The sequence below is a fragment of the Panicum virgatum genome, chromosome 1K (assembly GCF_016808335.1).
Source record: "Panicum virgatum strain AP13 chromosome 1K, P.virgatum_v5, whole genome shotgun sequence".
NCBI lineage: Eukaryota > Viridiplantae > Streptophyta > Magnoliopsida > Poales > Poaceae > Panicum > Panicum virgatum.
This window is the reverse complement of record NC_053136.1, coordinates 20,675,650-20,730,716: the sequence shown is the minus strand read 5'-3', so window position 1 is coordinate 20,730,716 and position 55,067 is coordinate 20,675,650. Positions and strand designations below refer to the sequence as shown.

The following is a 55,067-nucleotide window of genomic DNA, read 5'->3' as shown; positions in this document are numbered from 1 at the left end:
TTTCGTACGAACGCCTGACGGCTCGTTGGGCGAGCGCATTTGCCGAAGCACATATGTGAATCAAGGGCATGTTAGTGCGCTGGCACTCAGCTCGGGTAGTACCTCCACGGGTGCATCGACAACGCTCGAGCAAGGAGCACGGCGGCGGCCACGAGGGATTTGGCGACGCACCCTTGACGACGACGACGCTGTGATGCCCAGCACTGACAAGCGGTACTAGGGGCTGCTCGACAGCCCATGCACACCCCAAGTCGACGAGGCGTTCTGTTTCCTCGAGTTGGTAATAGTAAGCTACTACGGGAGCTGTCTAGTTTGCCGTGTGCCAAAAGCACACGGCAAAGACCGAAAAACGCACGGCAAAACCTTTTCCGTGTGTAACATCTGGCAAAAAACACACGGCATACAAGTGTCGGTAAAAAGATCCTAACAAGCTGTCCGAGGCCACAGGCCGCGGTCCCCGGACATGGCGCTGCACCCCGAGCCTCAATCGCCCAACTTGGTGCGGCACTCCAGGTCGCGAGCCAATGTGAATCCTTGATTAACCTAACTCGCGTGGCAACGAGGGGCTTCACGGCAAAGCAGTTTGTATCATGAAAAAGCATGTTGTACTAGTGCAGCTGCTAGTACTTCCCACTGCTACCTGTTGGTAAAAGTAATTTATTTCGGTAATGCTTCAACTCGAGCATCCGGAGGGATGGCTCACTCCGGATGGAGTCGTGGCACAATAATAAACTCCACATATTAATCCCTGCCTTGACCTTTAGTTTGCTTGGTCAATCTTATCCTCTCGTTATCTTCATGTCTGCAGGCTCATAGTTGCCGCCTTCCTCATCTACCTCCCTGAGCTCCGAGAGTTGCGCCGCCGTCGTGCCTCCACAGATCTCGAGAACCGTGCCCACATTGCCTGTTTCACAGCGAGATGCAGTCCATAGTGAACAGCTCCGGACGGCTGCTGGGGGGGGGGGGGTCTGGCCGCTGCTCCCCCGCACCTTCCCCCACCCCCACCCCCACCCCAGGTTGCCGCTCGCCCACCATGGGTCAGGGTTAACAATTTCGGCGAAATTTCGCCGAAATTTCGGAAAATTTTCCGTTTCCGCTAGTTACCGGGATTCGAAATTTCGGTATTTTTCGAAAAATTTCGTTTTCAAATTCAAAATTCAACAAATTTCGACCGAAATTCACCGAAATTCGCCGAAATTTACCGAAATTTCGGAACGAAATTTCGTTTCCGGTAAACACCGGGATTTGACCGGAAAACGAAATGGTTAACCCTGCCATGGGTAAGCCGCGTCGGCCGCTGAAGGAGCTCTGGGTGGCGGCCATGGTGGCCAGCTCTGAAAGGATGCAGAGGAGCGAAGGCTATGGTGAGCACCAGATGGTCATGTTGAAATAGATATTTTATAATGTTGCAGTAGAGATTTTAAAATATTGTATGTGCTTCATGTAGATGTTGCAAAAATAGATTTAGATGTTGCGATGTTACATATATTTTACACATATTGCAAGTGTTTTATCTGAATATTAAATCTTTAACGAGACATTTGAATATTCCATGCAATATGAAATAAATGTTGCAGCGAGTTTTTTTCCTAATCATCAATGGATGACTAACAACTTTTTTTAACATTATTTTGATGTTGCAAACGGTGGTTGTCTATGTTGCAAATGATTTCCTTCTATGCTGCGGACGTTATTATTGATGTTGCGACGGACGTCCAGGCGCTAGTACCGCCCAATTTAAGGATGTCGTGTATGCATCCTGTGAGTTTTCTTCCTTCTCATATTTTGCAGGCTGGGGGCTTTATCGGCATGTCCACATGTGCTACTTGCTAATGGCCAGCTCTTCCAAGCAACAACGTGTCAGACTGCCAGCGCAACCCAAGTGATGCTCACCCTGGGGGACACATACGTCGGATGCGCCAAGGGTGTGTGCGGTTGCTGCCTCGGACACCAAATCCATGCTGATGTTTCTGGGATACATGCATGCTGATACTCCTGTGGTACGTGCGGCTAATGCTGTCGGGGTGTTGACGACCTCACATGACGGCGGCATCAGCGCACCTCAGAGCATGTATTATAGGTGGTGAGAAACGGGCTGAGAGCTTACGTGGCTTAGGAGAAAGAAGGACGCGGGCGACTGCCCACGCGCCTGTTCAGGCCGGCGAAATGAGTTTGCTCGTGCTGCTATTGACCAGATTGTGGGACCCGCCACTATCTCTCTCCCTCTGTCACATGCATCCCAGTCGGCGATGGGCGAGATCATGAAACTTGCTCTCATATGAAGCAACGACGGCCAGTGAAAACGGTGCTCACACAGCTCATGGACGACGCATGGCTGAGCCACGAGGACTGGCTGTGTCAATGCACCAGCGATCGTGACCATGATGTGAAGCAATGCGGCGAGCATGAGCAAGTGAGGCCAAATGTCGCATGACAACAACAGCATACCTTCTCAAGCCTTGCTGCGCCCTGTACTCTCAACGTCGAGCAGCTTCCTCGAGCGGCGGGGTTGACACAACCTCGAGTTGCTGAACCCAAGCTGATAGAGGTCGAGCATGTGCGCCCAAGTGTAGCGATGCTACCATGCTCAGCGACCAACATGCATTCCTGTGTATCTCCCGTCCTTGAGAAGCACTAAAAAATCCATTGATCCATGACGATTAAATTTCGTCACAGATCACTAAAAAATCGTCATAAAACAGTATCTATGACGATCTAAAGTTGCGTCATGTATTGAACGTCACAGATCACATCTCGCGACGTTTCTTAAAATTTCGTCACAGATTGATTGATCCATGACGTTTTAAAACTGTCATAAAATGTCTCCGGACCCCGAAGCCCAACCCAAGCCCATTTTCTATGACAAAAATAAACATCACAAATAATATAATTTTTGTCACGGATTCAATTGCCATGTCACACATTAATGACATAGAGGATGACCTGATCAATGATGTGGCAATGATGTGAAAAGTAGTGCTGACATGGCAGGTGATGTGGCAATCGACATGGCAGGTGATGTGGCAATCGACATGGCAGGTGACATCAGCAGCACAGCCCATGAGTTGATGGATCCAATTCAGAGTGGGCCACTAAGTTGGGCCTAATTTCAGCCCAATATTAATTATCAGATAACCAAGTTCAACTTTATACATAATCTATTTATCAAAACAAAAGTTCCAGCCCAGAAGTCACAATAACCAATTACAGCCCAAATTACACCAACTTTCCATAATACAGCCCACCAAACACAAAAAACAGTACAAATGTGATTTAAATTACCATGAACTAAAAATAATCACATGACTGTCGCAACATGTACAGTAAGGACTTATTCTCCACTGCCCCACACAAGTCACGCCATTCCGATTGGATGCGTCCTCCAGCCTGCATGCATATGAATGAAGTGAGTTCCGAACTCATAAAAATACAAATACCATATTTTATCCAATGCATATAGTTCACCCCTGGCAAAGCTCAAGCTACAGGTTTTACAAGTAATTTGTAGGCAATGAGAGAACAGATGTATGTAGCTAGTGTAGTTATGCAGGTGTTTTCAACTAAATAATAGAATCAGTGTTGCAGTTGTTTTACACACTACACTGTAGACTTAATTAAAATCCTATGATTGACATTTGACACTAGTGATAAACAATCATCGATTAGGAAAAATGTAATAGCAACTTCTTAGTTTTTTTTACAAATTTCACAATTGACTAATTACTGCTAGATTACAAATTATAAATGTAATAATGCTTCTTAATTCTTTAACACCTATATAGACACTTGAGACAACAACTGGCAAAACATTTTGTGCGAGGTCTCCTGAAGTATTATCTCTCAAAGAATTTCACAGTAACGCCGAAATCGTAGGTACTATCATTTTCAAACCAGTTAAGCCAGACGAGAGCAGCTCCCACTGCAGCAACACCAGTCTTCAGAGACATTTCATCGACTAGATTACCTGCATGGACATTGCCGCCAGGAGAGCCGAACTTGAAGGTCTTGATCTGCGCCAATATCTCCTGCTCTGTGATGGTCGTGGCGTTACCAATGGTCGCAGCCGGCACATCGATCGTAGCAAGAACTGCACAGACACATTATACGCCAAAACTTAGCACGAATAATCCAAACTCAACACGAATAATCCAACGCCTGCTGAAAGGAAACAGGCTACAGCAGCAGGAGAAGACACGGACACAGACCTGGCTGTGTGAGACCATGAAGCGAATACCTGGGGGGCGCGTCCTGGCCGTTGCCCCGTCGCCGGCCGACCCGCACCAGACCACCAGACGCGCTAGAGGTGGAACACGCGCCGATGCACGCGATGGACAGCCTCCCATCCTCCGATGTGGTACTTGCAGAAGGAATCCCCTAGCTCGGCCGACGCCAGGAAGGAGAAATCCAGCGTGCGAGCATGTGGCCGAAGTTGCCGACGTGCCAGTAGATGTTTTCTCCGGCGTGGACGCAATCCTCAAACAAGAGGGGGTCAAGCTTGACCACACATCGCGACCCAGGCGCGCGGGCGCCCTTGTCCATCTAAGAACGAGGAGGACACGACCTCACCCGAGGCGCGGCCGCCATCGCTGAGCTTGGCGAACACCGCCCGTCTCCCCACCTCCGCGTGCAGTTCGGCCACCGGCAGCATCACCACCAAGAGCAGGAAGGCAACCATGCCCCCCCCGCCCCAACGCACGCTCGTAGGGAGGGACCGACGAGGATGCGGCCGCACCCACACCCTTGGTCAACGAGGAGCGGCGGTGACGAGCAAATCGGCAAGGGCGTGGGAACAGAAGGGGACGGCGGGCGCGGCCCTTGGATTTGGAGAGAAGCGGCAGCAGCGGAGGTGGGAGGCGGCGGCGGCGGATGCGAAGGGGCGGCGAGATCTGAGGAGGGATGCGAGGGAGGGAGGGGAAGGGGATGGGAGAGAGGCTGGCTCTAGGGTTTGCTGGCCTATTTATACATCTACGGATCGATCTGAGTTGTTGGATCGAAGATGGACGGTCGGGAGAAGATGGGCTCTGATAGAAAACGACCCTAGGTAGTGTTTCGGCCCATTTAACATTTTTCTTTTTCTTTTCCCATTTTATTGCACCATTGTGAAGTAACATATAAAAATAATTATCTTATATACATTAATATATTTTCTAAATATAATAGACTACATATAATTTGTCTTGTAGAAGTTTTGATAATTTTCAAACTCATTTACTATTTTCGATGGTTTAAATGAATTTCTGCATGTTTATTGAAAGTAATTATAATTTGAATTATGTGTACCCCAAAAGGATACAAAAATTGTAGAAAAATTATATTTAGGCTCATATGTTCCATTGTGGCCCCTGTCTCGGAGATGGATGAAAAATTCAATTGTCTTCCAGGGATAATTCAAACTTCTTTCTCCGAATTACTATATAATAATTACAATAATATCCAAATATAGTAAAAAAATTCTATAAATTGATATGACAACATATTTTTGGTTTATAAGCTTTTCCATAAAAATTTAAATAGTTTGCATAAAGTGAGACAGTAAATTGTTCACAAAATTGTATATTTCTTACATAGTTTCTTGTTATTGAAGTCAAACTTTGAAATTTGAACACATCATAACACGATCGAATCCGTATACAGCTCAATTTTAGACACCACCTTATGTTGACCATAATATTGAAAAACATCATGTTATATTAGCAATTATTATTCAAAAACATATTTTTTCTATTCTTTATTTAGTTGGAATAAAACATGTCATACGAAAATAATCAAGATATATCAATTAACATATAAACAAAAGCCACAAAATAAAATCTTCTGATTTTAGAAAAATTTAGAAAAAAGAATCATCAAATTTGGACTTCTTATGAGAGAGAAATACCAACTACAAAATTTAATTCCGGATTAAAAAGAAAAAGATGAATCACACAATACTATCTAAATGTTTTATACCCAAAACAATCACCAATGAATGCTCGGCGCACTGGCTAGGGCGTCCATGTCTTCTACCAGTGACCCGGGTTCGAATCCCCCTCACTCTATACACCTCTTTTTCCTCCAAATTTAGCTCTGCTGTGGAGGCTAGTATAAATATAATTTAACGAATCAATCTTAGGCTAACGAAGTGATAGCTCAGTGGTTATATAGATGGGCATGGACCAACCTTGGAGCGACCCGCAGCCGATCCAGTGATCCATTTGATGCTTAGAGGAGCACCGATTGATCCATTATAATTAGCTTGCTCACCCCCGATGCTCCAATGGATACCGCGGGTCGAACCATATGTTCGGAGACGGCCTCTAGGCTCTAGCTGCGAAGATCTTCCTCTGTGATAACCAGTCAATCTGCCGCGTCGTTCTCGTTCGTGTTCAGAAGAGATGCTTCGATCCCTGCCCACTGTCTCAACCATGAACGTCGACTAGTCGACGTGCTACAATCAGAGGTTTGTCACTGAGTTCCACCTTTACGGTGGCCACACCATCGGCGGCTTGGAAGGAGTCACATCCGTCGGCGGCAACGACTTGCCGATGATCTTCACGGTGTCCACCATGCTCGGCCGTCGCTCGCCCGGGTTCGGGTTGCTGCATGCCATGCCAAGCTGCAGCAGCCGTACAGCCTCCTCCTCGTCGAACTCGCCGACGGTGACGGCGGCGAGCACGGCGGCGTCGACGGCGGCGGCGAGCAGGTTCCCCTCAACGTGAAGGCTTCAGAACCAATCTGTGACATACCCAAACTGCACGTCTCTGCCGACTGCCCTCTTCCCCATGACGATCTCGAGGACGAGCAGTCCGAAGGTGAAGACACATCCTTCTTCCTCGTGGCCTTGCCGCTGTAGATGTACTCCGGCGAAGGACGCGCAGGGCGGCTGTCTTGCGCACTGCGACTCTGCGAGTCAATGGAGCCGCGGGTGCTGGACCAGACGGGCGGCGGCGGCAGCGTGGGAATGCGGCCGGGCGGCGGCGGCGGCAGCGTGGGAATGCGGCCGGGCGGCGGCCAAGGCGTGCGGCCGCCGGCTGGCAGACCACTGCGGGGGCAGGCAGGCAAACAGCAGCATCCATGGAGATTTGGTCAGGCGGATAACATTTGGGTGCGGATCGATCCGTTTGAACCTATGGTTACAATGGTTCTGATCCATTGCACCGGCATCATTTCACTGGTTGGATTAGGGGCCCATTAGATTCACTTTTATGGAGCAGTTCGACGAATCGTCGGATCCATCCGAACCACGCCCATTCTAAGTGGTTATTGCTTTGCTCCTTCAAGCCCGCAGTCGTGGTTCGACTCCCTCTCGGTACATGCTATTTTGGTTTTCTTTTTTTATTGTTTTTTCCTTTTATTTACCACAAGCGCGCAAGTGGGAGGCTGCTGTTCTGTTTTTTTTATTATTTCTTGGATTGCTTTCTTTTTTTCACTTTTACCACAAGCGCAGTTGGTAAAGGCGTGTGTTTCTTTTGCTCAACACTAGGGTTCGATTCCCATTAGTCTCAAGTTTTTTTTTCTAAATTGAAGCGCAGATATTAGTATATAAATAGTAAAACGAAAGACGCTAACATGTGATAATGTGAAGTTGTAGAATAGTGGTATGGCGCTGTAGTCTGTTCTAAGAGACCAAAGTTCAAACACCATATCCTCTCATTTTTCCTATTTTTTTATCTTTTTTTTTTGGTGAGCGGCTGTTTGGCTTTTTTATCAACAATTTACTCTCCTAATCACATATTGGTTTTTTATCCTCTTCTAATCCCTGTGCGAGGCCTTTTTTTTCTTTTTGTATTTTTGATTTCTCACCTTGCGATGTCTTTTTTCTTTTTCCTTTTGTATTTTTGTTTTCTCACCTTGTGCTATGATAGTAATTCTAAATTTATTAATTGCAACGGATTTGCTAAAACGTCACAGGTTTTGGGCTCATTCATGATGAAATCAATAAACCGTCACTGTGTTACGAGCCTTATAACCATAATTGCAGATCTGTGACGATATCTAAAAACGTTACGAAAATTTCGTCAAAAATCGTCACAGATTAAATGGTTTTTTTTTTGTAGTGAAGCATCCAGCCAACGCCACTCCCAAGGACATCTGCGGTCTGCAGCAACTGAAGCAGATATTTATCGTGGGCTCAACTCCTACGACCACCAGAACCTATGGCCAGCTCCCGATAGCTACATACTACAGGCTAACTCGTTGACAGCCCCTTAATAAAAAAAATCAGGGTTTCTAGTGCTCGGACGTCCAATCCGAACGCCAGGCATAGGATGGTAGATCACTAAAAACTTCCCACCGCAACACATGGTTCGTGTTTCATGCAATCTCTAACAAATATAAACTCAGTAGAGAAAATCCGGTCGCAACTTAAGTTTGGTAGAAAAATTCCCGACGCAACATGTGCCTCATATTGCATGCAACATTCAATAAGTATATACTCAAGAAGTATATACTCTGAACATATAAAATATCATGTTGCAACATATAGGAATGTTTCATGCAACATTTCAGATGAAAATTTCATGCACAACAACACATTACAACAAGTAATTGCAACATCAAATCTGACTGGTCGTAACATAGAAACAACATAATATCCGCATGCAGACTTGCTTAATGCAACATTGGAAAAAAAATAGCAATATCCAAACTCAGTGAATGCAACATAGGAAATCATAGGTCGTAACAAGGGATTTTTTCCAACATCTAAAAAGCATTTGATGAAAAATCACTTTATGCAACACAAGAAAAGCAAGCATGGATCATGCCGAGCTCTTTTGCCGCCTCCACCTCTGGGCACCTTATCTTCAACAAAGGAAGCTGTCGCCAGGCACTGCCGCTGCATTGAGCCCTTCCGCTGCAGGCCACCGCCTCCACGAGACCCCAATGCGCATCGCCTCCCCTAACACCACCTATACCCTCACTGGCCCACACCTCAGCTTCAATAACAACATCATCCGTATGGAGAAATCTGGACAGTGCACAGCCATATGGACGAATCTGGATTTTTTCCAGCGTTGCGGCACCACAGCAATGGCCTGCGTTGCGCGCCATAGCAACGTCATTGGTCCAACTCAATTTTTTTCTTATATACAGGCTTTCAAGTGTTCAATCTCAACATTCGTGATGCCAAGTCCTTCTGTAGATCATAAACAAAAGAGTTTCAAAAAAGAATTTGAAACAATGACACATGAGGATAGTGAAATGAAGACAAAAGGCACTTAATTCTCTTCTAAACTACAAAATAGAGATGGACACATTGTGCTTTATGAGGACTACATCGGAAACTTGTGACACAACTAAAAAATGAAGCCTAGAATAAAACTAAAACACCCATAATAATACATGCAACATGTTCATGAAACATGGCCCAGATATATAACATCTGAGGATAAAAAAAACATAGTACATTGCTAGATCAAGTGAAATCCCCAAAAATCAGATGACATATCATAGGGATGAAAAGCCTTGAAAATCAACCCAAACCAAATTTTCAAATAATCCTAAGTCACAATTGGGAAGTGAAAGGAATACTGAAACACCTAGAATAATCGATCAGCATGTTCATGAACATATGGTGTAGACATCACCTGCTAGGGATGAAAGAAAATGCTAGATAACTAAAAGAAATGGAATCCTAAATCAGATGGCATGGGGATGGAGCCTTGATAATCACCACAAAACACATGTAAAATTAGATTGAAGGGGCCCTAAAATCAAAGGAAAAAACTAATACAAATCACACAAAAATATTCATGCTAGTTACATGGGGATAATCTACTGAATAGTTTATCAAAATAGCCGTTCATGGTGAAACCCTAAATCAAACAAAATCCTTACTAAATCATGCAATATGATCCCATGAAAAATGGAGCATTAAGAGTAGTCACACTGAGCAACTCACTTGGAGGCGCTCGAGGTGTCTTGTCCTTCTTGCTGGAGAGGTTGGACATTGGAGGGCTGCGCAAGCATGTGGTCACCACGAGCTGCGCGCATCGCCTCCCCCCTCTCCGCATCCGGGATGGGGCTTACCGGTGGCTGGTGCTCCCTTCTCCTCCACTCGCTCGAGGTGTTGCCGCCCTTCTTGCTGAAGTCGGAGGGGAGCGCGAGCATTGCGCGGCTGGTGGGGAGCATGCAGGAGTGGCGCATGCCGAGGGTGAGTGCGCACCATGCCGCTTCTCCGCATCGCGATGAGCATCACCAGTGACCTCTGACATTGCCCTTCTCGCCGCCTGGGGCTGTCGCATCGGTGGGGAGCAGGAGCGGGAGAGGGCAGGCGTTGGGAGGAGGCGGCGACAAAATGGATCCAGCGTGGCTGTCCCATCGGTGGGGAGCGGGAGCAGGAGAGGGCAGGCACAGGGAGGAGGAGGCGACAAAATGGATCCAGCGTGCTCTGGAAGGAGACGTGTGCCGATAAGACGGCAGGGATCATTTTAGCCGTACAAATACTGCAATTGTTTTGGACGATGGATGTGGCCATCATATGGGAGAATATGACGTCAGTTGTCCTATCTCCCCGTAAAAAAATAAAGCTAGTTGACATGGCCGGTTGCCCCGCGCCGCGCTCGAGCATGAGGGAAAAAAACAAAAAAAAAAACAGATAGTAGATTATTCATCCCTCTTTCCGATACCAAAAATTTGATGTTTTGTGATTGGAGGTCTCTAGCGGATACCAATCCTATTCCCATTACCTAATAATTTTTGGTAATCATCAAAATACACCTCCCTCACCTATATGAAGTTTTCTCTCTACACTATTTGGATTTTGATATTGTGCTGCAGCAACTATATTACTAAAAATATAAAAATTGTTATTTGTGATAAAGAGAGACTGTTTTGGATAGAGGTGTATGTACTATATTTTTTTTAGATCGTGTGTGTACTAGAGTCTGGAGATGCTCTTAAACCCTAAACCCTTTTGCCCCACACTCGACATCGCGGACCAGTAAACAGCCGCCGTTCTCCCTCCGCCCCGGCCGCCGGCCCAAATCATCCATACCAGGGCCCCCGATGGCAGGTGCGAGCGGCGGCTTCCTGGCCGGCTTCAACGATCCGTGGCTGAAGCCGCGGCTGCTCCGCGCGGTGGTCGCCGAGCGGCTGCCGCAGCCCGGCGGCGCCGAGCTCCCGCCGGTGGAGCTCGCCTCTGTCCTCGGCGCGGTGCGCACGCACGGTCTGCTCACGGAGGGCCTCCCGGACCGCGCTCCAGAGGACCCCAAACTCGCCGAGGCGTGGCGCGCCGCCGTGGATTCCTGGGTCGAGCGTGTCGTAGCGCTGGTGGAGAGCGACTCGGTATGGTCTCTATGTTCCATCTGCTCTCTGTGTTGAGAAATTAGTACATTTTGGGGCGAAACCTTCCTCTTTTTCCAAGGATACAGCGTACTGTGTGGTAATTTTTTTTATGCAATAGAGAAAAGTTCATTTGGATGGTGTGACCGTGTGAGGGGAGTAGTTTAAATTTCGAGGACATAGATTGCAGATTCATCATGTGGAATTAAGTTTGAATAACTTCGTATGTGAAGCAAATTCGAGGGTCCCTCTGCTCTTCCATTTAAGATTGGAGGACACCAATGAGAATGACTACAGCTGCAGTTTACTGAAGTAGTTCAGAATGAGTGTATTTTAGTTGGAATGTGATATTTTTAGATAAAAAAATTCTGCTTCAAAGGCATCGTCTTATGAATCATCAGTACCTCACTGTGTTGGTTACTTTGCTGTTAAATTATTGAACAAGTGATTTACTCAAAAATTTTCTCTACATCCTTTAAAAGTGTTATTACGTTTAGTTTATCCATACTCCGTACAAGAGTACCAGTTTCTAATTGCTTGATCCCACAACTGGTAATGCATCTATGCCAAGCGTTTCATCTTAGCCCTCTGCTATTTTGATCATGCTAAGCCACAGATGTGCGCTCTCACATTTTGTGCATCTCTCAACGCTTTGGCCATCAACCTGACATGTCATCACCCTCCCTGTGCCTACCACATGGTCAATTGTGAAAGAACTATATGTTATAGTTTGCAAAAACTATTTTACTATTTATTTCTTGAGTCTGAAAAACAGTTGATCCATAGTCATGCCCTTGATGTCTATGCTTTATTGTAAAAGAAAAATGAATCAGAGAACTTTTGCAAATATGCTTACCTTTGTTTTTGAAAATTCTTTAGGCATACAGTTGCTGGTTGGGTACTTGCTTTCTCGGTGTGACTTTCCAAGAGTGCAGCAATGAGCGCTTTGCAGAATCGTACTCCAATTGGTACGAAAAGATTCTGAGTAACTTGCAGGTAATGCATGTAATTTGGCGCAATTTATGTAGAACGTATGCACACCAGTTTATGACTTGTGTCCCCAGAAGCCAGAAGTTTGTCTGCTTGTCCCCCCCCCCCCCCCCCCAAATTCCTTTCTGTTTCAGATTCTGGGTTATGCCACTATTTAGTTGACGATGTATTTAGCATCTCACAAATGTTTTCTAGTTAAATTTTAGTTGGAGTATAGCCATGAATTTGATACTAGTGTCTTTGGGAGTTATTGAAGTGAATGGCAATTTTTCAGTTATATTTTGCTGAAGTAGACATTGTGCTATGGAGTATGAAAACTTTCTCTTTGATGTCCTTCATGCAGTCTGAACTAGTAAATTCCAAACATAGTTTACCTTGGCAGGAGTTTATTGATGTTGTACTTGGTTATTCAAGTGCTTTAGGAATAAAACTATAACCATAGAATCTTGAGATTGACTGTAGCTATGAAAAAGCTCGTGCTTCTCTCTTGTCGCTCTTCTTGCGAATAATGCTCATACTGAATTTACTGTGGTTCATCTTCATCATGTAATTCCATCCATCTCTTTAGTATCTAGAATGAATAGTTTTAATCAAACAGTACAGTTTACAGCAATATACTCTTTATTTTACCTTTACCATTTTGTATTTCAGCTGTAACTTTATATAGTACCAGCCAACTTTATTTGTTGTAACGATGGTTTTAGGGCAGCTTCTTGTGCTTAATCGCTGATTAGGCCGGCTAAGTAGCCAACATATGCTCGTGCTTCTCCCAGGATTTAATCTCGTCGTCATTCTCATTAAACATCTTATATATGTGAACCTTCAGTCTTGCACACATTATTTTTATACTGATTCTCTTTTCCTTGTAGCAGGAACCATCTAGCTTGCAACTTGTAACTGTTATTTCTTGTACTTCCATGTCTGATTTATTTGTCAGGTAAGTTACAGAAGATTGATGTCCTTTAAGCTGCCAAGTGTAATTTTGGATTGTCTATGTTTAACTTTTACATGATTAAATGGATTAAGTTATGAATTTATCAATTGAACCACCACTTAATAAAGTTACGTAGTGTTCACATCAGAATGGAACTTTTTTATATTTTTTTTATTTATTACTCAGTTACAAAAGTGGACATAATGCATTCAGGTGGATTTTCCATTGCATTTTATATGATTCGGAACAATTTAAATTTTCCTTGTATTGCTTTGTTTATTAGTTTTCTAATAGGCCATATAATTAGTTCTGATGTAGCTAAATGGCTTGTTTAGTAGTTTTCTAATAGTCCATATAATTAGTTCTGGCGTAGCCAAGTGGCTTGAATTAGACATGGCTCCTGCGACCAATCTGCAGTAAGCCAAATTTTACATGGCTCCTATCTTAAGTACAGTTCCCAACTTCAAGTTCTATGTTTGCAATAGACTCTGCGATCCAATCTATCTGAATTCTAAAGTATATTGGCTTTGTAGCTTGTCCGCTTCAGTATTACAGGTTTGATTAAAGAATATTAAAAAATGTTATTTTATTCTTTGCATTTTGTTCTGTATGTTTTGTTTGTTTACACTGAAAGCAAGATGATTCTGATTAGATTGGCGAAGTTTTTGAACTTAAAGAAAGAGGCATCAGCCTTTGCTGGAAGGGTTGTTGAACCGGTTCTGCGGCTTTTAAATGAAAATGGTCTAGTAGCTGTATGTTGTACTCTTTTCATTCTTATGCTTATATGTTTGCCTTGAACCACGCGATGGGAATATCTTAATTTATATCTATTTTTGCAGGACGAAGCAACTAATTTGCTGAGAACAGTTATTAAATTGTACCCATCATCTGTAAATCGGCACTACAATAAAGTATGTCTTATTTTTATGTTCTCATTTCCTATTATGGGTATGTCTTGGTGCCCAGGAAAAAAAGGATGGTTCTTCCAGAATCCAGAGTAGCATAAAAGGAAAAAAAGTTTAGCTCTTCGTAACATTTTAATTTTGCTCCTTGATTGGACTGTAGGATTATAGAAGTTTGAATTCGATGCAAGTCTGTTGATAATCTTCAGTCTATATGGATTGCAGAATTGAACTGCTATTGAAGCTCTTGATATTTCCCTGAGCTAGTTGCTATTTTACTAATATTGTAGTTACAGATATAAAACACAGCGGTTCCACACGAGTTTTCCATTAATGATAGCTGCTGAGTTTTCCATCAATGATAGTTGCTGATAATCTTCAGTCTATATGTATGATGCAGATTTTTCAAAAGTTCACTAATTGCTAGGATGTATAGAAATACTCAAATACACATGATGTTGTATGTTTATAATACTATTTCTATCACCCTAACTGTTCTATTCATACAGTTTACTTACTTTTACAAATTTCAGGTTGAATCTGCCATTGTAGCAAAGGTTATGAGTACAGGAGTCAATATAAAACCATCTGAGGTGAGAGGAGCCTCGAGCTTTACTTAATTTATCCTTTTGTTTTCTTGTTTCGTGTTATAGAATGCTCAGCCCTGACCCATAGTTCCCACACTCCAGAAATTTGCAAGAACCTTAGCATTGTTACCTTCTATCCGAGTATCTGAGGACAGTTGGTCACTGATGATTCAGAGGATATTGATTGTGGTAAACAATCTTTTGAATGATGCTTTCGTAGGGCTTGAAGAAGGTAAGATATAACAGCTTGCTGCTAATCATGCTTCAGTCCTACCATTTCAGGTAATTTTTAACCATTTTACTGCTGCAGAAAAGAATGGCCATGATATTATGTTGCTACTAGTTCCACCTGGAGCTGATCCTCCACCAACATTGGGAGATCAAGTAAGGTCTGGAGCCAATGTACACATCACGAAGAAATTTCGTGTCTGTACTGTTCCTACCATTTCAGCTCTTATGCATTGCTGCAGTGTGATGCTGACTAGTTATTATCCAGTTCAGGTTGGTCAAAATCATAATATTTCTGTATATTACCTAATGGTGCTCATAATCTGCTGGTGAGAGATGCAATTTTATTCTAAATTCATCTCTTTTTATTGGCAAAAAGGTCAATGTTCCAATGCGTGCTTTGGTGGCTTTGATTCGAAGAGTGCTGTTAGTTGATGGATCACTGCATAAAAAGCTGTTTCCTTCAACAACTTCATTGCATCAAGAGCTTATTTGTTTTGAGCTTCCATCATTGCATTCGACTTTCTTGGATTTGCTCAATGCAACTATTAAAGGATTGCGAAGGTAACTTGTCATTGTCTCTTCAAAAGCATACATTTCTTAACTTGGTCTAGTGGGGGACTGAAAAAAAAAATCATATGGGAAGCATTATAGACTATAATTGTGACTAGTTCTGGAACAAAAATTGAGACATCTAGAATTTCTCTTTTAATTTTTGTTCAAATCTAAGCTAAGATATAAAAGGACTAATTTAGACTATCATCCTGCAGCCAACTTTTACCACATGGTGCTAGTATCATACGGCTTGTAACAGAGTACTTCAAAATAGCAAAGTTACCTAGTTTGAGGACAAAAGCTTACAGTATTTTGCAGCTGTTGCTGACCTCCATGGGAATTGGTATGTCATTCTTTATTTCTTGCATACTCCATTACAGTTATATGATTTTAGCTTTGGAAATAGTACAATTGATTATAATTTGTTGTTAGTGTAGTTTAGGTTTTGTCATAGTAATACTATTATAGCATATTAGCATCTCAGGCTACAATTCTACTTGAATGCCTTGTTTTTCTGAATTAGCAACATTAATAACAAAAAAAAGTTTCTTAAAGATTTTTGAATATTGGAGACAAATAATCTTGAAATATCTTCAGCATGTTGTTTTTTTTAAAAGAAAATTCTTCAATGACTTCTACTTGTTATGTTGTAACATCTATAATGCTCTGAAAATGATGTATGTAGCATGCTCAAGAGCGTTTTTCTGTAAGCATTGTTTAGGGTGGACTGTATATCTTGTATATAGGTCCCAATTGTTTGATAGTGTTTAACCATTCTTGCAACTCCTCAACTTTAAATACTTTATACTTCTCTTTTGGGAATGATTGAGATACCATTTGTTTGCTACACATCTTTGGTTTTGTTTTTTCTTGTGAATTTCCTGTTGCAACCGTTCTTACACAAATGATCTTTTTTTTATCAGGGACATCTCTGCACCTGCTTGAGGCAACAGTCAGCAATGCAATTGCTGATCTGAATGATGATGGTGGAAGTGACATGACTATAATGAGCACAAATCCATCAAAAGTGACAAATGAATCATCATCAAAAATTTATTCGAAGAAGAGGAAGCAAGAACCACAAGTACAAAACTCATTTGTCTCAGGTTCAGAGAAGGCAGCAATCAGCCCAAGGAAAAGAAAAGGTTCTTCTGTACAAATTGCATCGAAGGCAATGACCCCTGAAACTACAGGAGATGCTAGAATATTAACCCCACTTTCAGTCAAAATAGCTGCGCTAGAAACATTGGAAATTCTTCTGAATGTGGTATGCTTAAATCTAACCTCTATTTCATCATCCAATTATTGCTGTTCATCATCCAATTATTGCTGCATGTCTTAATTTTCCTGTTACGAGATATTTGTCGTTGTTTGAATCCTTGTTCTCATATTAGTCTGATTGTAGCAAGAATGACTTGGCCAAGTTCATTGCAAATACTTATTTTAAGAAAGTTCAAACCATTTATACACCTTATTAAAATTTTAAGCTGATATGGAAGATAGAACTAGGGCAAGATAGACCAGTTCGCCTTCCCTTGGAGGCTCTGAACTATTTACGGTTTGTATTCTTGCTTAACCTGAACTGATACACTGGTGTCTCTTTGCCTAACTTGACCCCTAAGCAAATATCCTAACTGTATAAATCTAAACTTATTTCTATTCTAACAAACCAACTAATCCAAACACTGTGCATGTGCTACAGAACTGCGTGAACCTCTATCCTGTGACTTTTAATCCCGGTACTACCTCCATAACACAAGCAATGAACAAAATTGGAATTGGACTACAGATAATATATTTTGCAAATTTAACGATTAAATGGTCAAAGTTGTTTTTTGAAGTGGTACCACATGGTACTGTATGATTTAATATCCAAGACAGACAGATTTCATTCATGGTGCCAATAGATACTTATTTTCCAGACCATAGCTGAAACACTACCTGCAACCATTTTTTTATGATTATATTCTAGAGAGATTATAAAATGAAATAGGTATTGAAACTTCGATTTTCATGGTGAATGGGAAGAAAAACACAATCATGTTATGTGAATTGGTTATGCAATTTGCATGTATTGTGTTATTTTAATTGCCATACCTAGTTAGTGTGTAAATTCAGATTATATGTTTTTGTGACATATAACAATAACATTATGACTTACCATCTGGAGCAGGGAGGTTCATTGCAGACGGATTGCTGGAGGCCAGAAGTAGACTTGCTCCTAATTAACGTGGCTACAAGTGCTTGTGACACAGGAGGGAGTTATGAGCAAAAACCATCCACGTTTGGGGGGGCAAGCATATTAGACCTCCAACTTGCTTCATTGAAGGCCCTGCTAGCATCTTTTCTTTCTTCTCCATATTCCCGTCCTCCTTATTTAGCCAAAGGAATCAAACTCTTCATGAAAGGTAATAGTTCCTATGAATACAAATGTGAGTACATTCGAACACGGTTTCCAGTCGTCAATTTGACTGCAAATATCCATATAAGTATACTTTCTTACATAGAAAAGCTTATTTAATAATGAATCTATTAATGTTGACCTTATATAGTCGATCTACATTAGTGTTTACATATTTGTGGTCAAATCTAAAAAGTTTACTTGGGACAAATCTAGATGCACTTGTATTTGTGATCGGATGAAGTGTCTTTTAGCATGTTATTTAGTGGATTTTGGATTTTGGATCGGGTATTAGTTCAAAATTAACATCTAGTTAGTTGAATCAAAGGTTTGGCTGCAATGGGTATGGCACTGAAAAAGTATGGACCTAGTAATTTGCCGGCATGACTCGTTCAGAAACAATTAATAATGGTATTTGTGTTGGACTACGAGATTAATTTTCCTTACTCTTAATTACATATTTTGTGCAAGTGGCAGTGATTGGTATGGATCTGGGCCTTAAAAAAAAGGGTAACCCTAAAAAAGGTCCACCCGAAATATGTAATAATATCTATCTTTTGTTTGTTACAGGGAAGTTAGAGATAGGCACTAAGCTTGCAGACTTTTGTTCACGAGCTTTGCTGGCTTTGGATGTCCTTGCGCACCCTCGAGCCCTTTCTCTAGAAAAAGCAGTTCCTGTAGGCTCTGAGCTCAATTACAGCACACAAGGAAAGACATTTTTTGGCGGTGGAACATACCGGATTTCAGCATACAGAGATCAGCCTCAAGCTATGGAGATTGAAGACATGTACGATGATTGGTTGGCATCCACCAAGGACGATGAACCAGCAGAGGCTCCAGTGAATGATAGTGCTGCAGGAACAAGTAAAGCTGGCACAATGTTGGCTGATGGAAGTCAACTCAATCCCATTGCAGACGATCCAAAAATTAACCCACCCAGAATCACGTCTGCAGCACAAGATGCTCCAGCCTCCAGCAAGAGTGATGTCAATATGGTTGATGCGGCGGCAGGCGAAATTGTCAAGCCAAACACAGTGGATAACACTTCAAGTTCCAATGCTGTCTTGGCTCCAGTGCACACAACAAATTCTGATTCACAGAAGCATGTCATACCCTCATTTCCTGGGCAGAGGCGCACTGATCAAGTCAGTCATCTTGAGAACAGAAGCCCAACTGTCGATGCACCCTCTAGCAAGCTGGAAACTTCAGATGAAGTTTCAGACGTTCCGGTTGCTGCTTCAGGCTTCCATCAAGCACCAGTGGGCCGTTCAACCAGCTTTGCAGAATTGTTTGGGTCGGAGTCTGGCGTTGATTCAGAGTCAGATGACTCAGTGCCAGATATTGTTGATGGAGACCCTGACTCTGACTAAAGTTCATAACTATTTGTGAAATTGACCCTTTAAGATTCCTTGGAGTTAGAGACCAATTAACAGAATGTTTGTTATCTCTGACCCAGTGAATCTTTTTTGTGAATTCTGTGGTGTCTACTTGTTTTGAATTCAAATTTTGTGATTCCGTCCACTGAGAGATCAGGTAACATTTTCGTGTGCCTGCAGTTCTCACAAATGCACTTCGTTGTCAGCTGCCTGCTGAGATGTGAAGAGTTTTTGTACTAGGGGTGGTGAAGGGCCTCAAATTTTAACCTAGATAATTAAAGAGCTGGACTTAAAGGACTTATCTTATACAATTTTATGCTAAAAATATATAAGGGTCAAATTGAATTGTGAAGAGAGCACTAAAGCCATGGTCTGTTACCACCTCTATTTGTGGCAGTAATTTCAGCCAAACATAGTCAAAATGGAAACCTCTATTTGTGGCAGTCATTTCATCCGAACATACTCATAAAGGGAGGCCAACTTGGAAACAGAGGCGTATATGTTCCACATGTCATTACTCCAGAAACACAAGCTTGGTCCATTTTATGTGGACAAGAGAACAAAACTGAACCACTTCATCAGTTGACCGTTAGTAACGATAGCACCCCTAACTTCTGGTACATTACATGTGTCAATTCATTTGCCCTAACAAGACGCACAGGGAAAAAATATTTACAGTTCTAACAAAATTGTCAGCTTGAATTTGATCAACCAGCGATAAAGAACATACAGTACACAGTTACAGTTACAATCAAGCTCGGCGCTTGCTAAGGCGCCAAGAGTTGGGCTCGTGGTATCTATCGTACAGGGGTTCAATTCTCTCCTGCCTTTTCCTTTTGCTCATCTTGGTGGGGTCTGCACCCTTGTAAAACCTTGGCGCAAGCTCAACAAGCCATTTCGGATCAATCACAGTCACCTCCCTCATGTACTCCTTGGTCGTCATCACGAGCTCGTGATAGATGACCCAGTCTGGCTGCCGCTGGAACAAAGCGCTGCTGGGGTGGATGTACACTGGCTGGTTTTCAACCAAGGTTCTGTATCCTTCTTGGGGATCCTTCCTTGCAGCATGGAAAAAGAAGCCAGCGGTAATTGCTTTCCTTATCTTTGTGAAGTTTTTCCCAGCAGAGACAATATCAAGTTTATATCTGCATAGACAACAGCAACATTGTTTAGCATACATCAATCTCGTAAAAGAAAAGATAACAACAAATAGATCTAGCTACATAAACTGCTGTGCAAACAAGAATTATAAGCATCTGGAGAGATGAATATGATGTACAGAAAGAGCAATTGCTTCCATAGGATCCACACAACAAAATAGCATTCCACGACACTGGCTCAATGTACACATGCTATCAATAAGTCATCACTGTACATTGGCTAAGCTTTTCATATTTCGCGACAAAATTGCATGTCGAATTCTGAGCACCTACTCTAATATTCCAGAAACAAGACTCATACAAATTAGTTGACCTCTGCCCCTGCCCTATCATCTGTAGCCATTGCGTAATGTTTCTGTCTATGCATTAGTACACTAGTTGGATTTTGTATTGTACACAGTTAAATTATACTGAATGCAAGGTTGATGCCTACTCGCAGTGTGGCACTCTGCCCAACCATATCTGCTTATAAAATACTTTATTCAGGAAAGGAAAAGGTTGACATATTTAAGCAGGCAAATTTTGACAATAGTCAATCAATCGAAGCTTGCTGTGAAAGTATGAAGTAAATCGACTATACAAAAACAAATTGAATATATATGCAAGAGCAGAAGGAAACATTCAAGGAACAGATACAAGGAAAAAGGCAAGAATGTGCTTTAGCTAATGCAGATGCTACATGCTTCTAGTCTAGTCAAAACAACTGAGGCCCTGTTTAGTTCTCAAAAAAGTTTGCACAGTACCCGTCACATCGAATCTTCGGACATATGCATGAAGAATTAAATTCAGTTGAAAAAATAACTAATTACACAGTCTAACTGATTAGCAAGAGATGAATCTTTTAAACCTAATTAGTCCATAAGTGGATATTATTTGTCAAGTAACAATGAAATGTGCTACAGTATTAAAACTAAAACTTTTTCACCAACTAAACACACCCTGAAAAATATCATTTACCTGTCCATGATAGTGAGAAGTTGCTTCCTCACATCCTGTGCTCTCCTCAATGATCTTGATTGAACAAAGTTCTCAAAACACCAGGGACCAGAAAAGTTCTTTGCCTTCCAAGCCTCGTATACAGCAAGCAGAGTAAGATGATCCCCCTCTGGCTGGAAAAATTTAGCCCTTTTTTGATCAGCTTGAGCCTGTTTTTCTCGTGGCCTGTAGAATATGTTCCCTGTTTGAATCATTGCTATGATAGTCAGTATCTCATCACTGCACCCAAGGTCAACACTGGCTAGTAGCATCTTTGAAAGTGGTGGGTCCAATGGGAATTCTGCCATTTTCCTCCCCAGTTTGGTTAGAAGGCCCTCTTCATCAAGAGCGTCAAGGCTATACAACTGTTCCATGGCAGAAATCAGTGCTTGAGGTGCTGGGGGGTCCATAAAATCAAAGGATAATAGGTCATTTATACCCATTGCCTTCATATTAAGTACTGTAGACCCCAAGTTGATCCTCTGAATTTCTGGAATGGTCGTGGGGGACATTTCATTACGGTAGGCACTTTCGGTGTATAGACGATAACACTTGCCAGGTCCAGTACGCCCAGCACGCCCTGCTCTCTGTTTCGCAGATGCTTGCGAGATTGGAGTGATAACCAATGAGTCAAGCCCCTGTTTTGAATTGTACACATTGATCTTGGCAAAACCAGGATCCACAACATAGTATATGCCATCGATTGTCAAAGAAGCTTCAGCAATATTGGTGGCCACAACAACTTTCCTTTTGCCAGGCGGAGCTGGGTCAAAGATCTTTGATTGCATCTCACTAGGAAGGGCGCTATACACAGGCAAAATTATGAGCTCTGGAACATCCTTGCCTAACCCCTTCATCCTCTCATACAGACATTGGCAGGCGTGGTCAATCTCCTCCTGTCCTGTCAAGAAAAGAAGGATGTCTCCTTCTGGCTCTGTCAAATGAATCTGCAGAACAGTAATCAATGCAGCATCCAAGTAATCACTCTCAGGTTGTTTTGTGTAGAGTATCTCCACTGGGAATGTTCTTCCAGGAATTGTGAAGATGTTACAATTAAAGAAATATCCTGAGAACTTCTCAGCATCAAGGGTGGCTGAAGTAACAATAAGCCTCATGTCAGATCTGCGCTTAATAAGTTGTTTCAGCAAACCAAAGAGCACATCTGTGTGCATGGTCCTTTCATGGGCTTCATCGAGCATGATAACAGAATATTGGGAAAGATTCTCATCAACAAGAATCTCACGCAGAAGCATACCATCAGTCATGTATTTTATAACTGTGTCTGGCCCAGTACAATCCTCAAAACGGATGGCATAGCCAACTTCCTCTCCCAACCGGCACCCAAATTCTTCTGCCACTCTCTTTGCAACAGACATTGCCGCAACCCTCCGAGGCTGAGTGCACCCAATTTTACCCCTGGTGGTATAACCTGCCTCAGCCAAATATTGTGTCACCTGTGTTGTCTTCCCAGAACCTGTCTCTCCAATAACAACCAGAACTTGATTGTCATGTACAGCTTGTATAAGCTCCTTCTTCAACTTGTAGATAGGAAGAGACTGCCTCTGCTCTTGTAATGAAAGCTTTGACCTTTGACCAAAAGTTAAAGCCTTTCCATATGCCTCCTTCTTCCACTCTGGCATGTCATAAGCTGAAAGGCCAACACCCCTCAGCTCCTGTGCAAGGTGCCGCTCACCTGTATCAGGCATAGGGTCCTCCCATGGTCGATTCAGATCCTTGGGGATCGAATCCAACATGGCTCTCTGCTCCTGCTCTCGGACCTCACGACGTTCCTTTATCAGGGCAGTCTGCAGGGCCGCAGCTCGGCTCAGCGAACCCTCAGGATTCTTGAATATCTTTACAGGTGACATATCAATTGAAAATCTGCTCTGTCCCTGCAAGAATGCTGGTTCATCCTCATTAAGCTCGATTTCAAGCTCTTCCTCTGCACCTTCCTCCTGGTACATCATGCCATCACCATCCTCATCAAACATTGGGTAATCCCTCACATCCAGAACACCCGAAGCAATCAGCTGCTTTGCCTCCCATCTCTCCGGAGAGCTCATACGCTTGAGCGGCCGCCGTGATGTTGGCGCGGACTCATCCTCCTCCTTGATCACAATGCCCGACAGACCCAACCTCTTGCCAGACCCCATGGCACCGCCACCGCCACCCGATGGGTTCGCCCTTGGCGCGTCATCTACACCACGCTGCATTGGCAAGAGGTCCTTCCCTGTATCCTGGTCCACATCCCGCATTGACAAACTCAACTTCTGCCCCTTCACTGATACTACCTTAACATACACCTCCTGGTCACGCTTCACTAACTCCTTCGCATTGGCCACCCGCCTGCTCACCATCTGTGAGACATGCACAAGTCCCTCGCGGCCACCGCGCACATCCTCAAGCCTGACAAAGCACCCAGTGTCCATTACCCGGGTCACCCTCCCTCGGTAAACCTGGTAGAGCTCTGGCTCGCCACTGGGATTCGAAGCAGCAACCTCCCTCCCCCTTCCCCCAACACCTCTGTCCTCCTCTTCATACCTCCTGCTCCTCCCCCAATCTCTATCTATATCCCTCTCCATGTCTCTGTCCCTTCCCCTGTCTCGGTCCCGATACTGATCCCCAACACGGTCTCGGTCCCTGTCACGGGCATAATCACGGTCACGGCCTCGATCCCTGTCCCTGCCGCCGCGATCACCGCCGCGGTCACGGTCGCGGTCATGGCCGCCGCGGTCACGGTCGCGGTCACGGCCGCCGCGGTCGTAGTCCCGGTCACGGCCTCTCCCGTCGCGGCGGCGGTCACGGTCATCCCTGGAGGGGGCGGGGGCGGCCACATCGGCGTCCCGCTCGAGCTCGAGGCGGAGGTTGCGGGCGTGGTCGGGGTCGTCGGGGCGGGCGAGCCCGGGGAACTTGGACGCCTCTGCACCGGCGGGGCCCGCGGCGACGGCGGCGGAGCTAGGGTTGGAGGAGGGCGGGAGAATGGCGTGGATGATGGTGAGGAGCGTGCGGACGAAGTAGTCGGGGAAGTCGGCTCCCTTCTCCTTGAGCCGGGCGTCGAACTCGGCGACGGTGGCGGAGTCGCGGCCGAGCTCCGTGATGAACTCGGCCAGCACCTTGTCGCCGACGCCGATGTGGGTCTCGAGCTCGGAGCATACCTTCGAGACGAGGGAGAGGTACTCCAGCTTTCGGAGACCGTCGTCGCCGGGCCCCGCCGCCGCCGCCGCCGCCGGCGCCATGGCTGGGGTGGGGTGGGGTGGTAGAGCTAGGGTTTGGGCCGCGGTGATTCGAATCGATTCGGGTTGGGTGGGGACTGTGGCTGGCGTTTGTGAGGGTGGTCGGCTGTTTCGGAGGAAACGGAGGGTTTCCCTGGAATCACACGGCCGTCCCGCTGTTTTCACTTATGGTTTACGGGTCCTGTATGGTTTACGGGGGAGGATTCCCGATCCCAGTGGAATTGTGGAAATGGAGGAGGTTTGCCTTTTCAAGTCTAGCGAGAACAATATTACTAATTCTCAGCTTCCGGGAATTTTCTAAAACGCGTTTTGAAACAAAATTGAAGTCAGCGCCATATTTGTCAAGTTCAAACCGTTCCATATAACCATTAGTAGCTCGTGTAAATACTACCATACCACAACTTTTATCAATTTTGTGTCGTGGCAACCGAGCAAACCAATCGCATATTGAGATGTAAAGAAGGCATGTTTTGTGATAAAATTGAACAACTCAATATGACTTTTTGCTTGGTAATGAATTATACAAATACAAATAATGATTCTCTAAAAGCTGGTCACGGATACAGCGACCAATTGAATATTTCAGTTAATCCTGTGAACCAAAAAAAAGGAGGGTTGATAGTTTTAATGTGTAACAGTTAAAATCATTTCTCACCAAGATTAGTACTTCTCACAGAGGTTCCACTTGTTAGGCTAAAAGGTTTGACGAAGGGGAGGGGCAGATTGATTTCGTTAACGCTTTTGACCAAAATTCTAATACATTTTACACTAATAATTTTCTATACCCACCTCTTGTATATGCGCATTACTTTCTTTTGGCACACATCTTACTTTTTTGCATATGCATTCACCCATAATTCGTATCATTATTTTTTAAAAAGATAATAATTGACATCATTATTTATGGAAAGGAAAAGAAAGACATGTATTATTTTTAGAAGTGACATCGTTGTTTGATGGAAGAAAAATTAAATACGTGCCTGCGGCATGTACATATTCACTAGTCTATAGGTAAATGATGATTAATAGTTGTCCTTTTTTATTCAAGTTTTTTTTAGAGCAGAAGGAATTTTGTTCTACATTGTCCAGCTTTTCAATCTCCCAATAAACTAATATTTTGAGAGATGAATAGAAATAGTACTAATAGATTCTAAGAGCATCTTCAGAAGTCTAGCCAAATCACGCTCTCTATATTTCTAGTTAGCTAAAATTTCATCTCTACATTTGGCTACACTCCAACAGATTAGTCTCGTCATATGCAACTCTGCTCTCTTCAACTCACTTGCCCATGAGCCCCACAACATCATCCAGCAGCAACACACAGTCCAAACCTCCCGCCGCCGATTCGACCCCCTACTGCCGCCTCTAGCGCCGCCGACTCCTCCTCACTTGCTCTAGACTCCACGGCAGGTAGGGGGCGCATCCTCCACAGCAGCGAGACATCCTCCACGGCAAGCAAGGGGTGACAGCAGAACGCGCGCGAGCGAGGGGTGACGGTGAAGCGCACGGGCTATCTTTGCCGAGATAGCGGGGATGATTAGTAGGACAGCTAGGGGGATCTTTGCAGAACCTTTTGGATCTGTTTTTCTGAAGAGTTTTTTTTTTAAGCTAGCCAAAGCCAAAATAGCTAGGCTCCTAGATATGCTCATGTACATTCGTTAAAAAAGTGCATGAGGATTCCGCTAAATCTTTTGAGACATTGTTTGTAAATGTTTATCTCATCCACATAGACAATGGTGCGAAAGGATCTCTACCAGTTTTGAGACATATTGTTTATACATGCTTATCTCATCCATATAGACAATAATGTGAAAGGATCTGTAGCCTAGGCTTAGATTTTAGAGCATTTGAGTAGCACCTACAGGTCTGTGTTTGCCTGAGCCCCTTCCACCGGAGCACCGTTGCTATCTTTTTCCCTCCCCATTTGCTCAAACCTCACTCTCTCTCTCTACCAAAGCCATGGAGGAGCTTCACCATCCTCTCCTCCACCATTGAAGCCCCTCCACCTCGCCAGAGCATCGCCGGAGGACGCCAAAATGAACTCCCTATACTCTCAACAACTTTTAGGAACAAACCCTATCCCAAACTGTGGCCGGAATTGCCGGCGGTGAACTCGCCGGTGAGCCTCGGCTCGGGTGCAAATGGTCTCCCCATCATGGGTGGACAGTCTGCTAGTCACCCGACCCGACCAATAGTGCTTTTGGACACTTTTCCGCCTTTCAAAATTTTGTGAGGGGGACGGTCTCCCCCTATGGGCGGACAGTCCGCAGGTCATTTTTTAGTCTTACACAGAAACACCCAGAAATCATGTTTTTCGCCCAGTCCACGGTTGGCTTGCGGACGGTCCGCCAAATGATCCGCCGTTTAGAGCCGGACGGTCCACTTCTTCCAAGCCGGACGGTCCGCTTCTTCCAAGCCGGACGGTCCGCATTTAGTTATTGATTACCCTTACACTTACCCATGATTAATCTACCTATGTATTACATGTCTAACCTCTTTTATCATAGTTTGACAATGTTAAAGCAAGCCTTGTCATATAATTTGCATATTATTATGATCATTCATGTCATATTTATTTATCAAGCATTGTTGCACTCGTGTAGAGACCGTGACGCCGGAGCAAGAGGAGGTTGAGCCGGAGATCGTTGAAGACAATAGTCCCGTTGAGACTCAAGGCAGGCACCTATGCATCTCTTACATCCTATTTTGGATCAATAAAGTATATGTGTCTTGTGTTGTGCATGAGTTACTATAAAGTATGTTGTAGAGATCATAGATGCTATGTCTTTTGCTTATTATAACTTGATCAAAGTTAGATGCTTTTACGCAAAATTAAATACCATGACCTAGCCTTGCTACTAACCAAATGCATTCTCCTTGAGGTCGGGCAAGTATATACCCATACCGGATAAACCCCGCGAGTACCTTTTGTACTCATGGTACTCTCGTTAAGTTGATGCAGGTGAACCGCAGTCGAATGCCGTCTTTGGGTACTTCTACCTCGCGGACGGAGATGCGGGCGAGGAGTAAATAGCCGGTGGCTATGGAAAAGGCACTATCGGCATATAGTGTTAACCTTTTTATTTTGTACTATGCATGGAATGAGCGCGACACAAAACTTTCTGCTGCAAAATTCTAGGATTTGATGTTCTTGTACTTGAACATATTTTATGTAATCTAAACTCTATTTACAGTTGTGCTTGTGTGATGATGTCAACATGATGTGCGAGTGGAGTGTGTTTAAATCCTGAGCAGTGCTTATGACACATTTCAAGGACTACCGGAGTTGGTTCTTTTTAATCTAGTTAATCAATGGACCATAATTTGATTAAACAGGATCAATAAGAAGACAAACAATCTGTAACAAAAAAAATCTATATAGCACAAGAGACCCAAATTCTGTTTACAGGCTCACCTGGCCCATCTGGTCCGTGAATAGGATTGTCGTCTTCCGTTTGGGCGCGGCGACTCTATGGCTTCCCGACTTTGAGCGGGAAAAACCACAAAAAAAAAAAGACTTTGAGCGGGAAAACCCTAGTCGGCACTCGGCAGCGGCATTTTCCGCAACCGACCGGGTACCGGCGCGGCGGGGACTGCTCCGGCTAGGCCATTTCAGCCGATCAGCCGTCGCGGCGGCCAACCCGTACCGCGACGCAAAACATCGGTCGATCCAGCTCCGGAAGGATCGGTTCCAGGCTCCGGTAATCGCTGCGGCGTGTTGGCAGCACCGGGAATCCGGCTCCGTTGCCAGCACATTGCCTGTGAGTTCTCTACCCTTCACCACTGGGAGTTGTCATTTTAGATTAGAACTGGTATATGTTTTGTGGCGTAGTTTTACTTTTACTGTCTTATGATTGAATCTTAGGCGGATTCTGAACTATTAATACTCCCAGATTAGTTTTCGGAAATGAAGCGGTACTACCAGCCTGTGCCCAAAAGGAATCGTGAAAGTGTTGGGGGCATTATTCCAGAACCTCACATAAAGTTTACCCCAGGGATTGGGGACGAAGTTGGTGCAACAAAGGGCGCCATCAATAGGGCAAGGCAGCATCACAAAGGTTTTAACAGTCAAAGGCGAAGTGTGCCGCCTTCACTTGCTTCTGATTGTTCGGAGAGTGGAAACCCTTTTGGAGTCTGTTTGCGTACTTCTTTGGACTGTGCAAGATATCTCTTGAGGCAAGGTATACCCTTTTATCACCTCGATCCATCTTACACATGGGACAAGGGTCATTTTCTGGAGATGGTAGATTGGTACAAAGGCTTCGATGAGAAGGTGAGGCGTGCGTTTGATGAGATGGATGCTGATCATCACAGCGAATTGGCTTCTCGAGGGTTTCAGAAGGACCTTGTAAAAGCCTGTGCAGAAGAGGTGATCCAGGTGATTCTGGAAGAGATTGGAGATAGACGTTTCTCCATACTTATTGATGATACTCATGACATTGCAAGCAAAGAGCATATGGGCATAATTTTGAGGTTAGTTGCTGCTTTTACCTATATATTTATAGCTTTCTATATGCTGTTCTGTTGCTATGTGCTATCTGAACTCATTATAATTTCTGTCATGCAGATTTGTGGATAAGCGAGGGAAGGTCATAGAAAGATTTCTCGGTCTTGAGAGGGTCGAAGATACCACACCAGCCACAATCAAGGGGAATTTGGTTGGTTTTCTTGTTCGGCATGGTTTATCCATTTCTAGGATACGAGGTCAGGGCTATCATGGACAATCAAACATGAGAGAAGAGTTTAATAACGTGCAGAGACAGATACGGGATGAATATCCATATGCTTCCTATGTCCATTGCTTTGCTTGCCAGCTGGAAAAGATTCTTGTTTCTGTCTCAAGTTCTTCTTCATCAGCAATTTCTTATTTCTTCTACAATGTGCCGATAATTGTGAATGCCACGAGTGCACCTTGCATGACAAAGAGTGCTGAAAAGTGTCGCCAAGGAATTTTGGATAAGTTGGATGGTGGTGAAGTCTCCAAAAGAGACAAGCGTCAAAAGGTGCCAGGAGAGACTAAATGGGGCTCACATCAGACAACCTTGAACCGTATTGACACAATGTGGGACACAGTGCTTGAGGTGCTAATGATTGTGCATGAACATGGCTGCCGAGATTCCCGAGCATCATTTTCAATAGAAACAATGGAAAGCTTTGAATTTGTCTTCATTTTAAAGATGATGTTAAAATTGTTTGCCACTATGAATGAACTGTCACTTGTTTTACAAAGAAAAGATCAAGACATTATTCAGGCTGTGGGGTTACTTGTGGATATGAATGAACGCTTGCAAACCTTGAGAAACAATGGTTGGGAGGCTTTGTTTGAAGACATCAAAAGTTTTTGTGCTGCAAATGGAATTCTAGTGCCAAATATGGATGAACGCATACCAAGTATGGGCCATTCACGGCTGGATGGCATAACTGTTTCTCAGCTTCACTATTATCGTGTTCAGATTTTCTTTGCTGCTATTGACTCCATTGTAACAGAGATTGGTCATCGTTTCAATGATGGTTCTATGGATTTGTTATTGCGTTTTTCCTATCTTGATCCAAGGAAGAACTTCTCCAAGTTTGATGTGGAGAAAATGTCTCAACTTGCAGATATTTATTCTGAAGATTTCTCTGAGGCTGATCGTGCAATTATAAATGATCAACTTGAAGCCTATATTTGCTATGTGAGAAGAAATGTTGAATTTACTTCCTGTCATGATATTGCAAGTTTGGCTGCAAAGATGGTTGAAACCAAGCAGCATTTGGATTTTCCGCTGGTGTATCGCCTCATTGAGTTAGCATTACTCTTACCAGTCATGACAGCATCAGTTGAAAGAATTTCGTCAGCAGCTAACATTATCCCTACTGATCTATGCAATGAGATACCTATTGATTGGTTGAGTGATTTTGCCATTTACTACATTGAGGAAGACATATCTAAAGAACTTGATGCTGAAAGAATTTTAGAACGCTTTCAAAGTATTGTAACTGGAAGGATGCAGTAACCTTATATTGATACTTACTGCCTCAGTGGTATGTTTGTTGCTTTCCAATATTGACATTTTTTATTACAGTATATTGCTATATGACTAATTTGCAGAAATTTTATTTATCTTACAATGTGATACTTTGTATTATTATTGGAATTGCGGTGCTTAGTACTATGCTTTATTTCTTAAGAAGATATGTTCAGTGCATCTATTGATACCTTCTATCATACTCCCATGCGGTTGGTAATTTGAAATCTGTATTTTGGCTTGTCTATTGATGCAATTTGTAAAGGCTGCCTAGTGGATTATAATTTCAATGAACAAGTGTTGAGCTAATAGATTCTAATCAATTCTTTTGAACCTTGAATTATCTACATAAGAAAACTTTGAGTTATCTATGTTGTTTCTGTTATGATTGAAGCTTTAGGTAGCATGGCATTAGCTTATGGTTCTGGCGAACTGGAGAAATTTAGATTTTTGACATTCTATTCGTTGGGCTTCGCGAGTCCGACACTTTCAAGATTGACTTCGTAAAATTGACACTCTCTTCATTAACATCTTGATTTCCTTGACATTTTTATTGTTTTAATGGTTTTTACTTCCTTTTTCCACTAAAAGTCTAAAAAATTGACTAATTTGCCCCTACGATACATTACCTTGGTTTATTAGCTTGTTTAGGCAACCACGCACCATCGTCGATTGCCAGACCATCGCCATGGCAGCTCGTCGTATGCGCCGTCGATCCCGTCCGGCAGCCGGCCATAGCATCGTCTGACACCTCTGGCAGCCTGCTGACTGCTGCATTGTCGACACCTCCGGCAGCCCGCCAATTGCTGCGTCGTCGATCCCATCCGGCAGCACGCCGTCTGCGCCGTCGATCCCGTCCGGCAGGCCGCCGTCGGCAACGCTGCCGTCCCCGCCGCCGCCGCCGCCCGGCAACGACGTAGCCTTCATTAGAGGCCTCCTCGGTACGTATACCTGAACTGAACATGCTTGCAGTCGGTCAGGATCGACGACAACGCAGTCGGCGAGCCGGCGGAGGGATCGACCATGGCGCGTGGTTGTTTAATCAAGCTAATATATCCTATGGGTACATTAGTCAATTTCTTAGGCTTTTAGTGGGAAAAGAAAGTAAAAATCATTAAAATAATGAAAATGTCAAGGAAATCAAGATGTTAACGAGGAGAGTGTCAATTTTATGAAGTTAATCTTGGGAGTGTCGAACTTGTGAAGCCCAATGACCATAGTGTCAAAAATCCAAATTTCTCGGCGAACTGGCCACCCGTTTTTCTTTTATGGTCATAAAACATTAAAGGGTTGTTTTATAGCTTTCTTTTGGGTTGGTTACATTCTCTTATGAAATTTCTGTTCTTCTATGTAGAATACCCTTCATATAAATTTTTAGATGAGCAAGCCTGATGATATGCATTTATTTTTTTAATTGGAGGCAAGTACTCCCTCTGTTCCAAATTGTAGATCGTTTTGACAAATCTAGATACATAGGTTTTGCTATGTACCTAGCTATACACTTATGTCTAGGTACATAGCAAAAACTATGTATTTATATTTTCCAAAACGACCTACAATTTGGAACGGATGGAGTATTTATTATTTAGGACATTCAGTGGTTTGAAACTACCACAAGTTAGTTATCCCACATCACCTTATGCTGTCATTGAATTTCTGTGAGAACTGGGACAATCAACATTTGAAAATCTGTGGCATTTAACTCAAGCAATGTTGCCATTTAATTTTAATTTGGTCTTTTATGCATTGTATGATTTGCATCACATTTTGTTTAACTGTTTAATTGTGTCATTAAATATCCTAAATTCCCTTCTTTTGCGTGTATTAGCTGTTACTACTTTTTATCATTCAGGAAATAGGTTTCATCTTACTGTACTTAAATTTCTCCCTAATTTTGATTAGGCCTAGAAGACCAAGTGCATCTCCTATAGAAGCTTTACTGAAGATTCTAATGCAGCTCCCATATAATTGTCAGAGAAACATTGTGGGTCCAGGGTCCTTTGAAGTGGGAATGCTCATGTCTTCAAGGACGTAACATATGCAGAACTGTAACTGTATAAAGTCACTCCTTGACCGTGTTTGCTTAAATTTAGAGAAGCTAGTTAATTTCTTATAATCTAGAAGTGCTCCCCCCTCCCTATTGCATCGTTTTGCCTGGTTTGTTTGTGCGATTCCTAGTTTTGACCCTGTTGCTTCCCTTCCCTAAGTAGAGCCACAGCTATAGATACTTGCATTGAGTTGATCTGTTTCTCAGAATTTGATGAAGAAAGGTGGTGGTTCATATTTTGCCTCCATTCCCAATTGGACGTTTGAAAGATTCAAAGTATTACTTGCATAATGCGCAGTGTAGCTTTGATGCTTCTTAAATTTTTTTGTCTGGTTCAAGCAATGGAACATACCATTAAAACGTCAGGATAAATGAATTAGTATTCAACTTCACTGTTTATCTATAACCATGTCATGTGCTATCGTACCCAGCTTAGTTCATTATCCTAAATCTAGTTTGCTCTTAGGGTGTTAATTAGGAGAGAAAAGTTGCCTTCTTGGAGCAACATGGACGAAGAATTCATAGGTTCTTGGAGTAACATCGGCCAAAAAGTGCTGAGCCTCGTGAGCTGGGCGTCAGTTCTCTAAGCTCTTTTATGTTCCTGAGATGAAAAACTTGCACTCTTAACTGTGATGCAGGTTTCCAGAACTCTCACTCTTCTACCATTTTCTAGCACCACCTATATATATTGGCTCTTCTGGTTGTTACCACTCTCTGAAGACCCATCATCTTTCATCGCAGAGTTCACAACTAAATATATGTAGCCACTCTTCTCTAATTCTGATAATGAGTTAAACTAACATTGCTTATGGCTATTTGAGAATCAGACTGTATCGTCATCATCATCCTGATTAGTTGCTCCGTGCCTCAGTCCATTTCCTTTGAGCTGCCTTTCCTGTTATACTGGGTCAGAAGGCATCTTTGTTTTAGTTGCTTTGCTTCAAGTAGAACATTTGTCCACTATATTATGATCTTTGAGCTGTTTAGCAGCACTTTGATCTTAGATGGTTCAGTTATTATCCTTGTTGTCTTCTTGTCTCAACTATTCATTGAGCACCAAACTTTTTCCGTGCACATAGCATGTTTAGAATAACTTTTCTGTTATGGTATGCATTTAGAGAACACATGTATTTCTCTTTTCCTTTTTGTTTAACAAGACGCAGCCGATGCTGCGGGAATTAGTGTGGCTACCACTTGTGATTGCCAACAGTGATATGGATTCACCAAATTGATGAGTGAATATTTTACTTTATTGTGAGGATTTCTAGTTTTATTTCAAGATATCACAATGTCAGGGTTATCTCCTTTTCTTAACAAATAGATGTGCCAGTTGGTAGCATTTCACTGCAGTTATGCCAAATGAACTGTATCCTCCATTGGAATTATGCTTGCATAACTGAAACACTTGTGAGAATAATAATGTGGTTAGCACCCTATCTAGTAATAGATGCTTGCATGGCTGTCCCTATGTCATGTGACATTCATGCTAGCATTGTTCTAGGTTTATAGTACTTAGTAGTAACATTTGCATGGACCTAATTGCCACAACCTTGAACTACTTGGAAGATGTATTATTGAGTTGTCAGAACTTGAAATGAGACAAGACTTAAGACAAAGAAAACGGTTGGCTCCCAGTCACGAGTATATCATTGTGAGGAGAGCAAGCAATGCTGTAGCTGTGACTTACCCTCTGCTATTACAGGTTAATCTAAACATTCTGGATTTGGTTTTGCTTCTCTGCTTAGTGCAACAGTTTTCTACTCTGATTTTTCGTCTTACTTTTGTTGTTACTAGGTCTCCATCATATAGGTCTGTAATTTTCCGAAAGCATGAAATGTCTTGATTGCTGTCATATTGTTATGCACAATTTTACATATAGATTGACCCTAGGATGTTTTTTTAAAAAGTTATACATGTCTTCCTGCAATCTTTTCAATGTGGTAAAAATTTTGTGATTGCAAGTTAAAACTTATAGTACTCAAATCGCAATACCTGCATAGCTTTTTATTGCTTTGGACACTGCAACACTGGTTTAGGTCGGCTATGTGTTATGTCCTAGTTTGATCAGATAGTCATCTTGTCAGGTCTTATCTTCCCAAGAGTTCCCATTCAAAGATGTAGTTTCTCTTATGAATAGAACTTGCAATGAATAATAGCCTCATGGTCACGGAGGCTACATATACCTGACATGAGTGCGTATAGAAAGGGACTCTACTAACAGATACATAGAGGATTCTGTACTTCTAACACAGCTCTCGAATGCAAGGCTTATGCAATAGCGATGCATTTGAAAGAGTGTCTATAGGAAAGGACTTTATACGTATACATAGAAGGCACTATACTCCTAACAGACAGTGCTACCAGTGTCAGTGCTGTACCGCTGTGTTACAGATACTTGAGCTGAGCTTGCTTGTTATGACATCATAAAAATGAACACTTAAGAACTGTGTACCCTTCTTTTGGTGCTTCTTTTTCTATGTGATCAAATCTACTTTTCTGTGTATGCTTCACTATGGACAAAAATAGTCTATTGTTGTGCATAATTTGCTAATATTTGGAATCAGCATTTCATTATCTGAACTAGAAAGTCGTTAAGAAAATGTTCACTCTGCCCCCCACCCCCCCACCCCTCCGTCTTTTAGCACTTGTATAGAACATTTATAATGTGATGATATCTACATTACAAAGTAATATTATTTTGAGTAACTTGTTAGTTTTAGACTTGGGCGCTAATGACGCCTAATTGCCTGCAAAGGGATGTAATGTACAAGGTAAGCAGCTGATGCAGATAGAGGTGCAGAAGTACCAAGCATACTGGGGTTACATTGGGTGCTAGGGAGTTTTTTGATCTTATACTCTCAGTTTGACAAAATTTAGTTAGGTTTCTGTTTGGAATTCAACAGGGATGTTTCTGTGAAAGAGCCCCTGAAAGATGCTGAGTGAGGCTTTTTCTCAACCGATATTGTTTCTGTGGAGTTTATTTATCGACTTCTTTTAGTTCAATTAGAAGAGTCTTACGAAGTGCAGTTGTATACGCTGAAACTTTGCTTTAGCCTCTAAGTTCACCTGTTCTTAGTTACAAATTAACAATAATTGGTTAATGTGGTTTTCTATCTTCCTCTGCTACTTCTTAAAATGGAAAGAACACAATGTCGAAAAAGACATTTTCGCACTGAATTATGGGTGAAGTAGCCGAAGCATGCAATGTCCATACTTCTTGTGACTTTTTTCTACTTGGATTATGCTTTTCCAGTATATAGGAAGCTAGTAGGAATAGAATCCTATTGGAGTGGCCATTATCCCCATGAAGTTCTTTTACACCTGCTTGTTCTCAAGGGTTCCAATATTGTTGTGGAGAGGCCATTACCCTCTTGAAGTTGTTATTGTGTTTCCATTAGCACTAATTGCGACAAAAAAGTGCTCTCTCTTTCACTCTTTGGCCTAACAAACCAGGTTAAGGCAAGAGTCCTCTTTTGCATCGGATCCTACTTAGCGAAAGGCACATTCATTTGTAATTCCCATTATTATAACAACCCTTTTTGACATGCAATTCTTGCTTCTGACTTAAGTCTAGCATTTATCCACCATCAATCTTACAAAAGTGTGAATTCTTTGTTTCACGGATGCAGCGTTCTTAATTGGTGCAAAAATGTTTGTGGGCAGGGATTTTTCATATCTTTCTTAATTCTAAGACGTGTTTTGGATTGTGATTCTTCTAAGGTTGCATTGTTATCCTGTACTATGAATCAAAATCCTCTAGCTAGATTCTACTGATGCTAATGGAAAATCGTTGCTGGCATTGGTGCAGAAACGAGGGAGACATTCTATTGTTACCTTTTGAGCTGAATCCAACAAGAGACCTAGCTATCTGTTTGACAGCACTTAGAGAAGGATTTGTGTGTTTATGGATGGAAGTGGGATACTGAATATAACTACTTTTTGCCTAGTCTGCGATGCACTTGAGAGCATTTGGGATGATACTTCCATTTTGGAATTACCATTCTTTTTCCTCTGTTCCTGAGAGTTGACTCGAGTCATTGGGGTCCTGAACTCCTGATATTACAAGGGTGACCATCCTTTCTGCTCACCAACCACGCATGTCTTCATACTAGCATCAGTTAATTTCTCTACATAAAGTCTTTGCTTAGATAACTGCAGCAGCATTTGCTCCAGCAGAGAGAGCAAATGTGTTACCATTTAAATATTTAGTCGGTGGATATCAAAAATCAATCTCTAGCAGAGGGAGCAAATGGATTGCCATTTTAGTAGTCCTTCCAAATTTCCCAGTCCACCCTCCAATTTGATGGCTCTCTATTTAAGCTGCCAACTGTGGGCCCGACCGGTTTCTTTTTTTTTTCTTTCCCGATCCGATCCCAGCGGCCCCCGCCCTGTCACGCCGCCGCCCCCGCCCCGCCCCGCTGATGCCACGCCGCCGGCCGCCCTAGCCGCCTCCGCCGCCACCGCGCCGCACGTTGTCGTGCCCCCAGGGATCGGGCCGAGCCGCGCCGGGCGGAGGAGCGCCCTCTGCATCCTCTCCGCCGGCCCCGGCCCCGGCCCCGCGGCGGACACGAGGCGGTCCTTGCTGCCGGCGCCGTCGGCCTCCCAATCCCCGAGGTCGAGGAACACCAGCGCCTGCTTCTTGCCAGCTGCGGGCGCGGGGAGGCGACGGGGCAGCTCCGCGACGCCCCGTTCCTGCATCGACGCCAGCATGCGCCGCGCCACCAGGCCCTTGCTCACGCCCTGCAGCAAGGAAACAAAATGATTTCTTTCCCCTTGTGAGTTTGATTGCCAATGCCTCGATTATTTGTGCCATGAACATGCATGTCGATGAGATGAAGATGATTTTTGAAGAACGAGGGTCACCTGCCGTTCACTTCGACAGAGTGAGGGGTGGTCTTGACGGACACGGGCTCATTCGCGAGCACGCTCTCGAGGTGGTCGACGAGCTCCTTGGCCTGGCAGGAGCCGAAGTCAGGGTCCGCGTCCTCGTAGTTCCAGACGAGGATCGTCTCCCTGTCCTCGATGGTTGATCCGTCCGTCGTCTCCCTGTAGAGGCACATCACCGGCTCTGCGATCTGCTTCCAGCTGCAATCGGCAACAGCGATGCAGGTCTGCCACTCTGCGTCCCTCCTACACCTTTATTCAGCAAAATAGAGATTCAGAGACTCTATATGTAGATAGCTGAATTATATTCAGAGTACTTCTGCACTTTTGTAAATAATTTCTATATGTAGTAGTATAGTACCATACTAATTCCCTTGGAACAGAACGAGGAAGGAGCCCCCCCCGCGTCGCCCCTCCCTGGCGACTCGGGGGCGACACCGCGCCACCGCTTCCCGACCTCACCTCGCTGCCTCCGGTGGCCGCTGCCGCCGCCGGCGGCCAAGCCGAAGCCGGCTCCGCTTGCCTCCTCCTTCCTTCCCCCCTCTCTCTCCTTCCCCTGCCTCCAAACCTTGGTCGCCATCCGGCCCCGCCCCTCGCCGTCGGCGGCCGGATCCGGCCTCCCCTTCGCCGGATCTACCCCCACCATGGCCGGATCTGCTCGTGGCCTCCCTCCCCCGGCGGGTGTCGTGGGGTCCCGGCGCGCTCCGGCTGGCCTCCGCCGCCGCTGGGCACGGCCGCGTGCAGCCCTGCTGCGCATCGCCATCCCCGGCTGCCGTCGCCCCTCGTCGGTGTTAGCCGAGGGGTGGCCGCCCCTGGCCGGGCGTCGCATCCGCCTCCAACTTCGGGTGACCTCGCCGCCGCTGGTGCCACTCGGGGGCCGTGGCCTCCGCTACTCGCCTCGGGTGGCCGCATCGCGTGCGCCTTCGTCCGCCTGGCCGCCCCTTCCCGGCATCGTGCTGTGGCCTCCGGGCCCTGGGATCCCCTTCCTGTGGCTGCGGGTTGGGGGTTAGGGCTCCTTCCCTTGGCCGCTGCCCATGGTCGCTGTGGGTCATGGGGGTGCCGCTGCCAGTTGGGGCGTCATCCATTGTCGCTGCCGTCGGTTGACGCTCGTGGCGAGCAGACTTCGTCTCGTTCCCAGGAACTTCGAGCGAAAGCTCTGTCCAGTGCTGTGCTGGACCAGCAATGACGGCGCTTGCGGGCGTCGTTCCCCTCCCTGGAGGCGTTGTTGTGATGTCTTGGGAGACGTCGTCCTTCTGCCTCGTCACTGCGGTATCGTCTTCCTTTCGACGCTGCTTGTGGTGGGTCGTCGTCGCTGGGGTGGGTGCTCTGGGGTGGAGCTCAGGTGAAAGCCTATGCCTGTTTGCAGGCCGATGATGGCGACGCCTTCGGGTGCCGTTTTCCTTCTTGGAGGCATCATTCGTTCGCTCCATTCCCCCGCCGTGCCCCCTATGGCTGGTCGCCTGATCGGTGGTTCATCCTGTATACCTGCCTCGCTCCGTTTTTTGCACTGTCGCCCTGGAAGTCTAGGTCGTGGCGGATGCTTTGCCGCCCTGTTACGATGTCTGCTTTTACTTGCAGATGGTGGTTCGTTGGCCCTGGCGGATGCGTTGCCGCCGTGTTCGTGTTGCTTGGTGGATGCTTTGCCACCTGTGGTTACTTCGAGCTTGGCGGATGCTTTGCCGCCGTTTCTACTCTGGCGGATACTTTGCCGCCGTGGTTGTGCTTTTCGGTGGATGCTTTGCCACCGTCTCCTGCTTCGTGGTTGCGACAGTACTTTGTGCAGGTCTTGCTCTTCGGGTGGCCATTGTTCGGGCGTCTTGCTTGGAGGGTCCTCCCCTTTCGTGCTTCTTCTGTTGTCCACGGCTGCAGAAGGACCAGATGTTGACGCACAAGGACCATAGAGGAATACGGGAGCAGAACTTCTGACAATTCATCCCTTCAGAAATCAGAAGTTTGGATACATTGAACCTGAAAATTTGCATTGGATGTTTATCAATGTACCTAAACTGACTTGGGAGGAGTCGGTTAAGAGAGACCTTAAAGATTGGGATATCTCTGAGGAGTTAGCTTTGGATAGGAGCGTTTGGAGACTAGTTATCAACGTGCCTGAACCATGACCTTTGTGTCTTTTGGGTTTCATCTCTAACCTACCCCAATTCGCTTGGGACAAAAGGCTATGTTGTTGTTGTTGTTTATCAATGTACCTGAAAAATCATGTGAGATTAAGTGCAGCATAAATAGCCTAGTGCAGGAGTCACACTTTCGTATGCAACTTTGCTCCATTGTATGACCAGAATGTGATGTGTCCTTAATATATATCAGCATATCGTGAAATATATTGAGATAAATGAGTTATGCCTTGGATTCCTAACACCTAATCTGTATGTTATTTGATTTATCAGCATATCAGCATTTCTGTATGTTATAAATGAGATAAATGAGTTATTCTAGCTGTTAGTATCACAGTTATACCTTTGGAGCCTTTTCAAGATCATTGAAGGGCAAGTAGTTGTCACCAAATTTCGCTCCAACAATCTGATACAGTTGAAGAAAAGCAGAACACTATTGCCTTCGACAAGAAAAGAATATAGCTCCCATCTAGGATCACATTTGGCAGTAGTCACTGGTATAAATAGATTACTGATGATAATAGTGACCAAAGGACCAGACTGGCAAGTATCAGAAAAGAACAGAACGAAATTTGCAGTAGAAATGCACAGAAATATGACCAAAGGACCTATGGTTTACAGAACTGAATGTTTTTTTTACTTGCACACCTGATTACCTCTGCAGAGTTCAGTAAGGTTCAGGATTACCTGATTACCAAACATAAAATGCTGAACCTTACTGATGCTGTCATCTATGCAATCTGTACAGTTTTCAGAACAAGCTGTGACTATGCATGTATCCATGGCAACCTGGCTATGCAACATGATCAGTTTTGTTTTTAGCGCCAAAGTGCATTTAATTATGTTCAGGTGTTACATTGTGCTAGCATCATTTTAATGGTGATGTTGCAAAATACTTCTGTAATCAATCATAAATGGCGTCCAATCATCTGAGAAATATATGACCAAAAGCCATACAATCATCTGAGAAATAAATGATGTAATTCAGCGAATCAATCAATTGACAATGGTATACAGTTCTGGAGGAGCCGAGCATCTGCAGGAATAATTGTAACAGCTTTTTACAGGCCTCACAAGGGCAAGCACTTTATTAATTTGAGTAGTGTGCAACACTGTGGCTTGAATATTTCATACATCATGCGTCAGAAAAGAACATTGAGTGACTAATAAACAAGTGACTAATAAACAAAGGAGCTGAAGATCCTTCTTGTCCATCACAAGTTCACAATTCATGCCTTGTTCACAGTCAGATCCTTTTGCTTGCCCTTGTTCCACAGGTTATAAAGCACCATGTTACAGTCAGGATCAAATGCACAAACACTTGCAGATGTGCCTGAAACAGAACAGTAACACTTTAAGACCAAAATTCCAAAACCATACATGCTGACAAGCTACAGAAATAACAGCTACAGAAATTTTATAAAACCAGACATAAGTCAGCAAGAAATTTTATATAATAGTGGAACATAATGCAAGAATCAGAAAACTTTTGTAAGAAAATAAATACATATCAACTGCAGTAGGGTCAATAAGAAACTTGTATATAATAGCACAAGCCACAATCTGAAGCAATCAGAATATAATAGCAAGCTTTTTGATAACAGTGACACGATTTCCTGAAACTGGGCAAGACAAACTTTCATGTGATCTTTGATGCGGACGGGACAGCAAAGAAAACAAAGACAGGAATTGCTCAGCTAATGACACAGTTAAGACCTGACTGTCAACATAAGAGTTGTCATTCTTATTTCTTGTTGCGGCAAATAGGTTTCGATGGAAAAGAAAAACAATGGAACAGGAATCTTTTAGACATGCATGACTCCTGATGGTGTGTTGCTATTCATGCTTAATGGTGGTCCTTCTTCTCAAACATGCCATCAGGTCCTGCATTACATAATTACATGATGCATCAGAAATTGAAAAGCATATTCAATAACATGAAGTGTTCTGACTCCAACACTTGTCTAAAATCATAATTACATTTCCTGTTCGCAGCTAAGTTGTAAGTTAAAGAGCTCTTTGCTCTTTGGATTTCAGCATTGTCGAAGGACTGGACCACCTTCACACAGCTTCGCAGAACCCAATTATTCACGGCAATCTCAAAACAAACAACATTATGCTTGACGCCGATTTCCAGCCTGGGATATCAGATTTTGGCCTCTACCTCCTTCTGAATCCTGCTGCCGCACAAGAGATGCTTGAGACCTCTGCAATGCAGGGGTACAGGGGTACTCGGCAGCTAAGAAAAAAAACTCAATTTATTGTATATTCTCCAGTAAAAACTCAATCCATTTGTCTAGCATTAGTAGCTTTGCTTAAAATAAAAATCAGTAGGTTTGCTTGGCCTCCAGATCCAAGAAAACGTGCTAGTTGTTCAGTTTAAATGGAAGGGACGGAGGCAAGCGAGCTCACTCACTCACCGGGCAGCGGCACGACGATGATGTCCCCGGCGGCGACGTCGGCGGTGGTAGGGAGGCGTCCGTGGGTCGGCGCGGACGGCGAGCGGCGATGGGACAACGAGAGGGCGGCCGCCCGCGTCGCGCCCCCCACCCCCGCTTCCTACTCCTCCTGGCGCGAGTGCCGCGGCGACGGGACGACGAGCTGGCGGCGGTGGGGGTGGCGGGCGCCGGCGGCGCGGGGTGGGAACAGCGACTGGGAGAGGTGGGTGGGGTGCTGAGCGAATGACAGGTGGGGCCCATTTGTCAGTCGAAAAAAATAGAAGCCCAATTTATTCGGTCTGCTGGAGTGAAGGTCCATATTTGGATGAGTAAAATTTAGAAGTGGGCTTTTAAATGGACTTTTGCTCACTCAATTTTAGCAGCCCTACTGGAGTTGCTCTTAGAGTTTACTTCAACCATTACTAGAGAGATAACTGTAGCAACATTTGCCATGCATTAGAGTTTACTTCAACAGTTACCAGAGGCTAATCACAAGTTCACAGCACCCTTTTCTCATTTTTGGTGATATATGCTGCTTCTGACTTCCTGCATTCCATTCTTAGCACTCATCCAGATCTCAGGAAAAGTAGTTGGCATGCGCGCATGTTCGGCCAAGTGTATGAACGCAGGCGCCGTGGCTAAAGACTACAAGGGTGTACACGTCCGGATGAGTAGATCATGTGCGTGTGTTTGAATATTCAGTGTTGAGTCAGTTGTGTAATCAAACTAAAACTATCGTATTAGTGAATGAAGCAGTTAAGCTTGGAGATCATTTGGATCTCAGGGCTCCCGCTCCTTTCCTGTAACCGTGCTCCCCTGTTCTTGCTCGACGCCAGCCGCCAGGACGGCGTCGTGTCCTCGCCATCGCCGGGAGCCGAGTCCCCGACCTCCCGTCCACCACAACTATGCTCTACGTCGTGCGCACTCTGACAATCTGGTATCATATATGTCTGGGCCGATCTCGGGCTCTGTGCCCGCCGCCGCGACGGCCGCCGGTGTGCCTGCATCGGGTGTCTCTGCCGCGCCGGCATCCCTGCTGCCTGCGCTGGTGATCGCGGCCTCATCGTCCGCCCCGCTGCCGCATCCGTCTCATGTCGCCACCACCGCTCCACCGACAACCGCCAATTCCGCCGCCGCCCTAGAAAGCCTCACGATGGCGATCTTCGGTCTCTAGCGTCAAATGGGGCAATTTGCCATCCGTTTGACCGACATCGAGCGACGATCACCGTCCCTAGGCGAATCCCATCTGCAATCGCTTGGTGTTGGTCTGTCCTCCGCTCCCAGGCCGCCACCATCCTGTCTTCCATACGGACTACAAGGATATGGCGGAATCCCTGCGCCGCAGTCCACCCCGTCCATCCTCGTTCATTCCGCCCCAGCCAGCCGACCTGTTCATATCACGCAGATTCCATTTCCCCATTCACCATCTGCCATTCCCCACCTTCCACCCCCCCATCAACCATGAACCACCGGCTGAGCACGAGGATGAACTCGGTGTACTGAGGTATCACAAGCTATCCTTTCCTACTTATGATGGAAAAGAAGATCCCCTTGGCTGGCTCAACAAGTGTGACCACTTCTTCCGAGCACAGCGAATTCGCGAGGCTGACAAGGTGTGGCTTGCTTCGTTCCACATGACTGGCGTCACTCAGCATTGGTATTACATGCTCGAGCAGGATGTCGGCGACATCAACGCCATCCACTGGCCTCTGTTCTGCTCCTTGTGCCAGCAGCGTTTTGGGCCGCCCCTTGGCACAAACCATCTATCTGATCTCGCTCGTCTCCAATTTCGTGGCTCCGTCACTGATTACCAAGAGGCGTTCCAAGCTCGTATGGCTCATGCTGGTTACTTATCCCCTGAGCAGCAAGTTCAACTATTTACAGGTGGACTACCAGACCCGATTCGGACTGATGTAGAGCCTCAGGTTCTGGCCGATCTGCTGCGTGCCATGTCATTGGCACGCGCTTATGAACGTCGCGCAGTGGCCATTTCAGCCCTGCCACCACGTTCCGCTCGACCTCCACCTCGGACAGGCCAGACCTCTACCACGACATCGTCTGCGCCTTCTACCTTGTCTCTTGGTTCTACACCAACTCCATCACCTCGGCCATTCAAGAAATTATCGCCTCAAGAAATGGCTGAGCGCCGGCGCCAAGGGCTCTGCTATAATTGTGATGAGCCATATGTTCGCGGTCACAAGTGTCCAAAGTTGTTCTACTTAGAAGTGACTGATTTTGATGATGTAGACGATTCTGAGCAACCAATTGCAGAAGAACCAGAGGATCATCCTCCTCTCATCTCCTTACATGCCATTGCTGGACTGACAACAAACGACACCATGAAAGTGAATGTCAAGATAGGAGAATCGGTCCTCTGTGCCCTGCTCGATTCTGGTTCATCATCTAACTTCATCAGCCTTGAAGCAGCAGAGAACATTGGATTACACCTTCATGACAGTAAGGGGGCTAGTGTCATCGTTGCTAATGGTGACCGAGTAGCATGTCGTGGTCTTGCTCGTGATGTTGCTACTCGCATTGGGTCTGAATTCTTTGCAATCGAATGCTATACAATTCCCCTGGATTGCTTTGACATGGTACTGGGTATTTCTTTCCTCAAGACATTGGGGCCCATTCTTTGGAATTTCGATGAATTATGCATGTCCTTCTGGCATCGGGGTCATCGAGTGATATGGAGAGGCATTGGATCACCACAAAGGGAACTCCTACCACCTCACCAGCTTCACACAATATCCACATCCGACAAGCCTCTTCTGGATACACTCCTAAACTCTTTTCAAGATGTCCTTGATCCACCTATAGGATTACCCTCAGCACGTGAATGTGACCACCGCATTCACCTGCTTCCACAAACAGTACCAGTAGCTGTCCGGCCATACCGATACCCACACCTGCAAAAGGATGAATTAGAGCTCCAATGCAAAACTATGCTGGAACAAGGCATAATTCGCTCTAGTACTCCTTTCTCAGCTCCTGTCCTGTCCTGTCCTACTTGTCTCGAAAGACGCAGGAGAACTGCGCTTCATCAAAAAACAGGATGGTTCATGGCGCTTTTGTGTTGATTATAGAGCCCTGAATGAGCAAACAGTCAAGGACAAGTTCCCAATTCCTATAGTGGAGAAATTAATTGATGAATTACATGGAGCACGTTTCTTCACAAAATTAGACCTCCGGGCTGGATACCATCAAGTTCGAGTGCACCCTGATGATATTGAGAAAACAGCATTTCGCACTCACCATGGCCATTTTGAATTTCTGGTTATGCCCTTTGGTTTAACAAACGTGCCAGCTACATTCCAAAGTCTTATGAACTTGGTGCTTCATCCATTCCTTCTCAAGTGTGTCCTGGTTTTCTTCGATGACATCTTGATTTATAGCAAATCTTGGTCAGAACACTTGCAGCATTTGCGAGCTGTCTTTACTGTCCTACGTCAACACAAGCTTCAAGTCAAGAAATCCATGTGCTCCTTTGCATCTCCTTCTGTTCATTACTTGGGCCACGAAATCTCAGCTGCAGGTGTATCCATGGATGTAGACAAAGTTCAGGCAGTTCGCTCTTGGCCACAACCAAACTCAGTCCGGGCTCTACGAGGTTTTCTTGGTCTTGCAGGCTACTATAGACGATTTATTAAGGATTATGGAGTCACAGCTACCCCTCTCACCCAATTACTTAAGAAAGATCAGTTTCATTGGTCAGAGGCAGCAGAAAACTCCTTCACAGCACTCAAAAGTGCGCTGTCTTCAGCACCTGTTCTTCACCTTCCAGATTTTGCCAAACCGTTCTTAGTGGACTGTGATGCCTCCGGATCAGGATTCGGTGCTGTGTTACATCAGGGTGATGGACCATTAGCATTTTTCAGCAAACCTTTTGCAGCTCGCCATCTCAAACTTGTAGCATATGAACGAGAATTAATTGGTCTTGTCCAAGCAGTACGCCACTGGAGACCCTATATGTGGGGGAGAAAATTTGTTGTGCGCACCGATCACTATGCTCTCAAATTTTATGCTAGATCAAAGACTGTCTACTGTACCACAACACCAGTGGATCAATAAATTATTTGGGTTTGATTTCTCAGTGGAATATCATCCTGGTCGACTCAATACGGTGGCTGATGCACCCTCTCGTCGCGATCAGGAAGACAACCACTGCAACACCCTGTCCACACCCTCCTTTGCCTTCTGCGATGAGCTTCGTCGTGAGATCAATGCAGATCCTTCACTGCAACATTTAAGGGATAACATCACTGCCATCCGGGGTGATCAATGGCATTCATAACTGTTGGAGTATATTGAGCCCATGTGTATAGAGGCCCATCTAGAGGCCCATGTATAGGTTCTATATATACCCACCCATCTAGGGTTGGAGGAATACACAAATTATTCCCGTTATTATGGTATCATTAGCTTAGGTTTTCCACCTCTCCTCTATTCCAGCCGCCAGGGAGCCGGCTCCCCTGTTGCGCCGCCGCCGCCGGCCAGCATGGCCGGCCTCCGGCTCCTCCTCCTCCTCTCCTCTCCGACTTCCCCTCCCTCTCTTCCCTTCCTTCCCCCCTCTCTGCGCCGGCGCCATGGCCAGCCCGGCTCGCCGCCTCCCTGGCCCTGCTCGATCCCGAGCAGGGCAGGGCCGCCGCCGCCGGCAGGGGCCTGGGGGCCGCCGGATCCGCCGCCCCCGAGGCCTCCACCGCCGGATCCGCTGCTGGAGCAGCCGCCGTCCTCCCCTCCTCTGCTCCACCGCCGCAGCATGGAGCCGCTGCCTGGAGCCGCGCCGTAGCCGCCTGGGGCCGCCCTGCCGCCGCACTGGCCGCCCAGGCTGGCCCTGGCGTGGGCGCAGGCGCGGGAGGGGCCCAGGCCGGGGTTGCAGCAGCTGCCCAGGTTGTGCCCGGCCCTGGTGCAGGCGCGGGTGGACCTGCAGCCGCCGCCGCCGCCCAAATCGGGCATGCCGCCACTGCAGCAGCCGCCCAGGCCGTCTCTGGCATAGGCGCGGGCGCGGGTGGGCCCGCCGCCACCGCCGCCACAGCTCAGGACGTCCCGGGCGCGGGTGATGCCACCGCTGCCGCCCACCGAGCTGCGGTCGCTGCCGTCAAACAGCACGCAGCCGCCACGGCCGCCGCCGATCCCACGTGGCCCGAGCTAGGGATGCCTCCCATGGATGCGCCACTCTCTGCCGCCGCCTTCCGTGGTCAGCAGGCCGACGCCGCTCTCGCTGCGGCACTCCTCGCCGCCAAGTCGGAGGCTTCGGCGGCCCAGGAGCGGGTCCGCGTGGCTGCCCTTGCCTGGGAGCGCGAGCGCGCCACGGCCGACGCCCTCGCCCTCCGGGTCGCCGAGGCGGAGCGCTTCCTCCGCTTCTCCTCCGGCCAGCCCGTTGACCTCGAGCACGGCACCTCCTCCTCCCACTAGGCCCCGCCCGCTGGATCTGGAGCTCGGTACGACCCGACTGACCCCATGGTCGCCCAGCTCCACCTCCAGGCGACCGGCGTCCAGAACATCAGGGCTCTGGTCTCCGTCCTCCTCGACCCCGCGTCCTCCTCCTACAGCCGCTGGCGGGACCAGGTCCTCCTCACCCTCCGCCGCTACGCCCTCGACGACCACATCCTCGTCGACTCGCCGATCGAGGTGCGTGACGTGACGTGGCTGCGCCTCGACATCGTCGCCCTATCCTGGATCTTCGGGACCACCTCCCTGGATCTTCAGGACCTCGTCAGGACACACGGCGGCACCGCGCGGCAGGCCTGGGTGACGCTCGAGGGGCAGTTCCTCGGCAACGCCGAGTACCGCGCTCTCCAGCTCGACGCCACCTTCCGCACCTTCGTGCAGGGGGGGCCTCTCCGTCGGTGAGTACTGCCGGCGGATGAAGAGCATGGCCGATGCTCTTCATGACCTCGGGGATCCAGTGTCCGATCGGGTCTTGGTGCTCAATGTCCTACGGGGACTTAGCAGCACCTACGACCACCTGAAGGGCTGGATCGCCCGCCAGAGGCCCTTCCCCACCTTCCTGCAGGTCCGGGACGACCTCGCCCTCGAGGAGATCACCAGGGGTCTCGCGCCCGGATCGTCCTCGCTCACCCCCGCCGCGCTCGTTGCTACTCCACCGGCCTCCTCCGCTGCTCCTGCCACCTCCCTCCTTGGTGCTGCTCCCACCGGGCAGACCGGAGGAGGGGGGGCCGTGGACGTCGCCGGCGACGGGGTGGTTGTGGTGGTGGTACTGGTGGCCCTACTTCTGGGAGCACCGGTACTGGTGGGGGCCATCGGGGCGCGCCGCCACCGGCTCCGGCTCCCGCTCCTGCCCCTACCGCTAGAGGTACGCCCTGGCCATCCTTCAGCAACCCATGGTCAGGGCGCATCTCGATGTGGCCGTTCTATGGTCCGGGAGGAGGGCACCGTCTTCAGCTCCAACCGGCGGCCATGTTCATTGGCGCTGCTCCACTCTTCGCGCCGTCCTGGACCCCGCCCGCTTAGCCCAGCCAGCAGCCGACCTGGCCTGGGGGGTGGGACCAGGCCGCTCTGGCGCAGTCCTTCAGCACCATGGGTGTAACACCCGGTTTATAAAAGAATATAAACCGAGCAATCATATACGTGCCAGGATCAAGTCACACGTATATACAACAGAATGAACAGTATATCACAGCACATATCACGAATAAGACATAATAAATCGAAATACGAATGTTATTTATTACATAAATGAAAAAAATGTCTGATACAGCGGAAGCGAAGTACAAATACGGTAAAACTCTCCGAAGCTGAAGCAGGGCAGCCACAGGGACGTCGACTGGGAGACGAACGCCTAGAAGTCCTCGTAGTCCTGGTAGCGCTGGACGAACTCCCTCGTGTCGGCATGAACTGAGCAGCAGTAGCGTAGCCAAGAGGAAAAAAGTAGAGAAGAGGCAAGGGTGAGTACACAACTTGTACTCAACAAGTATTACACAAACTATGAGGCTCTAAGGTTGGCTGACTCAACTGCATTAGCTTTTAAGTCTTGGCAAAATTTTATTAAGGCTAATTACTACAAGTTGATGAATTACCATTAACCCAGTTACATAGTAATTAGTCAAATTTAATCATGTTACTACTGAGAACCAAACCAAAACCAAGCCACCAAGGTAACCCCGAGAGGCACCTCCCTCGTCGGAAGGAGACAACCCCACTAATCAAAAGGAGGATCTGGGCCGCTCATAACCGTGAGCACGGCTAGTATACCAGTTTTACACTCTGCAGAGATTGCACATCTTTACCCACAAGTCGTGAGCTACGCTAGGGGTTCATCACACTTCCTTAGGTGAGATGACTAGCGACTCACTACGAGGCCGTTACAAAGAATCTCGTTGGTAAGGCGTAACCGTGAGAGTTAGGTCAGCGACGATCGGGCCCACCTCCGGGGGTACAAGCACAGGAGCGCAATCCAAGCACAGACCAAGCCGGAGGAGCAGGGACCATTGAAGCTTACTACTCTTGCCCCGCAGGTAAGTTACTCCAAACCAAAAAGACCTAATTAGTAAGCCAAGTCTATCCCATTCTAGCCTTGTGGTAGCGCTGTTGTCCCAGGTTGTCGCTCTATGAACCGGTCCTTATGGAGAGTGGCCAACCAAGCACTAAGCACCGTGCTGGCCCCCTAAACCATGTTTCTACAAAAACATCTTTTAACGAGACGTGAGCCACTCATCCACACAGAGGGCCACTCTCAGAATTAAGTTCAAGTAAACCATTAATCAATTTAATTAAAAAGGACCAGAGTGTGTTATGGCACAGCAACCTAGCACAACTAACCAAAATGCAACCCAAAGGTATATATAAAGGATATAAAGTGGCTAGGAAATCCTTATAGGCATACAAGTATTAAAATGCAGTATGAAAATGTATTTAAACGTGATAGGTTGTTCATGTTACACTTGCCTTCCTCGTACTGCTCCTGCTGCTGCTCAAAATGCTCGGAAGACGGCTGCTCCTGGTACTGGTACTGGGGCTCCTCAGATGGATCAACGTCTACTCACGAACACATAGCCAAAACAAAGCACAATAATAAGCATGCAAGCAAACACTAACAAAAACTAGGAATCAGTACATCAATACATAAAAAGAGCAAGAAAACTAAGCCTAAACTATTCTACTCGTTACAACGATCGCGTGGATATAAAGAACGCTTAAAACGGAGCTAAAACGCATTTTCTAGGCTAAAAACAAGTTCTAGGGGCTTATTTGTAAGAAAACTGAAGTTCCAGGGGGTTTTCTGCAAAAATCGAGGGCTAAAACGTAATTAAACTAAAGCTTCAGGGTCTAACTCGCAAAAATGCAAGGGCTGGACGGTGGGTTTGATTTCTGGAAAGCTCAGGGGGGTCGGTGCAAGATTCTGGGCCTGGTTTGAAATATTTTAACACTGAGTAGGACTGCGGGTTAATTTCTAATAAACCAAGGGGCTCTTTAACAAAAGAACCAGGGCGAACCGTTACATTTGGATCTCGATCGTAGGATTCAGATCTGGCGGTTTGGATCTAATGGGATCTGGATCTAATCTAGTGCGTCCTTTGTGGATCGGGCGGCTGGGGTTCAACCCGCGCGGGGAAGCGGCGGCGCGCTACCGCCGGCGAGGAATCCCGCGGCGGTGCGCAGGGGAACCCGCCGGAGAAGGTCAAACCGGTGTTTCTAGGCACGGTTTGGACCGTGGCTTGGCCGTGGCGCACGTGCGCGATATGGGTGACGCACTGGTGGCCTTGGCGGGGCTAAAGGAGGTCCGTGGCGGTGCTGGCTCTGCGGCGGCGGGTCGGCGCGGCGAAGTGCACCGGCGAGCGGCGTTCTGCGGGGCTCCGGGGCTACGATCTAAATGGACTAACGCAAACGGAGGCGTGGGGCTCTAGAGTGCTCACCGAGACTTGGCAAGGTCGGAGTTGAGGCGCTGGTGGGTCGGCGTGAAGTCCAGCGGCGGAAGGGTGCGGCGGATCCCGTGGAGCGGCCGTAGGGGTGCGGCTCCCGGCGTCCTGGTCCCGCGTACAGGTGCGCTGTCGGCTGCGGAGGCGAACCTGGGGTCAGAGGGGTCAGAACATCACCGGAGGTGTTGGATTGAGGCGGCGCAGGGGCTCACCGGCGTGGAGGTCGCGGCGGCGCTCCGCTCCGAGCAGTGGCAAGGCGGCGGCTAGGGTTGGCGCGGTGGATTGTGGGTGGATGGGGGTGCAGGGGGGCCGTGGGGGTCCCTATTTATAGGGCGGCGGCCCAACATAGGCGTGCGTGCCCGGGCGGGGATTCACGGCGAGATTCCCGGCCGGGAGTTGCGCTGCGCGGGGAAGACGGTTCTGGCAAGCGGGGCCCACGGGTCAGCGGCGGGGCGCACTGCGAGCGGGCTGAGCGGGCGACGCGGGCGACGCGCGGGTGCGCTGACGTGCGGGCCCAGGCGGTTAGTCGGGGCGGGGAGCGCGTGCGGGCCGAGCGGTCAGGGAGGAAGCGGCGCTGGCTCGCTGTGCCTGGTGACGCGGAAGCGGAAAACGCTGGCGAGAGCGTGGGCCGCGGGGGGGGGGGGGGGGGGCTGGCTGGGTCGAGCTGAGTGCGGTGGGCCGTCACAGGGAAAGGGAGAGGGGAGAGGGGTCCGGGCCTGGGTTTGGTTTGGGCCGGGATCTGGGGTTTAGCTGGGTTTTGGGTTTTGCCTTTTCTATTTCTCCCTCACTTCTATTTCTAATCCTAATTCAAACTCAAAGCAAATGAATTCAAATTTAAATTTGAATTCACACAAGCACTCAACAAATAAAACAATGTTCCAGCATGATGCAACAACAAAAATTAAACCTATGATAAATTTTAATTACTTATAGAACAAAAATTTAGATTAAATGCAAGTCTAACTCAATAAACCTTAGAAATTTAAATAAAGCCAATTAAATTTATTAATAAATGCTAGAATTTAAATTAGGGTGTTACATATCCTACCCCCTTAAAGAAATCTCGTCCTCGAGATTTAGCTGGGCTGGCTAGCAAAGAGATCTGGATAGGTCTTCCTCAACTCATCTTCTCGCTCCCATGTAGCCTCAGCTTCACTGTGATGACTCCACTGAACTCTGCACATCTTGATGCGCTTGTTCCGAGTAACCCTCTCTGATGTCTCTAGAATCTTCACCGGATGCTCAGTATAAGTCAGATCTTCCTGCACATCGACTCCATCCAGGGGTGCCTGCTCCTCGGGTACCCGCAGACACCTCTTCATCTAAGATATATGGAAGACATCATGAACTCCTGAGAGGCTGAGAGGTAATTCCAGGCGATAAGCAACTTCGCCTTTCCGCTCTAGCACCTTGAATGGCCCCACATAACGAGGTGCTAACTTCCCTTTGACATTGAATCTGCGGATTCCTCTCATCGGAGACACCTTCAGATACACATAATCACCAACACTGAAAGTCAGGTCTCTCCGTTTGCCATCTGCATAGCTCTTTTGCCTGCTCTGTGCAATCCTCAGATTTTCTCGCACAGCCTGAACCATCTGCTCTGCATCATCTATGATCTCAGGGCCAAAGAGCTGCTTCTCACCAATCTGATCCCAATAGAGAGGAGTCCTGCACTTTCTGCCATACAATGCCTCGAAGGGAGACTTCTTCAGACTGGCCTGATAGCTGTTGTTATATGAGAACTCAGCATAAGACAGGCACTTATCCCAACTAGTACCGTACTGAATGGCACAAGCTCTCAGCATATCCTCCAACACTTGGTTGGTCCTCTCTGTCTGCCCATCTGTCTGAGGGTGATGAGCCATACTGAAACGCAGCTTCGTATCCAATGAGTCATGGAGCTGCTCCCAGATTCGAGAAGTGAACTGAGACCCTCTGTCAGATATGATCTTCTTGGGCACACCATGCAAGCAGACAATCCGAGAGATGTACAACTCTGCAAGTCTAGCACCGGAGTAAGTAGTGTTCACTGGAATGAAGTGAGCAACCTTCGTCAATCGATCCACTACTACCCAAATAGAGTTGTACCCTTTCTGAGTACGAGGCAACCCAACAATGAAGTCCATAGTGATTTCCTCCCATTTCCACTCTGGAATCTTCAAAGGCTGTAACAGACCTGCTGGCCTCTGATGCTCAGCCTTGACACGCTGACAGGTGTCACAAATAGCCACGTACTCTGCCACTGAACGCTTCATCCCATACCACCAGAAACGTTCCTTCAGATCATAGTACATCTTCGTGCTGTCCGGATGAATAGAGTATGCTGTATCATGGGCCTCACTCAGAATCAACTTCCGGAGATCATGCACATCAGGTACGCAGATCCGGTTCTTGTACCACAAAGTACCCTGATCATCCTCTCTGAAATGAGGAGCCTTGCCTTTCTTGAGCAACTCACGAATCTCCTGCAGCTTCTCATCATCTTTCTGATGCTGCCTGATCTCTGACTCTAGAGTCGGTACTGCCTCAAACGCTGCACTCGAAGTATGATGCAAGAAGCCCAGACTCAACTGCTCGAACTCCTCGCATAACTCTGCAGGCATCTGGAAAGCCACGGCCATGTTGACATAACTTCTTCTGCTCAGAGCATCTGCTACAACATTGGCCTTGCCCGGATGATAGTGAATCTCCAGATCATAATCCTTGACCAACTCTAGCCATCTTCTCTGCCGCATGTTCAGCTCATTCTGCGTGAAAATATACTTGAGGCTCTTGTGATCAGTGTAGATATCACACCGCTGCCCATACAAGTAATGCCTCCAAATCTTCAGAGCATGCACAACTGCGGCTAACTCAAGATCATGTGTGGGATAATTCAGCTCATGCCGACGTAACTGCCGTGAAGCATAAGCAATCACTCTGCCCTCCTGCATCAGAACACACCCAAGACCATCCTTCGAAGCATCACAGTACACCGTGAACCTCTTCGTCTGGTCTGGCAGAGTCAGGACTGGCGCCGTAGTCAACCTCTTTTTCAGCTCATCAAAGGCCATCTGACGCTCATCAGTCCATACAAAAGCCACATTCTTCTCCAGCAAAGAAGTCAAAGGATGGTTTGACCTTGAAACACCGGTTTGACCTTCTCCGGCAGGTTCCCCTGCGCGCCGCCGCGGGATTCCTCGCCGGCGGTAGCGCGTCGCCGCTTCCCCGCGCGGGTTGAACCCCAGCCGCCCGATCCACAAAGGACGCACTAGATTAGATCCAGATCCCAATAGATCCAAACCGCCAGATCTGAATCCTACGATCGAGATCCAAACCTAACGGTTCACCCTGGTTCTTTTGTTAAAGAGCCCCTCGGTTTATTAGAAATTAACCCGCAGTCCTACTCAGTGTTAAAATATTTCAAACCAGGCCCAGAATCTTGCATCGACCCCCCTGAGCTTTCCAGAAATCAAACCCGCCGTCCAGCCCTTGCATTTTTGCGAGTTAGACCCTGAAGCTTTAGTTTAATTATGTTTTAGCCCTCGGTTTTTGCAGAAAACCCCCTGGAACTTCAGTTTTCTTACAAATAAGCCCCTAGAACTTGTTTTTAGCCTAGAAAATGCGTTTTAGCTCCGTTTTAAGCGTTCTTTATATCCACATGATCATTGTAATGAGTAGAACAGTTTAGGCTTAGTTTTTCTTGCTGTTTTTATGTATTGATGTACTGTTTTCTAGTTTTTGTTAGTGTTTGCTTGTATGCTTATTATTGTGCTTTGTTTTGGCTATGTGTTCGTGAGTAGACGTTGATTCATCTGAGGAGCCCCAGTACCAGTACCAGGAGCAGCCGTCTTCCGAGCATTTTGAGCAGCAGCAGGAGCAGTACGAGGAAGGCAAGTGTAACATGAACAACCTATCACGTTTAAATACATTTTCATACTGCATTTTAATACTGTATGCCTATAAGGATTTCCTAGCCACTTTATATCCTTTATATATACCTTTGGGTTGCATTTTGGTTAGTTGTGCTAGGTTGCTGCGCCATAACACACTCTGGTCCTTTTTAATTAAATTGATTAATGGTTTACTTGAACTTA

The 55,067-nt window shown here is 46.1% G+C and overlaps 4 protein-coding genes and 2 long non-coding RNA genes across 12 annotated transcripts; 3 read left to right on the top strand and 3 right to left on the bottom strand.

Moving 5' to 3' along the window:
• Positions 1 to 10,906: 10,906 nt before the first annotated feature.
• LOC120699220 (proline-, glutamic acid- and leucine-rich protein 1-like) lies at positions 10,907 to 19,425 on the top strand. 2 transcript variants are annotated; one of them, XM_039983129.1, is made up of 13 exons: positions 10,907 to 11,265; positions 12,142 to 12,258; positions 13,122 to 13,189; positions 13,839 to 13,938; positions 14,026 to 14,097; positions 14,622 to 14,681; positions 14,778 to 14,907; positions 14,986 to 15,176; positions 15,283 to 15,467; positions 15,674 to 15,801; positions 16,382 to 16,725; positions 17,632 to 17,866; positions 18,430 to 19,425. In XM_039983129.1, the coding sequence occupies exons 1-13, from the start codon at positions 10,987 to 10,989 to the stop codon at positions 19,227 to 19,229; spliced, it is 2,709 nt and encodes a 902-aa protein (XP_039839063.1). In that variant the 5' UTR covers positions 10,907 to 10,986; the 3' UTR covers positions 19,230 to 19,425. The 2 variants fall into 2 exon arrangements, with proteins under 2 accessions (XP_039839063.1, XP_039839073.1); XM_039983139.1 differs by having other exon boundaries at positions 10,908 to 11,265; positions 13,125 to 13,189; positions 18,430 to 19,392.
• A 306-nt stretch (positions 19,426 to 19,731) lies between these two features.
• Positions 19,732 to 24,722, bottom strand: LOC120699214 (probable pre-mRNA-splicing factor ATP-dependent RNA helicase DEAH5). The gene is made up of 2 exons (XM_039983123.1): positions 21,353 to 24,722; positions 19,732 to 20,380 (listed from the first exon to the last, which is right to left on the bottom strand). Exons 1-2 carry the CDS (start codon positions 24,604 to 24,606, stop codon positions 19,987 to 19,989), a joined length of 3,648 nt encoding a protein of 1,215 aa, XP_039839057.1. The 5' UTR covers positions 24,607 to 24,722; the 3' UTR covers positions 19,732 to 19,986.
• Positions 24,723 to 28,138: 3,416 nt separating this feature from the next.
• LOC120699186 (52 kDa repressor of the inhibitor of the protein kinase-like) lies at positions 28,139 to 36,750 on the top strand. Of its 5 annotated transcripts, none has more exons than XR_005685292.1 (5): positions 28,139 to 28,364; positions 28,497 to 29,076; positions 29,171 to 30,627; positions 31,263 to 31,552; positions 32,514 to 33,484. XR_005685292.1 is itself a non-coding variant. In XM_039983084.1 (4 exons), the coding sequence occupies exons 2-3, from the start codon at positions 28,511 to 28,513 to the stop codon at positions 30,597 to 30,599; spliced, it is 1,995 nt and encodes a 664-aa protein (XP_039839018.1). In that variant the 5' UTR covers positions 28,139 to 28,364; positions 28,497 to 28,510; the 3' UTR covers positions 30,600 to 30,627; positions 36,467 to 36,750. The 5 variants fall into 5 exon arrangements, 3 of the variants coding, with proteins under 3 accessions (XP_039839018.1, XP_039839024.1, XP_039839010.1); XR_005685293.1 differs by having other exon boundaries at positions 31,254 to 31,552; XM_039983084.1 differs by lacking the exons at positions 31,263 to 31,552; positions 32,514 to 33,484 and adding an exon at positions 36,467 to 36,750.
• A 546-nt stretch (positions 36,751 to 37,296) lies between these two features.
• Positions 37,297 to 39,876, top strand: LOC120699201. 2 transcript variants are annotated; one of them, XR_005685303.1, is made up of 3 exons: positions 37,297 to 37,433; positions 37,541 to 37,767; positions 39,121 to 39,876. It is a non-coding gene; the product is annotated as an uncharacterized LOC120699201 (long non-coding RNA). The 2 variants fall into 2 exon arrangements; XR_005685302.1 differs by having other exon boundaries at positions 37,396 to 37,767.
• Positions 39,877 to 40,719: 843 nt separating this feature from the next.
• On the bottom strand, positions 40,720 to 42,331 carry LOC120699208. Its single transcript, XR_005685304.1, has 2 exons — positions 42,092 to 42,331; positions 40,720 to 41,910 (listed from the first exon to the last, which is right to left on the bottom strand). It is a non-coding gene; the product is annotated as an uncharacterized LOC120699208 (long non-coding RNA).
• A 2,632-nt stretch (positions 42,332 to 44,963) lies between these two features.
• Positions 44,964 to 47,065, bottom strand: LOC120653770 (keratin, type II cytoskeletal 1-like). The gene is made up of 2 exons (XM_039931446.1): positions 46,701 to 47,065; positions 44,964 to 45,018 (listed from the first exon to the last, which is right to left on the bottom strand). Exons 1-2 carry the CDS (start codon positions 47,063 to 47,065, stop codon positions 44,964 to 44,966), a joined length of 420 nt encoding a protein of 139 aa, XP_039787380.1.
• Positions 47,066 to 55,067: the final 8,002 nt, after the last annotated feature.

Bases quoted from the DNA above. Each gene is read 5' to 3' on its own strand.
- LOC120699220 (XM_039983129.1), top strand. From the start codon at position 10,987: ATGGCAGGTGCGAGCGGCGGCTTCCTGGCCGGCTTCAACGATCCGTGG. The intron at 13,939-14,025 runs GTATGTTGTACT...CTATTTTTGCAG, and splicing joins ATGAAAATGGTCTAGTAGCT to GACGAAGCAACTAATTTGCT. The intron at 17,867-18,429 runs GTAATAGTTCCT...TGTTTGTTACAG, and splicing joins AATCAAACTCTTCATGAAAG to GGAAGTTAGAGATAGGCACT.
- LOC120699214 (XM_039983123.1), bottom strand. From the start codon at position 24,606: ATGGCGCCGGCGGCGGCGGCGGCGGCGGGGCCCGGCGACGACGGTCTC. The intron at 20,381-21,352 runs GTAAATGATATT...TTGTCTATGCAG, and splicing joins CTTCTCACTATCATGGACAG to ATATAAACTTGATATTGTCT.
- LOC120699186 (XM_039983084.1), top strand. From the start codon at position 28,511: ATGAAGCGGTACTACCAGCCTGTGCCCAAAAGGAATCGTGAAAGTGTT. The intron at 29,077-29,170 runs GTTAGTTGCTGC...TCTGTCATGCAG, and splicing joins CATATGGGCATAATTTTGAG to ATTTGTGGATAAGCGAGGGA.
- LOC120653770 (XM_039931446.1), bottom strand. From the start codon at position 47,065: ATGCCCGATTTGGGCGGCGGCGGCGGCTGCAGGTCCACCCGCGCCTGC. The intron at 45,019-46,700 runs GCCATGGCGCCG...ATCCTTTTGCAG, and splicing joins GGAGGCGGCGAGCCGGGCTG to GTGTGGGTATCGGTATGGCC.